Raw genomic sequence first — 72,089 nt, 5'->3', positions numbered from 1 at the left:
GTGGAGCACTCTAAATTAGCTTCTTGGAAATAGCCCACTCAGGGCCTGCGTAGGTCAATCCCTCCTTCTCTCTTCTGGAAATCAGACTATGAAGTAAGAGGGAAAATAAAATTGACATAAGTCAATTCCATTGTCCACATGAAAGGTATTTCACTTACATTTAAAGTGAATAGTAGTACCAGCTATATTTATAGAGCCCTTTCTCTTTGCAGTCATGGTGCTAAATGCTCTGTAATCTCAGTTAATCCTCACTACCCCCCCACAATGTTCTGTCCATTTTACAGATTGGAAAACTATTGTCGAAAAGATGTATTCAGTAAAAAAAGAAGAAGAAGAAGAAGAAGAAATTAAAAAGAAAAAAAAAAAAGGAAAACTAACACTCAGAGGTTAAGAGAGATTTGTCAAATATCACAGCTAGTAAGCAGCACAGCCAGAATGTGAATCTGGGTTGACCCACACTCTAAATAGTGTGCTCCTCTGTAAATATTCTCTTCTTTAAGTAAAATGCTTTCCATATCTTAATTTTCAAGGCCTCTAATAAAGCATTTTGCAAAATGTATTTTCTAGGTACCCACCCCCCCCCCAAAAAAAACCCAGGCTTCCTTACCTAAACTTTTATTCATTACAAACACATAATAGATGCATGCTGAATTTGTAAGCTTGGCACCATGGTTGACAGATTTTGGTTAGGGAATTCAGCTGCAGGCTACCTGCTGCCCTGCCAAACCTTCAGAGCCAAGGCCAGGGGTACAAGGATCCCTGGTTCTGCAGTGCTGCTATGATATGGCCTCCTGCATCCTGCCTTAGATGCCTTTCCACCTATTCTAATGAATGTACTTCCCTGTCCCCACAGTTACTGGGACAAAATGTCCTATGCTTTCACCTTTATGTGGCTCCAGATGTTGGATTTAATTTTTAAAAAATCTGCAGTACTGCAGCAGAAATGTGGTTCTGAGTCAGGGATGTGTATGTGTATGTGTGTCTGTGTGTGTGAAAGCCAGTCTCTCAGTCCCAGCTAAAAATGTGAAGCAGCCAGTCTGTACCGGGAATTGAGGACACCATATGCTTACATTTCTAGGTCTTCCTAAGAGTTATGTAACTGCCCCTAAAGCCAGGGGGCAGGAGCAGGGCCAGCGTGGGAGACGTTTCCAAAGAGGAATGATGAGGAAGGACTGACCTTGAGGAGACAGGGAGTTGCCAGGCCATGGAATGTTCCCAGCCTTGGGGCTTAAACAAAAACTGTATTCAGAGGGTGAGTGCTCTGTTGAGAACAAACCCTGTCTGTCTCCCTGCTTTGTCTTGGGGGCTTATCAAGGTGAGCCCTTACTCTGTGGGCTCACAGATGCTGTGGGCGCTGTGGGCACTGGGTATTGAATTTAGAAGTGGGCACAGCTGCCAGAGTAGTGCCCTAGTAATCCTTCCAGCCATCTCTAATTAGCAGGCTTCAAGGCCCCCAGTGTCCCAAGGGCCAGGCACAGGGGAGATAAGAGCTGTAGTCTCATCTATTCACAGAATAAGGCTGAGCAAGGCCTCCTGGGAGGAGAGCTGTGGGAGGGGACACAGCCAATCAACAAAGGTTTATCAAGAGCTCACTCTGTGGTCACCCTTGGGGCAGGGAGCTATCTGATTGGCCCCATCCCACTGAGGCCTCTGCACAGTGTTTTCTTCTAGAAAACACCCTCTCTACCACTCTCACTCTCTGCCCCTGTCTTATTGACTAAAGCCCATTATTCTTTCAGGCCTCAGTTCAGGGGTCCGAGACCTAGAGCAGTGTTTGTCAAACTATGGGTCATGACCCATTAGTAGCTTGTATAGTTAATTTAGTAGGTCACATCCAGCATTTAATAAAAAGAGAGAATAGAGACTATCTGAGCACATTAGACATAATAAAGTTAAGCGGTGTTTTAGCTATGTGTATTTTGAATGATGATATAAAAAGTAAGTCTTGGTAATTGTGTTCAAAAAAATTTGAAAGCCTCTGGCTTAGAGGCTGTATCTATCCGTGTCCTTCTTGTTGCAAGTACCAGGAACGCTGGCTCAATCTAGTTTAGACAAGAAGGACATTTATTATCTCACTTAAAAGGAAGTCCAGCAGGGTCGTTGATACAGTGGCTCAACCATGCCACCAAGAATATGGAGTCTTCATGGTGGGCTTTATCCTCAGGCTGGCAGCAAGATGGCCACAGAAACTCAGTTATATCCACTTGGGGTTGGGGTGGGGAGGAGAGACTAGATCTTCTTGTGTCTTTGAGGAGTGAGAAAATATTTCCTGGAAGTCCTCTGGCTGATTTCCCCATCTCAGTGGAGAATTGGCCACAACACTCTTCCTAAACCCATCACTGACAAGGCTTCATATAAGTCCCATGAGTAGATGAGACTGAGCAGAGATCCCTCTGCAGCTGGAGATGGCAGAGAAGGGTGGATACCTGATCAAAAGGAGAGTTCTGACCATGGACCAAATGGCAGAGTGGGAGAAGATGCTTGCAATGTCTAAAACTGACTAATATCTAGAATGTACAAGAAATTCCTACAAATCAGGGAAAAGCAACCTCAATAGAAGAAGGGGTGAAAATCATGAACATGCAATTTATAGAAGAGTTCATCTTAAAATTTTACAAACATATGACAAAATACTCAAAACCATTGTTAATCACCAAAGAAAGGTGAATTTAAATGAGACTTTACACCCACTAAACTGACAACAAGTAGAAAGCTGGATGATTCTAATGGTTGCCAGGATGTGGGGACATGGGAACCCTCACACAGTGCTGAAGGGATTGCAGACTGGTGCAGCCATTCTGGAGGGCAGTCTGGCCTTCCTGATGAAATTATGTAAATGCATAGACCATGTGACCAGCAATTCTGCCCCTGGGACATTCTCTGCATGCGTGAGGATGTTTACATAGCTTTATTTGTGGTGGAAGGGAGTCGCCCACCACCTACCTGTCCATTACTGTGAAAAAGAACAAGTCAATGTAGCGAGTGCACAACACACTAGACAGCAGGTAGAAGCAGTGGGTTGGGAGTACCAACAGCAACATGGATGTAGCCTAAAAACAAAGTGTTTTGTTAAAAAAAAAAAAGAGAGAGAGAGAGAGAGAAAGAAAGAAAGAATCTACTGGATGGTTATGAGTTTTATGAAAGGTCGTTTTCTGAAAGGCTGTTTTCTGTTGGAGATGCATTCTGAGATGTTTAATGAATGAAATGAGTCAGTGTCTAAGATCATCTTAAAACACTGAAGGAAAGAAATGGGGATGGAGGGGAGAGATGAGATGAAACCAAATTGGCAAAATGTTGGTAATTGTTCAAATTAGATGATGGCTATGTGGAGGTTTGTTATATTGTTATTGCTACTTTTGTGCACCTTAGAGAATTTTCATAATAGTTTAAAATTGCCTACACATACACACACATACAATATCCATGTTGCAAGAACACATTGAAATATAATAAAAAGATAAGCCTTAAAGTGGTTGCTTATGGGGCAGAAGAAAAGAATGGGAGCTGGACATGGTGAAAAAAAGTGAAAAGAAAATAGAGAAAAGATTTGGTGTTCCATTAGGAAGGCCCAGAAAAATCAGGATACCCCCAGTGGGGTGTGGGCTGCATAAGGACAAAATGTGTGTGTTGGGGGGGGGGGGGTGTTTGGCAGGCAGCCAGCAGGGCCTGCCCAGTTCCCATCTTTATCCTCCCAAGGAGGCTCCTCCCCACCTCCCAAACACGGTTAGGTTCCTCCTGTGCTTTTCCATCATACTGGGGCGGGGGGCGGTTTCCTGTTCTGGCACTTATCACACGTCATCTTAACACCTGCTCATTTCATTCTTCCCCTCCAGACTGTGAGTAAGAGTGGGCCTATGTGTTGGTTTTGCTCCATACCGTGTCACCAGTGTGTGGCACAGGGTCCACCACGCTGGGTGCACTCTGTAAAATTCATTTAACGGAAAACAATAGACAATGCCTGTTGGGTATTATCTCATTTTATTCTCATAACGATTCTGCGAAGTAGGAAATAGTGTATTGCCTATTTGATCAGTAAGGAAATGGATGCTCAGAGCAGTTAAGAGACTTGATTAAAGTGACACAGCATAAATGTGGCAGAGGCAGAATGCAGGCAGACCGGCTGCCATTAGAACCAGTATTCTCAATCACTGCACCATACCATCTTGAGGCAGGGATCAAGGCCAGTGATGTTGAGGAGAGAGAAGCTGACACACCTGAAGCACTTTGATAGCATCATCAGATACTCCCAAACCAAGAGCTAAATGTGGTGGTACAGGCTCTGGGCCCTGTGTGGTTGAGAAGGGAATGGAGTGATCAGAGAGACAGGGAACAAAGGACAAGAGATTGATAGAAACAGCTGCAGGGGGCCAGCAAGTGAGTATGGTTGGATCTAAAAACATCTTTGCTAAATTGTTATGGGGCATGGTAGGCCGAGGCCCAGCCCTCCTCTATGCGGGATTCTCTTCCCCTCTAGGCAGTTTTTATCAATGGTTCTCAACTGGGCATGACTTTGCCCTCCAGTGGACATTTTGGCAATGTATGGAGACACTTTTCGTTGTTACTTTACAGCTGGAGGGAGAAGGGTGGCTAATGGCATCTAGTGGGTAGAGGCCGGGAATGCTGTTGAACACGCTACAATGCACAATTCCCAGGATAGCCCCCAAAACAAAGAATTGCCCAACCCAAATGTTAACAGTGCGAGGTTGAGAAACCCTGCTCTAAACCTATCAATCATTCTTAACTTGCAAGATAGTGCTGACCGTTCACGCACTCTGCTGCTTATAGTCCTCCTCTCCCAGCTTCCGGAATCTTGAAATACAAGGACTTGGCAAAAACAGGATATTGTCAAGAGAAGCCTGAGTGCTGGCTGGGCCTGGGGAGTCTCACGTGGTGGCATTTCCTTTGCTGGCTGATTACAGTCCAGGACCGTTGCACCATCCTGCCTTCCCACCCTCCGGTGCTTAGTCCCAGTCGTGTGCTGGTTAACGTTTAACAACTGGCTCTCTGGGAAAATAAGCCCTGGTTTGTAGCATTTGACAGTTTCCATGGTGTAACTATTCCAGCCTCGGCCAATTTCACGTTACTGATGTGACGTCAACAGGATTGCAAAATTCCTGAAAATTTAACAAAGGAGCTGGTATAGCCAGCTCCCGCACACCATTGCCGGGTTCCCACCTTCTCATCTTTCATATTCTCTCTGAAGTCACCCAAATGCTTGCCTACTGAATCAATGGCTTAACACAGTCAAAGTTGACTTCCCACTCACACAAGTAGTCCGGCATGGGTATTCCTGACACAGTGGCTCTCCCGCATGGCCCTCCTCCAAGCAGCAACTCAGGACCCAGGCTCCTGCGGTCCTGTGGCTTACCTTCTTCCGGGCCAGTGGTTCTCAAACTTCAGTGTGCGTCAGAATCACCTGGAAAGCTTAAAATGCAATTCTCCAGAGTTTCTGACTCAGTAGAGCTGGGATGGGGCCTGAGAATGTGCATTTTCGAACAAGTTCCCAGGCGTTGCTGATATTGCTAGTCGGGGACACATTTTGAGAACCATTGCTCTAAGGCAATGGTTCTTAAACTTGGTGGTACATTGGAGTCATCTGAGGAGCTTTAATAAATCCTGATGGCTGGGTCCCACTTCCAGTGTTTCTGATTGAATGGGTCTAGGATGTGTCCTGGGTATGGGGATGTTTAAAGTTCCATGTGTGATTTCAGTGTGCAGCCAAGGATGACAGCCATTGCTTTAGGGCCTTACTGTTTCTCGCACCATTCAGTGGTGGATGTAGAAAGAGATTGATTTTATGTAGAAGGGTTTATAAGCCAGGCCTGGAAGTGATGTATATATCAGAGCAGGTCACATCCCATCTCTGAGAATAGTCACATGGCTGCACCTCCACAGGGAGGGTGGGAAATGTGGTCAAGCTGGGTGCTCAGGAAGAAAAGGAGGTTTGGTTCACTGAACAACTAGTGAGTTGCTGCCGATACCTACCTACTAACTACTGCTTTGGGCTAAGTATACCTAGCTGCATGCCCAAGCGTATGGACCCACAAGAATCCATGAGCCTACATTATGTGTGGGAGTCTCTGGCTTCCGGGGATGTTGAGGGTATGTTTTATGGTATGTTTTTACTACCAATAGCAATATAGGGTACTTTCATGTCCCTAAAAAGGAACAGCTTGATGTGGAGGAAAGACTCAAGGCTTGCAGGTTTGTAGTCAAACCCTTTTTCAACCACCTTTTATAAGTTACTAGCTTCTTTAAGCCTCAGTTTCCCTCTCTGCTAAGTGGGAATAATTTCTACCTCTAGCCACTTCATAGGATTAAATGAAATGAATATAAAGCCCCAGCAACAGTACACGTTCAGTGAATGCTGGTTCCCCTTCCCTTAGAAAACCTCGCGCTGCGGGCACCAGCGATCGGGGAACTGGAATGGGGAAGGTCTCTGGGCTTCCCCCCTGGCAAACGCATGAGGGCTGAAGAGCTGCCTTTGCACATTTTGCTGTCTATCCTTTGGGAGAGAACCCGCACACAGAGGACTGTCATTGTAGTAAAGGATTCAAGTATGTCTCTGAGACAATATTTAGTTGGCAATAATGTCCTTCTATGTCTGTCACTTTGGGAACACTTTAAAAATTTGCAACTAGTTTCAAATGGAGCGATTATTTATGCTACAGATTGTTCACATCACTGAACAACCCCTTTAAACAGTTCAGCTTTCTTATGCGTGAATTACTTATACTTCGTCAGTATTCCAAATGCAGAAGGGAAGGGAAGGGATCCCTGCTTTTTATAACAGGCAGGGCCAGGAAGGACAGTGTTAAAACCTCTGTCTACTGAAGAACAGTCACGAATGCAGAGGAGGCTTCTCTACAGTGCACAGGAGGTAAGGGACCCCGCCACCCCTCAGTTTGCAGCCTTGTACACAGGCGGCCGCAGGCTGGGGAGCAGATCTGCCCATTCGCCTAATGAGTGAGGCAGCCCAGAGCCTGCCTGGGATTAGAGCCTCAGCCTTCATGCTTCGCGGTTACGCAAGTTGCAGCTTGATCACCCAGCAGCTCCTGGGGGCAAATCCATTTGAGTAACTGTTCAACAGCATGTACTTAATTTCCAAGAAACTTTCCATGATGTTATGTTTTAACACCAACTCTAACCTTCCCTGTTCTTGGTTTTTTATAAAAACACTGCCCTTCTTCTGTTCTTGGCCCCTGCTCTAGCTTTCTACCATAGCACATGTATGTGCCAGGTACAAAGTGCAGGGAGCCGGGACTCCAAGCCCACCTCTGCCACTTAGTAGCTGTGTGACTTTAGGCAAACTGCTTCGCTTCTCTGGGCCTCAGTTTTCACATTTGTGCAGTGGGCGCAGTTTCGCACATAACCCGGCACATGACAATCACTATATAGTAAGTAGCTACTTCCATTACATGGGGACACCAAGCAAGGCCCCCTAGGTTTATCTTCAGGACACACCTGGAGCACATTACAGTGCAGATGTGTGTGTGGGCAGGTGTAGGAGGTGAAGTTCAACCTTTCATTGAACCTTTATGAAGGGCCAGGCACTATGCCAAGCCCTTTGCACATTTTCCTCCATTTAATTTTCACACCAGCCTCATGAGGTAGGTACGACAGCCACCTCCATTTTGTAGACAGAGAGAGGCTTTGAGAGACTATGTGACTTGCTCAGATTGCCCACCTAATAAGCCGAGGGACCAGGCTTCACAAATCTGCTGAGACCACCTCTCTCTCCAGACACACAAGTGAGGGGGTTAGAGGGTGAAAAGACCCCAGTGCCTGCCCAGATCCCCCTGCAGCTCCACAAGCAAGCCTGAGCCCAGCCAGGAGGCCCCTGCACTCTGCGGACCCGAACATCTGTACGCTCAGCTTTGCATCTAGGAGGGCAGCCCACAGTGTAACTGGTGGGAAACCTGAGACCCACCCGTTTGAGCCTTGGCTTCTCTTAACCACATGTCACGGGCAAGTCCCTTCACCTCCTTGCCCTTCTCTTTAAGTAGCGAGTACAGACCCCTGTGCTAAGTGCTACGTTTTCCTTGTGAGGCACTGAGCTGAGCACCAGGGATAAAATGGAAAGGAACAGATAGGTTCTGTGACCTCATGGAGCTTACAGGTTAGCAGGAAAAAATGGACAGTAAATTAATAATTACTGAGTTATATAAATAATGAATTAGAGTTGTGAGGTCTAGAAAGAAGTATTGAGTACTAATCAACTATCTAATGGGAGATTCCAATCTAGTTGTGGGGGGGTCAAGGGGTTCTTGTGAGATCATTTGGGGCCCAGGACAGGGATTAAAAAGCTCTGGAGGCCAGGTGCAGTGGCTCAGGCCTGTAATCCTAGCACTCTGGGAGGCCAAGGCAGGAGGATCACTGGAGGTAAGGAGTTGGAGACCAGCCAGAGCAAGAGCAAGACCCCCCGTCTCTACAAAAAAATAGAAAAATTAGCCAGGCGTGGTGGTGAGTGATGTAGTCCCAGCTACTCGGAAGGCTGAGGCAGAAGGATCATTTGAGCCTGCGAGTTTGAGGTTGCAGTGAGCTATAATGACGCCATTGCACTCTACCCCGGGGACAGAGTGAGACCCTATCTCAAAAACAAACAAATGAAAAAGCTCTGGAACCCAGGCAGGTCCATCCAGGGACCAGCATCTCTCTGTGTGTCTTTGTATCTCTTTATGGATCTCCCTTCTTTGCCTGCCATGGTGCCCTACTCAACTTTATAACACCCTAGTTCCACACATGACTCATTTCTTACTCATTCTAAAATTTCAAACTTCAAAGTCTTGAGAGAGACGGAGGCTTGGTAGCAAGCCTGGGCTTGGGCTTTGCTTGGGTGATGTGTCAGCCTGAGCCAAGAAACGGAGTTTCAAAGTGAGAGTGAAATGTTAAAATTATGGCTGCTGGAACAACAGAAAGGTGAGCAAGGATTCACTCAGTAAACATTGTATTAGATGTCGGGGAGGGTACAACCTGGTCCACATCGTCAGGGAACATACACAATGAAACACAGGCACAAGTGCTACAGCAAGGTGTGCAAAAGTGAGGACCCACTGAGTGTTTCTCAACGAGGAAAGACCTAGAGGGTATCCAGGAAATGAGTGGATCGGCCAGGTGAATGAAGGTTGGTGGAAGATGGGTGGGTTGGGAGAATGCCAAAGGGACAGTAGGACAGCAGGACAACAGAGGAAAGGGTGGGTGGCACAGTAGGGGACTGCACAGGAGTTTGCGTGGCCAAGCAGACATGGGTGTCTGTACTGGGGTCTGGGGTGAAGATGCTCGGATGGTGGAGAGAGGCAGCCGGTGGAGTCTGGGGGAGGGATTAGAGAGCCATTGTTCTTAGATTTTGGAGTCCTTCAGAATCACCAGGAAGGCTTACTTAATCAGATTGCAGGGTCCCACCTCCAGAGTTTCTGATTCAGTAGTCTGTGTCTGAATTTCTATTAGAAATTTGCACTTCTAACCAGTCCCCGCTGCTAGTCCAGGGACAGTTTGAGAACCGCTGGGTTAGAGACAGGCAGAAAAGGAGCCCTGGGAGGGGCCCGTGCACACGCCCAGATGTGGAGGGCAGCGGCAATAGAGAAATGATTTATTGAGCGCCAGCCACTGATTCTCTTTACATATACTCTCAATTATTTTAACAACTCTGGAGCATCATCCTTACTCTAGAGTTAATGAAGCAAAAAGAGGTGAAGTTATATGTCCACGGTCATTCTGTGACAGGAGGTCATATCTGTGCCAAGGCTGTTAAAAGACACAAAATCCACGTTCCCAGCCACCACACTGGAATCCACACCGACTGGCGATTCACTGGGTGGTGGGGCCAGGCAGGGAGAGCGAAGTCTCACCTACCTTCCAGGTTTCCGGCTTGGAACGGGCTGACGGCACTGCCCAGAGCACATTCATTTGTGGGACCTCAAACATTCTGAACAAATGCACACATCCAGGACACAACCGGATTTCTGTGTCTGGGGCTCAGGAGAGAGGACCAGACCAGACTTAGAATTACCCAGGAAGACTACGGAGCAGGGAGAAGTGGGGGAGGCCCTTCCTGAGCAACCGAGTTGTTGGGGAGCAGGTGGAGGAGGCTGAGCGCTGAGGAGTGGATGGAGACAGTGACAGGAAGGACGGAGTCCAGTGTCAGGAAGGGCATGAAGGACGGCACGGGTGCTGCAGAGGCCAAGGAAGGACTGAGAAATGCCCCCAGACCCAACAAGCAGGTCAGTGGTGACCTCAACCAGTGTCGCTGGACTGGTGTTACCCGGAGAGGGAGGCAGCAGAGGCGAGCAAGCTGAGGGAAGTGGTGCTGACTCTTCTTAGAAGCTTGTCCATGAAGGGTGACAGCTGGACAAAGGGGCCATGAGATACAAATCTAAGTGCTGAAAGGACCAGTGAGGAAGTTGAAAATGACCAGTGAGGGCTCATATGTTGGGATGGTCAGAAAAGGCATGTGGTCAAGTCTTAGGAGGGCAGTTAAGAGGGGGCCAGCTGCAGCGAGCTGGAGGGAGTTGTCAGGCCCAGGGTGGCTGTGTTTCTGTGCTGGCTGTGGAGTGGTTTCAGCGGCTACTGACGGGGCTAAGGTGAGAGTCTGAGTGTGAGGAGGTAAAGATGAGAGCCTCAGCGCTCACTCGGGATTTTAGAAAGCTTAGAGAGCTCCCGCCCCGTAGGAGGCCTGGCTTTGGGGCCAGCGTTCCCCGGCATAGCAGCTCACTTATCTTTTTCTAGATCAAACATTTGGCTGTAAAACTTTTCATTCAAAGGATTGTCAAGTAGAAAAGGGCAGAGATGTTCTGGTGGAAAATGGGGTGGGAGGTTCAAAGCCTCCACTTTGCCCTTCCCCCAAACACTGTTTCCCAGACTAGGGCTCCTTCTGGCAGTTGGAGAAGCCCTGGCCTGGATGCCTTCTGGGCTCCCCCTTCCGAGGCTAAGGTCTCAGCTGTCGCAAATTCTTTTCAGTTGGGAGACACCCATGACCTTCATCATGGGTGCATGTCCACTGGTCTGAACAAATGGCTCTCTCTCTAAAGATGACGTGCCTATAAGCATAGAGATCATCCTTGGGGAAAGTGCCCCCAAAAAGGGGAGTTAAACTGAGAAGCCACAGACCACCCTGCCCTCCCACTTCCTGCAGCTGGAGGGGTGGGGGCAGAACCACCAGCATCAGTCCTGGGAATCACACCTGCGCCCCTCCCCCCTCTGCACAGATCGGGAGCAAGCGGCACTAGAGTACAATGAGGAATGTGGTCATCTGGCAGATCACGATCAGCGTCTGGTGCCAGAGGTAAGGACTCCTTGTTGTACTTGCCTGAAGGCAACACTCAGCAGTGACAGCCTCAGAAAATAGCCAGATGACAGCACTTGGGGACAACTAGTGACTGAGAGGCCATTTACAACTATGAAGGTGGGAGGTGTTCTTAGACTTGACCCTGAAGTAAACAGATCTCATTCACCCTGTTCTTAAGTGCCTGCTGGCGCATAACCACTTTCTGACACGGTGCCATTTGATGCTAAATTAGGAACACGCCATATGGGAGGAGGGGAACCACTCTGATGAGCCCACGTGCCCAGGCAGACCACATATCGCTGCTTCTCAAATAAACCTCGGTCTAGAGACACTTGAGGCTCCTGTGGTGGAGATCCTTGGAGAGAAGGCAGGAAGGTCTGAGTTCTGGGACTAAGGCTGGCAGAGCAGGGCCTCATCTGCAGTTTGTTGTATTCTCAGGGTCTGTAAATTCTTCAGGTGAGGTGTTTTCCCACCAAGCAGCTAGACACTAAGGCAGCAGGTGGAGTTACAGCCATACCACCTGAAATAGTGCCCAGGAAAATGGGTCAGGTGAGTTCACCTATTCCGAATAAAAGAGCACGGGCAGAATGTTCCCTCTTAGCCAGTGGTTCTCAAACTTGAGTGTGAATCAAAATCACCTGAGGGTTTATTCAGCTGCTGACCAGTCTGACTCGGTGGGTCTGGGCTTGCCTTCCTAACAAGCTCCCAGGTGACACCCATCAGCTGCTGGTGTGGGGACCGCACACTAAGAACGACAGCTCCAGATCACACACAGACACCCGTGCCAAGGAAGTGACGAGGGCACAGACAAACTCCGTTATAATAGCCATCTTTATTTGTAAAAATCCAGATATAAAATGTATTCTTTCAGTCTTTCCGGGTTCTCCTTTTTTACAAAAACAAAAAGGCACGTAAAAACCTTCCCCGCTGTCATTTCCACAGATGGATGTTTTTCAGGCAGCCCCCCCTCCCCCCGAGTGGCTACATGCTTCATTCCAGGGCGTCGCTTCCCCACATGCGGTGGTGCTTTCCTACCAGGGTGGAGTTCCGAACTCCGAGACTGAAGTACACAAAGGGGGTGGGGGTGGATGCAGGGTGCGTGGCATTGATGCTCCACGGTGTGCAGGGCAGGGGCTAGTAGTAGGTCTCCTTCTCCACCCAGCCTGTGGGCGGCAAAGAGAGAAAAGACAGACTACAGTAAGTCTTCCTCGCTCCGGCATCCAGCGGGAAAACAGGGACAGAAATCAGCCGGAGAACAATGTGGGTGGGCGGGGGTTAAAATCCAAATTCAACATGGGACCTCAATTGTATGTATTTAAACATGTTTAGAAATACCACGTTACCTGGAACGATGGTCTAGGTTTCTGACAGTTTTTCACAAAATCCTATTTACTTTGTATTTGAAAGTCCAAAAGATGGTCAGTTTTCAAACTCTAATTGAGATCTCCATTGTGAGGGGGTGACCATACAGTTTGCTGGTGCAGCAGCCTTAGCCAATCAGCCTGAGCTCAGGGGAGCCCAGACACTTCAATGGAAAGAACAAAAGCCAACAGAACTGCAGCCCCCCAACCCCTGCAACCAAAAAAGTTAAAATGCCGTAATTACCGCCAGGGCGTCGCCGGATGATGAGTTTTCTGACTTCGTCATATACGAAGATGAGGAGAGAGTAGGGGAAGGCACAGAACCACCAGGTAGGTCTGGAAACAGAATCAAGTACCCAGTTACACATACGTGAACACAATTCAAAGGAAGAAAGGGAAATTGCACATCACCATAGTGACAGGAGAGAAGCCAAGTACAGTCACAGTTAACTACTGAGTCAGTAACAGAACAAATAACAATGCCTTAAAAATAGATTGCCGCTCTATGTGCCCAGGGCCTAGAGATGAAGCAAGCAGTGTGCAGACTTTTACGAAGGGATCCCTACCCACCTTCAGTTTGGTTTTCATGACAATCGGTTTAGAAGATGAGTTAAGTACATTTTCTGTTGACAATCTCAGGGCAACTGGACATTTTCCTTCTATCATTTCTAAAGGTTTAAGAAGCTTTTGAGTCCATCTGCCTAATGTCTTGGCATTTGAAGAAACACACCTGCCAGTGTGAGTCAAAACTAGTTTATTCGTCCCCTAAATTTCATCTGTGACAATGGAATTTGGAACAGCCAGCTGTGTGTTCTGAGTCCTAGACCTGGGGCCCTAACAGATCACAAAGACCTTCAAGGGGCCCAGGGGCTGCCACCACACTGTCCCTGGCCTGCAGACAGGCTCTGGGCAGCCTCCGTGGTCACCAGCTCCTGCCACTGTGTGACAAAGGCTATCCCTGGGCAGGACTCTGGTGGTCTCCTCCTCTTCTAGGGTGTCTGTGACAACAGCTAAGAGACAACCTCATTTCACTCAGCCGCCAAGTAAAATTGGACAGAACCCATCAGGAACAAATTCTCTAGTGGTAACCAAAGACTGAAGGACCCAGAAGATGAACATGTCCCTCCTTTGGTGCAGTTTTCCATTTCAGCCTTTTAGAAATCTCTGTGACCTCTCCTGGCCTCCTTTTGATAACAATGGCCCAAGCTGATGGAATTCGACTTGGACACGGCTTGCCCCTGCTGTATGCCAGCTCTGTGCAGGGTGCTGGGTATACAAAGAGAACAAAGACACTATGGCCCAGGCCTTCAAGATTATAATCTAATGGGAAGCAGAAATGACAAGTAACAAGTAATGCCAAAGAAGAGGTGACACTGCACAGGCCCAGGAGGTCAAGAGCCCAGGGGGACAAGCTCCAAGGAAATCAGCACTGAAGGACTATCAGGACTGATGGGGTGGGAGGGAACAGCAGGGGGACCCCAGAGGGAGAGAGCACCTTACCAAATACATAGGCAGCGGAAGAGAATGCTGAATTCACCTAACATGAGCTTGGGTGGGTGAAAGACAATGCTGCAAAGACGGGCTGGGACAATGAGGCAGACCCCGGATGCCAGTCTCACCCAGACCACAGACGGTATCTGCAGGCACCCACCAGCAGGCGAATGAGGCCAACGGGTTTGGATTACTTTAGGCATAAGATCAGCGGAAGGAAGTGCTGGCAACAGGCCAGGCAAGATGGTCCAGATGGGTCTGAGCAAGGACGGGACAGTGGGGATTCAAAGCAGACTGATGCTTTAAACAAAAGCGTTCTTGAAGGGACCTGGCTTATGGGTCCCACGTTCTGTGGCTTAGCATATTTTAATCAAGTTGCAGATGTTGAACCTCAAGCAGTTTCCAGACTATCACCAAACAAACTGAAATGTTGCAAAAAGCTACTGGAGTTTGTGGTAAACCCTCTATGTGAAAACACAAGTCTATACGAAGGGCAAAGCCATTCACTGTGTTTAAGGCCAGTCTGGTTCTGACCAAAGACCAGGGGTACGCTCCCCGTGATCAACTCTACCCATGATTGATTAGAGGGCAAATGGGACTTCAGACCTGCTTCTCCAACCTTCTTTCTTTGCAAGCAGAGGATTCAGAGCCCCAGAAAGGTACAGGCTTGCGCCGGGGCAGTGACTAGGTAAGAGAATCAAGATTTGAGCCTGGGCTCCCACACCCTGGGATGCCCTAGCCGGCCTTGAAAGACAGCGGGCCTGTGGCTGGAGGACCCAAGTGCTCACTGCGGTTAGCTGCTCCAAGGTGCCAGAGCCTGTCTGGCCCTTTCTCATCTTGGGCCAGACCCTATGTACTGGCTGCCATCATACAAACTTCTGGATTCGCTAGTCTGATTTACCGACAAATCAAGTTTTCCTAAGTTCCCATTCCATAGGAATTCTTATACACACCACTCAAAATCTGAAAATAGTTATTAATGCATGTCACAAGGGGGAAAGCCACACATACTACTGAACACTTTTTTGGGGGCTACAAGAAGATCAACTTACTTAAGGGGATACATCCTAAGGGCGACACCCATTCCAGGGCAGTAGGAAAGGAAAGCAGCAAGGGCCGTCTCTTCGAAGAGGCCAAATATTAAGATCTTGTTCCTAAAATTAAAGAGGGGAAAACGGTTAAAAGATGCAAATAGATTTATCTTCTAATGCTATGTGTTAAACGGCAGATCAATACTTAGGTATTTAGAGGTTAGATGAAAAAACTAGAAAATAACATTCTGTTTCCTAAATTTGCTCTGAAAACTAGAGATTCCAGAAACTTGGCTATTTTTGTCGGATGCTGGGTTTTTTGCAAAGGGTTTGAAATCACCAGATCCCTTCTTCGGGCCCGTGACATGTCCTTCCTCACTCACTTCATCCCCTGCTGGAAGACTGAATTCCTCCGGGTCTTACAGATGACCAAGTCGGCCCACTGCACCACCACAATACTGACGAAGAAGGCTGTGTGGCAGGTGAACTCCACGATTTTCCTTTGCTCGTAGGTCTGAAATGCAAAAGGCAGACAGATGAGACGTGGTCTTCGCCTGCACGGCCGGTGACAATGTGGGCTTGAGGAGCTCGGGCACTGGTCAGGGGAGAGGCCCCTACTCACCCACTGCTGTCCATAGCTGTCTTCCACGTCGTTGATCCAGCGGTCATCCCAGTCCACTCGGAGGCCCAGCAGGTGAATCGGGAGGAAGCCATTCTCAGCCAGAATCACAAAGTAAGTGAAGAAGCCCCCCAGGGCCTGGATCATACCTGAGAAGTTGGGGAAAACGACGTTAATGCTAGACCCTCATGCAAGGGCATCTCTACACCCTTCATCTGATTACTGGAGCAGGCCTGGGAGAGACATAGCGAGGCTTTTATCACTGCTTGATAAAGGCACGAGAGTTGCCTGGTCATCCATGGGCTAGGAGGGAAGGGATGGAGGATCCCAGGGGCTCACACCAAGCTCAGGGCCCTCATCTATTTTTTACTCACTTTTTAGAGCTTAAAAAAGACATACATGCCCAGAACATACATGCCCGGACATACATGCTGTTAAGACATCCACCTCTATTATGTGATCATCTGCTGCTTTCTTTTTTTTGAGACAGAGTCTCGCTCTGTCGCCCAGGCTAAAGTGCCGTGGTATCATCACAGCTTGTAGCAACCTCAAACTCCTGGGCTCAAGTGATCCTCCTGCCTTAGTCTCCTGAGTAGCTGGGTCTATAGGCACGTACCACTCCGCCGGGCCTGATCATCTCCTGCTGTTAGGGGAAATCCACTTCCCTCCCTCTCAAAATTAGGTCTTCTTGAAGAAGGTCGGGATGGGCTATCAGCCAATTACTTTGTTGCCAACAACAAGTCTAATGAATCTTTGCCATAATTTCCATAATGCACCAATCTATTCTACTTTACCCGCGTGTTCACAGTGAAGCAACCAGAGGAACAAGCTGCTCACGGTGGCTTCACCAGGTTCCCTTGAAGGAGACTTGGCAGAGGATTTAAAAAACACAGGGCATTTTGACTGTCCCCCACCTAAACCACCTGCTAGCTGGTCATGCTCTACTGGTGGAGCAGAAATCAACAGGAGGGGCGTGCGGGTGCAGGCTCACCATTTGGTGGTGACCTACCTGCCAAACCTTCAAACCCGTGATTTCTTCAATGCCTAACTCTCGGTCCAAATTAGTGACAGATAAGTGTGTATCCCCAGGGAAAACCACCTTTGAGTCAATCCATGCAATTCGTTAGGACGATTCTTGGTGTCCCGCAAGGCTCAGTGAACAAGGACATCATCATTTCTCAGGCAGAGTTGAGCCCAGTCACGGGGTGCTCAGTCTAAAGAACTACAGTTCCCACAAAAAAGTATCTGCGCAAACTGCAGAAGATTTATTCTCATGTGGAATTTGGGAAAACTCCACAGTCTCAACCCTATGTTATGGCTCACTTGAAAACTGCCCCAGATGTGAAGTCTCAGAAATCAACCTCAACCTGAGGCAGCCATGATCACTACAGACACGGTCAGTCTGCCACCTTCCTGCTCAATGCTGGGGCTCACCAATCTGCCCGTAGGCCATGCTGATCAGCCGCTCATTCACAAGCTTGTCCGTTTTGGGATTTCTGGGCTGTCTCTTCATGATGTCACTCTCAGCTTGCTCGTAAGCCAGGGAGATGGCAGGAACCTGGGGTAGGAGGGGAGAGAAGGAATTGGAAGTTACCAGAAACAAGGAAGCTAATATTATGACCTTCTGGTATAAAATTCTTACCCTCCCTTTTAAAAATCTGTTTTTAAACAGAGACAATATTACAGGTCTCATTTTAAAAAAAGGTAAATATTAAAAAAAAATTCCCATCTGATAAATAAGCATTAACTGTTCCCTTGAAGGATGATAACACTGATTCTGTGATGCTGAAAACTGGGACACACCCTGGATGTTGCTCCAGAGAATTCCTTTTTCTAATGGCAGGCTTGTGGGTCCCAGAACACCACAGTGACCACTAACACCAGCGGATGAGGACACGGCCCATACCTTACCACCACTGACGTGTGGACATCGTCATACTCACTCACCATGTCAGTGCCCAAGTCGATGCAGAGGATGGTGACGGTCCCCAGTGGTAGTGGAATGTTTGCAATAATAAATATCAGGAAGGGGGTGATCTCTGGAATGTTACTGGTTAGGGTGTAAGCAATGGATTTCTTCAAGTTATCAAAGATCAGACGACCTATGAAAGCAAGGTGTGTTTACTGTATAGCTCAAGAGACAGGCTGACTAGAAACTAAACATATCCGATAAGTGTACATAAACGGATACTGAATGGCAGTGTCTGGCTGAGTTTGGGGTGAGCACCTTAAACACAGCGCTCTCACCTTCCTCTACTCCAGTCACAATTGAGGCAAAGTTGTCATCCAGAAGAATCATGTCAGCAGCTTGCTTAGACACATCTGAGCCAGCAATCCCCATGGCAACCCCAATGTCCGCTTTCTTCAAAGCTGGAGAGTCATTTACACCGTCACCGGTGACAGCCACAATAGCACCCTACCCAGAAAAGAAGGGGATGCGTTAATAAAGCCATTCATTACAGGGATGGAAACGCGTGAGATGCATGGCTCCGCCCGGCGCTCGTTACTGACACTGAAGACTGCATGTCTGAACCGTCTCAGCCAAGTAGCCACACAGGCCCGACCCAAGAACAGAATCAAGACGTGATGGCAAACGGACTCTCCCTGTGTTAACCAGGGCTACTCGAAGTAATGGCTCTGGTGAGTGGCACTCTGGGAAACCCCACTGCTGTACACATGCCCCCTCGTCTTTTCAAGGCAGGGGACAAGAGTGTCCTGGCCATTCAGATCTCCACTGTAGATACTAGGACCCCATATTGCTAGTCCAAGGGACCCCACTGGGGGTTCAGGCTCTGAGCCACAGTGGAGACCCGCACTGTAGAGTGCTTCTGGCACCACTGCAACCGGTAACAAGTCATCCTCTCTGGGCCTGGGGGCTTCCGCTGGCATCTACACGCTGAGTCTGGAAAGCTGGGTATGTTCCCAGCACTGCTGCTGTGCTTCCACTGGAACTCAGTCCCTGAGGTCCCCGCCTGCAGCAGTCTGACCCCGCTGGCTCGCCGACCTGTCTCTGGCAGCCTTCCACGATGATCAGCTTCTGCTGAGGGGAGGTCCTGGCAAACACAATCTCCGTGTGGTACTTCAAAATCTCGTCCAGTTGCTCGGAGGTCATGTCCTTCAGATCACTGCCATGTACTACGCAGGCCTTGGCATCTCTAGAATTGGGACCAAAAAATAAAGTCACTCATATCACCAGCATGATGTCTATCATTTAAAGAGGGGACACTGTTATATACACACTTTGCAAATGATACAAAGACAGAAAGCATTTCCCCCAGTGTGTATTATAAAAGCTATTATCCATGTAGCATTTTACAGGTTGCCAAGCATTTTCATGTATTTTATCTCACTGGGGGCTCACAACAACCTATGCAGCAGGCCTGTCTGTCATCTTCCTTTTCTTCACCTTTACGAGACATACTAAAATCATATAACCAAGTTTTAGAAAGTGGGAGAGGTGATAAAAGACCAAACCCTCCTCTCACCCTAAAGTAGGGTGTGGGGGCCCTAAACCATAAAAACAAAAAACTAATTGGCTCTGTTATCCATTTACTTTATTGCCCAATTTTTCCTCTCTTGGCCTGAACTACCTAAGCAACTGTTCCTTTCTTATTTTATTTTGTTAGTGTGGACCTGGAAATAGTCAAGGTGCTAAGCAGTATGGCTTAGTGGTTAACAGCATGAAATCGGAGCTAGACTGCTGAATTTATTGCAGTTCTGAGGTTACTCTGAACCTCTCCCAGGCTCTGCAACTGGGAGTAATATATCACCTAAGTTTTGGTTATTACAACTTGCTTTTACTTGCAACCCTCTGCAGGAATGACAAGATTGCTTTCTCGTAGTGCAGGTTCATGCCCTACTCAGAACAAGCCCACACGTGAACCATCATAGAAGCACGCTAAAGGTTTCAAACCACCACTATTTGCTTGTTCACAGCAAACTCATGTGAACTTCCAGCCTTACCTGGGGTTCACCTGGCTGACTGGGATGTTGAGGCGCGCAGCGATGTCTTCCACGGTCTCATTGCCTTCTGAGATGATGCCCACACCTTTGGCAATGGCTTTGGCTGTGATTGGATGGTCTCCTGTGACCATGATGACCTGTAATAAGAAACAGGACAATCCGCTAAACACAACTGCCAAGCAAATGACCTTAAAAAGTCTGCGTGTCAGTAGGCAAGAATAAATATTAAGGATGATTCAGCTTAGAATATCAAAAGCAAAAGAATGCAAATATACAACTAATAAACATCCACGAGCCAAAAATATAAACATATGTATTCACAGAAAGAAAACACAAAGCCAATACGCAGATTTTATCTTGGTGTATGATACATAATACCTATTTTTCTTTTAGATAGTCACATAAAAATACACAGATTTACTAAAACCAGCAAAAAATGATAAAAATTTGATGCTGGTGAGATTCTAAAGGTACCATGCATTATTGCTGATTAGCATTCTCACATTGGCCCAATTTTGGGTAAGAGCAATATGTAACAAGAATTCAAAATTGTTACTATTCTTTTTGATCTAGTGATTATACTCAGAATATATTTTAAAAGAAATAGTCAAAGTGGTAGGGAAATATTTGCTCATAGCCTTTCAGGGCAGTATTACTCGTGAGAATGGAAAAACAGAAACAAATCAAATACCCAGCAACACCATATCAGTACACCTGGATAATATTCAGCTAAAGAATTAAGACAGACACACAGAGACAAACATTCACTGAAAAAGCCAACCGAAAACAGACATGCCAATCACTGCATGAGGTTTGTTAATTTAGAATAAAAAAGTATTTCAAAATTTAAAACTTCAAGTCTTTTGCTTTTTTTATTTTGCTTACATTTCTTTTTTAAAGAAGCATTTTCTCTTTAATCTCTCATCTGCTGTTGACACTAGCATTATAACACTATTTGATCTTTGCTGGTTGCAAGTAAAGCTTGCCAGATGAGAAATTAATACACCAGGTTGGAAAAACAGCTGCCCACCTGGACCTCAAGGGGCAACATTCACTGAGTAGGGTGCCCAAGGCACTAAGAAACCAAGCTAAGATGGCGTCCAGCCACTACCTTAATTCCAGCACTTCGACATTTGCCCACGGCATCGGGAACGGCCGCCCGTGGAGGGTCGATCATGGAGATGAGCCCAACAAAGCAGAGATTATCAACAGGGAAATTCACATCATCGGTGTCAAACTGGAACCCTTCGGGAAACTGTTCATCCGGCAGAAAGAGGTGGCAGAAACCTGCAAGGAAGTCAGGGAGCCTTTGAGGATTTTCAGTGCCGTAGACAGTAGAAGGATGACAGCAACCTGCTGTCCCCGATGTCTGTCTTTAGCTGGATGTTTGGTTTGGAATATTTTTTAAAAGTCTACAGTTTTACAACAAAATGAAGGTTTTGTTTGACATTTATGAATGATATAGAATCACTGAAAGACAAAAAAATTCAAAAGACAGAATCCATCACACCAAGCCTCAAAGATACAGGAATTGTTTGATGTGGAGAAGACAGAATTGATAGCACTAATTCTGAGCACTGGGATATTAGGGTTCTAGCCCTACCCACCGATCAGAGGTTGTCTGGATTTGGCAAATGATGTCATCATTTGTCTTAGCTACTCTCTCTGGAAAAAGTGAGGTTACATCTCTGCTCACTTGTTCATTTAACCAAAATATATTACTGAGTACCAATATGGAGCATCATGCTAGCTACTTTAAGGATTAATGAAGATCAGACACATTCTTCCCAAGGGATTCACCATGTAGTATTATATTATAGTTAACCCATGAATCAAGATATTTGACATCCCTTTCAATTTTGCATGTAGGTTGCAATGATCTTTGAAGTGGTATAAAGTGCCATGTGGACTCAAACAAAAGAGACTCCTTTTACTTTGGGGTCGTGGAGCAAAAAAATCACTTAGGAGAAGATAGTGATCTTTAAGTTATATAGACACATATGAAAGACACCATGAATTAGACAGGAGGAAAAGGGTAAGAACCAGAGTATGAGATCAGGTCACCAGTTCTAAGTTATCCAAGTTAAAGAGAATAGGAAGAATTACATAAATGATAAATTTATATTGGTCAATCTACAAAATATTATAAATGCCAATTTTCCAAATATATGGAATAAGGAGTGGAAATGAACTTCTAAACCTCAGTGGCCATCAGGGTAGAAAAGATAGCATCTGAGAGTAAAAGTTTACTGTTAGTCTAGTTTATGAGCTGAGTGCAAAAGTTCCCATATAAATTCACAACCATTCAAAGACAGTCAGGAAATGGGTGTATTCTAGATGCACTAAGAATCACTTAATTTTAATTTAATTAAGCTTATTGATCATGGTCATAGCAATAAAAGTTGGATAATGAAGATTCCCTTCCCCCATTTTTTTTTTAAACAAACAGAACTGACTAGCATGAGACCAAAGGTCTAAGTACAAGTCAGAAGCAAACCATGAGGACTTTGTTTCCCACAGTCTAACACAATTAACATTTCTCCAGCACGTAGTGTTTTCAACATAACCGGGGGCAAATATAAACAGGTGGGAGGACTGCCCCAGAAAAGACGTAGAGGAAAGTCAGAAAGACACAGAGGTGAATGGGATCGCTTGTAACTGTTACCAGACTAGATGCCCTGACAGAGACGTGCCCAGGCGCTTTGTCACCAGGCCGTCCACGTACCTAGCACTCGCTCTCCGAGGCCACCCAGCTCCAGGTAGGCATTCTGAAAGGCGTCTTTCAGCTCCTCATCCAGGGGCTGCTCCTTGCCGTGGAGAAGAATAGAGCTGCAGCGGTCCAGGATCCTTTCTGGAGCACCCTTCATCACCAACAGGTGCCGGGGCTCAGACGTATTGGGGTTCTTATGAATGGACAGCTGTGAAGGATCATTCACATGCAAACATTGGGTGAGTGGACGTCGCAGTCCATGGAGGAAAACAAAGCTTCACTTACTATTTAGTATTTGTTACAAAACAAACAAACAAACACACACACACCGCCCAAGATCCCTTCTTTTTCAGCTTTGTTCCACACAAAATTTTCCTAAAGACAACTTCAGAACAAAGGGATTGGCACGTATTGGTGCATACACCCCTGTACCCCCCACCCCAAACCACAAATATGTATTCAAAAGAACCCACGGAATATTTTGGAAGAGGTTTCATTTATCTACTGATATTCAACTAAATTAGGATTTTCTTTATGTAGTCAGGGTAAAATTTAAAGTTAAAGCTTGTAAAACTCTGAAAGGGGGAATATTTCTTCCTCCAATTCACATGCCTCCCCCTCTTGGTCCCCAGCCCGCCCTCGCCCGCCACACGACCCCCCAATCGTCAGACCTGGTACTTGTTGGTGGAGTTGAAGGGTATCTCTACTATTTTGGCATATCTTTCTCTCATCTCCTTCACAGAACCACAGCACAGCTCCATGCATTTTAAGAGCGCTGACTCAGAGGCATCTCCTGCAACAGCCCGCTGTGAACAGAGACATCCTCTGTTAATTACCCCAAACAATTTCACTGAGGAACCACTGAAAAACAGGAAAAATAACTCAGACCATATTCCAGACTCGTCAGAGGTGGGAAAGGACAGGAGGAGGAAGCAGCGGGGTGGGGAGTGACCACTGCCATGCACAGCGCTTCCAACTCCAACTCCAACCTCCTCCCGAGCCCACATCAGCTTCTGGCACAAGGGTGCATGAAGGCCTCACCTGCCCTAGGAGAAGCGTAACACACCCTTCCGATCTACCTCAGCCTATTTTTATCTCCCCCTGGCCTGGGGAGGAGTCTCAAAGCCAATGCTATTCCCAGCTACATACTTCTGGTTATGAATCTGAAAATACCAAGTGAGACAGTAAACATTTATAATGTCCTTCTCATTGCCCTAGACTTTAAAACGAAATGGCTTAAGGTTTCAGGACTAGGGGCAAACTGCCTGTGTCAAGGGCAAAGTAGAGGACTTTATATTTTAAACATAATGTGCAAAATTATCTGGGCCTGAAGGATGCAACCCAAAAGCTACCATCAGTTCCGACAGTGTAATCTAATCAGCCAACGTTTTAGTTAGGGCCCACATGTCAGGTAACGCAGTTGTGTTTTGTGTTGTGTACTTGTATGGTGACACGCTTATATTTTAACATAGTAAAAACATTTCAAGTTGTAAACAACTTTTATATAGGCAAAGGTTTTAGAACTCTGACATGCAAGGCTGCCTAAGCAGATGAGCAAATTAATGCTCACAAATATACTAACCCTGTGTAATAAGAAAGGTGTCTAGGTTTGGTAAGAGACACGAAATAAGTGGGGATTATTTTAAATAAAAGCCAGTTACTAAAGCAGAATAGGACTACTGCCCCTTTCTTTGGGCAATAATGCCATCCACATTGCTCAACTCCTGAAATACTTAGAATATATCTCCTGCTACCCTTCTGGGGTTTTTTTTTTTTTTTTTTTTTTTTTTTTTGAGACAGAGTCTTGCTCTGTTGCCTGGGCTAGAGTGCCATGGTGTCAGCCTAGCTCACAGCAACCTCAAACTCCTGGGCTCAAGCGATCCTCCTGCCTCAGCCTCCCGAGTAGCTGGGACTACAGGCATGCGCCACCATGCTTGGCTAATTTTTCTATATATATTTTTAGCTGTCCATAAAATTTCTTTCTATTTCTAGTAGAGACGGCGGTCTTGCTCTTGCTCAGGCTAGTCTCGAACTCCTGACCTCGAGCGATTCGCCCGCCTCGGCCTCCAAGAGTGCAAGGATTACAGGCATGAGCCACCACGCCCAGCCCTTCTGGGGTTTTTAAATGAGAAAAAATTTGACACTTGTGAGTCCCAATGCTCAAAGCCTAGAAAATTTCCACTTTGAGGTAAAGAAAAACATGAAGCAGACATCTTAGGTTTTATCCCCAACATAAACGCCACCATCCTCAAATCAACAGCAATTCAATGCCAGGGAAATCTCCTTTACAGAATAAATAAACCCTGTCTTCACAACAGAAGCCATCTCAGCTACATTTAAGCCATATTCTCTTTGGCAACTCAGTTTATACCCAGAACTAGCACCAGAGCCTCACATGGCTCTTTCTCCTCCTAAAGGACTTTGTGCAACTCATGACTCTTCTGAGACTTCATCTTCTCTTGGGCATCACAGAAAAATCCCAGTCATTTCCAACTGCATGAGAATTCCATGAGACTGAGCTTATTTTTGCCTTGAGCTTATTTTTGCATCATTAGTAAATAAGCTAAGAACAAATAAGATAAACTGAGCTATTTTAAGAAAATAAATGGCTTAAGGGATTTACTGGAATCTACTGTATCCTAATATGCAAATATGATTATGGAGTCACTTGAGTAGCCCTCACTGTCCACTAGGTTAGGTGATAGATAAACTCAGAATAGTAAAGTGGGTTAATTAGGTTTTTCACCAATAAAGATTGCCTTCCACCTCCTACTCCCGCCTTCAGTCAAATTTTTACTGTATCTTCCCTTTTTTCCAACCTATCCAGATATCACAGATTACTATATAGTTATACATAGCAAGCACAACACAGATCATCCCAAGTGTTCTGCAATGAACGGTTATTGTACAGACCTCACAGGTAACGTGCTATTTAACAAGAACACTCAACGGCAGTTCTTGTGCAGTACCTATACCCCTGCAAAAGGCAACATAATGGCTAACAGCAACTCCTTAGCGTACCTTAAGAATAGGGAGGTTTTCCTGGTTAGCCTGAAACACTGCCCTGTTACAAAGACCTGCAATTCTGGACAGAGCAAGCCAGGTGGCTGAAGTCTTGTCAAAAGAGACACCTGATGGAGGCAAGAAAACACAACAAAGAATGTATTAACTTTGAATGCCACGTTCTCAATTCTCCTACTAAAGTCCCATAAAAATCTGAAATGTTTCATCTCATTTCCCAATTAATGAAACTAATCAGGTTTTAGGCATTTTTAAATCACATTTGTAGGGAAAATTAACTTTGCTATTAACATGCAAAAAAAAAAAATCTAAACCCTATATCCTTGACTCTTTCCCAAATGATAAAAATTAAAAAAAAAAAAAAAAAAGAGAGAGAAATTGCCATACCTAAAAAAAAAAAAAAAAAAAAAAAAAAAAATCATGCAATTTCTTATTTAAAAAAAGCAAGCAAAGTGAGCTGGTGGCTAAAGTGTGAGGCAGCCTGGTCTTACCACTCTGATTCTCAGTTGTATCAGCTTCATGGATTTGATTGTCAAACCACATGTGGGCCACTGTCATCCGGTTCTGAGTCAGAGTTCCAGTTTTATCCGAGCAGATGGTGGATGTGGACCCCAAAGTCTCCACGGCTTCTAAGTTCTTCACTAAGCAGTTTTTCCTCGCCATGCGTTTGGCAGTAAGCGTCAGACACACCTGAAAAATATTAGGAATTAGATTCCTTCACTCAGCCAGGTTGGAATTTGACACAGATTCCTGCTATACCCTAATATGGAAGAAATTAGTCTGAAATTAAATTTCTGCGACCTTCTCTGAAGTCTGAAGAAATAATAATGATAACATGTATATGGGGGCTTTCTCTTCCCCTCCAAAAAGCAATACATTAAGAAAAATAATAACAGGACCTACCACATTCTATTCCCCCCACCCAACCCCAAGTTTTCCTTTCTCCATTATATTCTTCTGGATCATGTGGTAATTTAAGGACAAAACGCATGTTTTTGGGCTCCTATCTTCTGTATAAACACACGCTGAAGTTTTCTCACTGTCACAGCTCACCAAGTGGTGTGGCTCTGAAGAGAAACTACACACAAACACGATGAGTAAACTGTGAGCTGGCAAGCCCTTAGAGGAGGGTAGTGGATGAGTCCCACATGCAAGCTGACCAGAGTGAGTGACCACCCCTCCCCAAGCCTCTTACCGTGACAGTGGCCAGCAGGCCCTCTGGCACATTGGCTACGATGATACCGATGAGGAAGATGACAGCCTCAAGCCAGGTGTACTCGAGGATCAGAGAAAGGATGAAGAAAGACACACCCAGGAACACAGCCACACCCGTGATGATGTGGATAAAATGTTCAATTTCTGCAGCAATGGGGGTCTGGCCCCCTTCTAGCCCAGAAGCAAGCGTGGCGATTCTTCCCATCACAGTGCGATCCCCAGTGTATACAACAATGCCACGTGCAGTGCCTTAAAAAAGAAGGGGTGGGTAGTACCAAATTGTATCTAACTGGAAAGAAGCCACAGAATTTGCACAATTTCATGGCATGGTTAAAAAAAGAGAGACAAAGACATACATGTTTTTAATTTTAAGGGCCAGCTTTTTGGTTGTACATGCAGCTGGTTTTAAACCACAGACACTTGGGCAAAGGGATTTCCATCCATTAGCAGAACAGCAGCTCCAATATCCATGCTAGACTGGCAATGAAAATAGAAGAGGCAGGCTGGAGGTGGAGGGAAGGGGAGAAACAGCCACAAGGCTTCCTGGGTTTTCCTGCCAGCAAGCAAAGTTGCCATTATGGAGCCCATAAAACAAGGGGAGATATATGCCTATGGTTTTTTTGGTCATTATTAATGCCCAAGATAAATACCATGCCATGCTTGATAGTGCCTTAAAATGATCTACCTTCAACACAGTTGGTTGAAAAGAAGGCAATGTTCCTCGTCTCCAGCGGGTTCTCATTTGTGAAGTCCGGAGACCTAGTCTGGGGTTCTGATTCACCAGTGAGTGAAGAGTTATCCACCTGCACGTGAGAAAAATAAGCAGCGTCATGGGAATACCTTGGCCTCATTATGGGCTACTGTGCCGCTCCACTTATCCGCCCAAACAGCAGAGCTGGCTCTGAGAGGTTTGTTTAAAGATGTACCTTGCAGCCATTTGCAGATATGATTCTGAGGTCAGCAGGGATTCGGTCCCCTCCTTTCACTTCCACCAGATCCCCGACCACAACGTCCTCTGCGTTTATGCTCATTTTCTCACCATTTCGGATCACAAGGGCTTGCTTTGGAAGGGAAAAACAGTTTACACCATTAAGTCAGATAAAAACAGATACCAACAAGGAAAGGGTAGTGTCCAAAACAAGAAAATAGAATTGCAAATGATCTATATAATCCTAATTATCTGAATACATAACAAAGATATTATTTACCTTTTAATTTATACAAGTTAAACAAGCCTGCTCATCGGCTGCCTGAGAGACCCTGTTTTTAGACAGTGTGTTTGTGTAACGGGTCTATGTTCAGAAGGAAGGCTATTTATTGCTGCCTGGGGTAGAAGGAAAGTAGGTCTGGTTTGGGGTGAGGGGAGAAGACACCCATCTCTCTGCTGGAGCCACTTAACATTGGAAAACCTTTTCATACTAATTCATGTTCTTGGGGCTAAATCATCCATTGGGGAGCACAGAGCATCAGGTACCTGAGGGACCATGTTTTTGAAGGATTCCATGATCTTTGAACTTTTAGCTTCCTGATAGTAGGAGAAGCAGCCAGTTATGATGACAACTGCTGACAGCACCACTCCAAGGTACAGCTGGAAGGGAGCAGACAAGTTAGGGTTGGATGGCTCTAGTCAAGAATTGGGAACATTTAGTTAGGTTTTTGGCTGAATAAAAAGCAGGCTTTTAATAGACAGTTCAGGCTTCAAAAATATAGAACTCACATATTCATATTTATCTTTCTAGTGACCACATGGAAACTGACTTGACAGGCTTTTGGAAGTGTTCTAGATGAATCACTTTCTCCCAAAAGAGAGACATCTCCCAACCAACTTGTGACTTTTGAAGAATGGCTACCGAAGATTTCTGGACAGGTGCAATGTGTCAGCATTAGAAGTGGTGCTCGGCACCTACTGAGTGGCAGCTGGACGGGGGCCAGGACCTGCGCAGAGCTGCCTGGTCACAGCACAACACACAGGGTGGACAGCCAGCTCCTAGGAGCCTCCCAAGTGGGAAATAGAGAGAACCTTGAAATGAAGGAACAATGGATGGGCCTGGAAGACAACAGCTGCTGACATTACTCCCCAGTGTCTAGCGCCACCAGTAACTAGTGGTAATTGAAAAGAAGAAAGAGGCAGAGACCAAGAGGGTATCTTACGTGTACCTATGAATCCATACACAGAACTACAGAACTCACATTATCATTTTGAGGTTCCTCTTCCGTGGCAGCTAGGATGCTGTAAGCCAAGAAACAAAGAATCGCCCCAATCCACAGTAACATTGAGAAACCCCCAAACAGCTGCCGACAGAATTTGATCCATTCAGGAGTAGTGGGAGGGGGCGTGAGGGCATTGGGACCGTCTCGGGCCAGGATCTCAGCTGCTCGAGCAGATGTCAAGCCCTGAGAAGTACAAGAATATCGGTAAGACAAACTACACCAGCACTTCTGGGCTAACATACCTACCCGATAGCTGAGTAAAGGATTTAGGATTAAGGAGGAAAAAAATTTTCCCAAGCTAGAGCATCAAGGCAAAACCCGGTAAATTCCTCCATGCATAATTCTGATGATGTCCCACGTAGTCAGGCAAACAATATGCCCAAATTCCCTGAGGAACCCCTAACGCCCCAATTAAAACTTTTTTAAAATTGATCCATGGACAAATTTGAATCCAGCCTGGTCTCTTCTAAGTTTTAGATAAAGGGATTCATGCCAAATTGCCTTTTTACCAAAAAGATATCTATTTTAATGAAACAGTTCAGTTTTCTGTATATTGATTATGTCAGGGAGAAAAAAAAAAAAAACCTTCACAAACATCGAAGGAGAAAAAAATTTCTGGAGTAATCCAAACTCTTATTGGGTTAACAGCCACGTTTTAAAAGTATAGAACTTTATTCTTTGGAAGGCAATTAAAGCACCTGTCTGGCAGGAAGGGCTTATACACATGCATATTTTAGCTAACTCCCAATAAACCTGTCAATTGGAAAGTATTCACTGGAAAAGTACACTGTACGAAAGCCCTGCTATTTCCTAATGGGCCTTAAAACCAAGATTCACTGACAACAAGCAGTTAGATATATGGCTCTCATTAAGAGGGAAAGATATGATTACTTTTGCACTATCAAAATATCAGGTCAAAAAAAAGATATAAAACACATTTTTGCCTAAAGTGTCTATTTATATGTCTTTTGTGATGTGTTAGCAAACATCTGAGCACTATCTACATGCCAGGCACTGAATTCAGCACTTTAGGTAACTTGTTTAATTCTTACGACAATCCTTTGTAGGTATTATCAACACCATTTTACAAGGAAGGAAACAGACCCACAGCATTTAAGTAATGGACTTAGGACACAGAAAGAATGCTCCACAAGACCCAAATAAAAACTTAAGTGAGAAAATACATGGGGAGTGCTCAAGAGACTGCCTGGCACATAGTGAGCGCAGAGTAACTGTTAGCAGGTTGTTCTGAGTGGTCAGGGCCCCGTCTGGAGCTTAGGGTACCCATGCCTCTTGATGCTTTACCGGAACGACGCTACATATTAGCTTGTCACTCCCTAGACCTTTTAGTGATTGTCTAGAAATAACAAATTCCACACCCCTACACTACTATTTACTTTTATAATGGTTGTAGCAAATTTAATATCAAAATTCTCTAGATAACAAGAATACATAACACATTTTATGGAAAGGTTTCTCTGAATCTTGTACAAAACAAGTTTCCAATAAATGATGGAATAACCGAAGTTCTAACACACTGCAATGGGCTGGCTGGGAAAAGGGCAAAAATTTCAATGGTTGAACAGTCAACTAGCTGAAATATTCAGCTCAATTTAACAAATGTACAAAAATAAAGGGAAAATTTGTAATCAAGAGGTCAGGAAATAATAATGGCTTTGGAGTTAACTGCAAGTCCTGGTGCTTACACTTAACTGGTTTTCATCCACTACAAAACAGAGAAAATAAGGTCTACCTTCAAAAAGTTTCAGGGAAAATAAAATGGTAGCATATAAAAGCCCAAGCTCTGTGAATGTCACAAAACAGACAGGCAGATTGGCAGCTATCATCCTCTTCCCAGAGCCCCCAAAGTTAGACCTGTAATATGGGGGACTATGTATTAGAGAAAACTAGGATTCTGTACAAGTTTCAAATTAGAACATACACGGCTCAAGTCTGTTCCATATTTACGATGAAGTTCATCAAGGCTAAGTTTATGGTCATCCTAAGGGAAAATAGAAAGAAAGACAAGTTAAACATTATAGCATAAAAAAGGACAAAAAAGCATCAATATTACTCATTATTATCATTAAGCTCATAAAAGGAGTTTTTCTTCAGTGAAGAAGTTGGTATGCTTTTCACCATTGAAGAGCAATGGCTTGGCAAGCACGTGGCTGTCTACAGAGAGCTCTTCACTGGAGCGTGGCTAAAGCTGAGTAATGGTGGCCTGTTACTGCCTGCCACATCACTTTGGAGAAACCCAGCAGCTTTCAGGGACCTAGTATAACCTTGTTTGCCTTCTCTGATAACCAGGCAGATTCTAGACAGGTTAAGTCTGTGGATGGCTCCATAGCCTGGAGAGGTTGGAAGTTCCCAACATTCAACATCACCCAGAGAAAAGCAAAGACCCATGACAGCAACCACAATTCCTTCTGTGGACCCTTGGTTAATGCCAGAGTGACTGAGTAACTTTTCCAATCCTCTACATTCTCTAAAATGAAAATTTTCAGTCTCAACCCCTACAACTGGGTAAGATCTGTACAACTGCTATTTTCTCTTTTAAAATAAGGCAATTCTCTGACAAAGGATACAGTGGGGATTGGGGTAGGTGGCATACACTCAAAGATATAAGACACAGTTTTTCAGAAGAATAACAGATGCAACCTTCCTCCTAGTACTTACCATAGAAACTTCTTTCTTCAGTTCATCCATGTCCCTGTCTTTCTTGGCCTTTTTGCCCTTTTTGTCACCATGTTCTGAAACTGCTGCGGGCTCATATTTATCACGTCCAACCTATAGGAGAATGTGGGAAAAGTGTGGTTGTGAATTATGAACAGCATCTGAAACTGAAGATTCTGGAGCAGTGGTTAGGATAGCCATCATTTGGAAGTCAGTGGAATAATACTGAAGAAAATTTATGAGCTTATACTGCATACTACATAAACAATCTACTGTTAGTACTGCCATCATTAGCTCAAGACACGTCATCCCCACCCAAGGGCATTAAGACAGGGGGAAAGTTACGGCAGGCCTCAGAATGGCCCTGCCAGAGCCACTTCCATTTGGGGTGAATGAGGAGAGAGCTGTGCTGTCAAAATCCCTATTCTGCAGCCTTCCAGCTTCCCTACAGAAAGAATGAAACTACCTTTACATTACTAACTTAGAGTATGGTATGGTACTTAGAATATAGTATGGTACTTAAGAATTTGAGTTCTGATCAGACAGGCCCGAGCTAAAATCCTGGCCCCTCCCCCAGTTACCAGCTGTGTATCCTTGGGCAAGTCACTAACTTCACATTTCAACTTCCTCTTCTATAGCATGGAGATAAGAATAGAGTCAACTTCATTTAGCGTTTTTGAGGATTCAATAAATAATACACCTAAACGCTAGTTACTTTAAAAATTCTTCACTTTGCAAAGAAGTCATTATATATCAAATTTAAATATCTTTAGTGCTCACAGAATACTGCCCTTTTTCATCTTCTCGTATTAAAAAAAGTCAAAGTTAGCCTAAGAGTCCTTACAATTCTTTACATAATAAGAGGAAAAAAGGGAGTCCCCACCCCAATCTATAGCCTGAAAATAAAGCCTCCAAAATGAAAGTCACTGGAAATGTTTTGACATAAGCAGGATGTAGGAAAAGCGTGTGCATTATCACATAATTCACAGGATCCACCTACGTCTCTTGAAAACTGGAACAATTTTTAGAGAAAATGTTGATTCTATAGTTTAAATTTAGATTGTTTCACTACCCCACCCTGCGCTGAAAATTCTTGAGCTTATCTACACAAAGCTTGAACTTGGTGCTCCAAAGCTTACTGGAGCCCAGAGGGCCCTCATTCCAAACACCCCCCACCCACTCCCCACAGACTGCCTCCCACAACTACAGCTTGAGAAAGGCCAGAAAGTAGACATGAGCAATTTTCTTAAAATGGGTGGTATGTGGTACTATTACTATTATTCTGTGGCTCTCCTTTACCCATTTCTAACTTTTAAAAGTGTAATACTGGCCAGGCACGGTGGCTCACACCTGTAATCCTAGCACTCTGGGAGGCCAAGGGGGGAGGATCGCTGGAGGTCAGGAGTTCGAGACCAGCCTGATCAAGAGCAAGACCCTGTCTCTACCAAAAAAAATAGAAATTATCTGGACAACTAAAAATATATAGAAAAAATTAGCCGGGCATGGTGGCGCATGCCTGTAGTCCCAGCTACTCGGGAGGCTGAGGCAGTAGGATTGCTTAAGCCCAGGAGTTTGAGGTTGCTGTGAGCTAGACTGATGCCACGGCACTCTAGCCCAGGCAAAAGAGTGAGACTCTGTCTCAAAAAAAAAAAAAAGTATAATACCAGCTACTAAAGTAATTAATTAGGGACTCATATGTCCAGATTATAATTTTAGTGTGTGAAATGAAAATAAAAGAAAATCAAAAAGCATATATGTTTCAGGCATAACCAAAACAGTAGCAAATAAAATATCCACTTGAATTTGAAAATACTCTCTCTTCAGACTCCAATGACAAATTCTGCTCCTAATTCGTTGGTGTTGCCCACATGTAGAGAGACACTTTTATTCTGTGGTCACCTGTGTGGTGTTACCCGACTAATAACTTCTTCCTAAGAGTGGGTTCTTTCGTTTCTATCTTATCTGGTAAGAATGAAGCAAGTCTAAAGATAGTCAACATTCTTGACATTCTCTCCACTATGGAGCAACCACATTTGTAAGTGGCTTTGAGCATAATAGCTCTTGGTGCCAGAGTTAAAATGAAAAATAATCACACTCACTGAAAGCAAATGGACAAATAAAACAAAAGGAAAAGACAGGGTTTCTACCAGAGAGAAACCACAGTCTAATGTGGCATTTCCTTCTTCATACATTTAATGAGGAAGCATGACACTTAAACTCATTTTAAAGACATTGACTAAAGATCTCTAAAAAGACTTACGTGGCCAGTTTGTATTGATTTTTAAAATACAGTTCACAAATTCTCTTTAGGCTAGTTGAGTATCATTAAAATATTTAAGTAAATGAGGGCCGGGCGCGGTGGTTCAGCCCTCTGGGAGGCCTGGGCAGGTGGATTGCTCAAGGTCAGGAGTTGAGACCAGCCTGAGCGAGATCCTGTCTCTACTAAAAATAGAAATAAATTATCTGGACAACTAAAAATATATATAGAAAAAATTAGCCGGGCATGGTGGCTCATGCCTGTAGTCCCAGCTACTCCAGAGGCTGAGGCAGGAGGATTGCTTGAGCCCAGGAGTTTGAGGTTGCTGTGAGCTAGGCTGACGCACGGCACTCACTCTAGCCCGGGCAACAAAGCGAGACCCTGTCTCAAAAAACAACAACAAAAAAATTTTAGTAAATGAAAATCAGAGTTAAACTCCTCAGCCGCACCATCTGTATGCTTTGATTATCTCAGACTTCCAATATTTTCCACTCCAAAAGAAATTATTGGGGCAAGAGGCCTTGGGCATGCTCTCATTTACAAAAATAAATGTCTTGCCCACAGCTTTGCTATCAATGGTAAAGCAGGTTGGGAATCTACATTCCCTAATAACTCTCCCCTTTCTTCTTCACTTCATGTTACATAAGGCATAGTTTTAAATGAGGCATGTAAAAATATTAACAGAGACATGGAAAAGTATTAACATGTGAAATTGCCTTTTCCTTAAAATTTTATTAATAATTTTTTCACTAGGGAATGTTTGTCTAAAAGAACCAGGCAGCTTATATAATTCGCTTCTTCCCCAGAAGTAAAACAATTATTTAACATTAGCTTATCCTGGTGGGAATCAAATATTACTGAAGTCCCTCCCTATCAGTGTCAGCTACCATGGCTTCAAAGCTGAAAAAGTCCAAGGGGCTGGGGGAACAGTGGAAAAAATGGGTAAGACGACATTTGTTTTATTATTTCTTTTAAAAGCATTTGGGAAAAGTAAGAGTCACGGGAAGGGGAAATGACAAATATGGCACGTCCTCAATCAACCACAGTGACCTTCCCACTTGTTTGGGCATTGGGCACACCAATTCCTACTTTTTCAGTTAGAAAATTCAGACCACTTCCCCAGAGGACTGTGGGTGATTATTTCTCATTCCTAGGAGTGCAATGGCACCCGTTTGAGCATCTCTAAAGAAAGGTACAATGGGAACTCAACAGGTTATACCATTCTCAAAAGGGACACTGGTGAAAATGAAGTAAGTTGGGTTACGGGCTTTTTGTTTCTCTTTCCATTCTAATTCAGGGACTGGAAAGTCACAGCAAGGGCAGGGGCTTGCCCATTGTGACACAGCTTAAGTCGGCATCATCATTTCATCCTGTGCTTCCCAGGGATTCCATCCCATCCAAGAGTAACTAAGAATTTTCCTATTTGATCTGGGTAGAGGGAAACGGTGCCCAAGAGGTGAGAAAATTCTTGACAGGAGGAACCAAGGTTAAAACATGTAACAAGGCTCACTCATTTAAAAACATACTGAATCTCACAGTGAGTGAGACATCCCTAAGACCCCTGAGAGCCAAAGATGCTCCTTCTTCTTTAGTAGTTAACTATTTAGAGGAGACAGATATGACAGGTAAAGAAAATTATCCCAAAATAAGCAGGGGAGGGGGGGAAGCCAAGTCTTTTTTTAGGAAAGAAAGTTCCATCCCAGAGGTACATTGCTTGAGGTCTGCATAAGCTAGGCCAGGACTTCATGCCCATCCTAACCACTGACCTCTAACAGAGCAGGTTTCAAAGGCTTTCTCAGCTATGCGTTATGGAAATTCTGGCCAGAGTTCCCACCATAACAGCACAATGTCCTGTGGCCAGTAAGTAGGGACCTCAACTCTTCAGAATTCTGAAATTCCTGCTGAAAAAGTCTAGAGGGTTATAAATTCAAGATTTCCACTCTCTTTAGACAGGTCTGATGACGGTGCTTTTAAATCAGCCCGAAGTCATTCTAGTACTGGCATATGCCAGCTACATGACCTTAAACATTCAGCCTCAGTTTCCTCATCCCTAAAACGGCAATAACATTTGGTATAACTATTAAAGAACCTAGAGAAGGCGCTGATAGTCTGATTAGTCAGGGGACCATCAAATCTGAGAAGAAAACACCTAAAAACTGCACTATTTTCAAAACCCACAAACAAAAGCTTTTGACTAGCAAGAAAGGACAGGATGGCCAAAGTAACTGCCCCAAACGCAGCCCATTTCAAAGTTGGCCAAGAAGGTTATAGGAAAGGCACCTCTGAACTCAGCTTGGCAGGGAAGGTGGGTGATGGTTCCGATGCTGCTGGCTGCCTAGAGGCACTGCATAGTCTGCACTACCCTTACTGTGAAAGAAAAGGGAGGAGGGGTGCTTTCTAATTTTCCTAGATGGCATTCTTTTTTTTTTTTTTTGAGACAGAGTCTTGCTGTGTTACCCGGGCTAGAGTGAGTGCCGTGGCATCAGCCTAGCTCACAGCAACCTCAAACTCCTGGGCTTAAGCGATCCTACTGCCTCAGCCTCCCCAGTAGCTGGGACTACAGGCATGCACCACCATGCCCGGCTAATTTTTTCTATATATATATTTTAGTTGGCCAGATAATTTTCTCTCTATTTTTAGTAGAGACTGGGTCTTGCTCTTGCTGAGGCTGGTCTCGAACTTCTGACCTCGAGCGATCCACCCGCCTAGGCATCCCAGAGTGCTAGGATTATAGGCGTGAGCCACCACGCCTGGCCTAGATGGCATATTAAATCAAACACAATTGTGTGTAAAGGTACTCTGCAACATGCTACACAAAGGTTATGATTATAATTTGGTTTTGACTAACATATACCTTACTGCCATTTTTCATTTCCTATGAAAACTCTTTTCAAACCTTTAAAAAAAAAATCATTTGGGGTTATTTTTCATTTGATCTTGTCAATAACGGTCAAGAAATGATCAAGCCCAGTTCATAATATTTCCATTTGCTTCTAAATGACTAAGCAGTTTAGTTTTACATACAAGGAATTTTCTAGCCAGGGATCTGAGGGCTAAGAGATGGCTGGCTGGGGTTCAGGGAGGGCACGCACTGTCATAGCACCATAGCTGCTCGCCAGCCCCAGCGGCAACACTGCACTGCAGGAGCAGTTCTCTGCAGAGGAGGTGACCCTGAAGGACCACCATGCCTTCATACTCCTTTCACTCACCCAAATATGCATTCTGGAGAATATAACCTAGCAAGGCCAAAGCAGTAGGGACCTTTGTGAGTCCAGTTCAGTATCTCCACTCTTGGGTGGTAGCCATCAGCTAGCAGGGAGCAAAGAGAACAGCTATAGGTCTAGCTGGCAGGTTCCCTCAGCAGGTGCAAAAAGAACATTAACCTTCCTCCCCACTCTGTCTGCATGTAAATTCCTAATGAGCATGCCAGCCTACCCTACCTGCAATACTTAGTATATACTCATGCTCATTCAAAAACTAAAATTCTAATGTGTAAAGAACCAATGCACCTTAGATTTATTACCTCTTGAAAAATGTGCTTTGTCCAGTTACCAACAACAAACAGACAAAAATCTTAGTTTTTCTAATGGGGTATTCTGTCTCTACATTAGGCACCTGGGTTATGAAGAGTTAAAACTTTCTGCTTATTTCTTAATTCCCTCCATTTGTTACCCTCCTCATCCTCCTTTTTACCATTTTGCTAGATTACTCTGGCTTGAGAGACAACAGATTAATAACCAGCCCAAGCATTACAAAGGGTCCAAATCAACTCCCAGTTAAGTCCTGATCCCTCCCTCAATTAGCATTCTGAAGCCTAGCCTAGGAGGTAAAATGACTGCCAGGCTAAAGATGATAAAGGCTGTCCAAGGCCCTAAAGAAATATCACCAGTTGAAATAATAAAACAAATATGGCGCCATGGAAGAATCACATAGAGGATTAAAGGAAAAAAATAAAAAACAAGCAGAAAAACCCCAAAGTGCATTAGGGCCCTGCCCTCACCTTGATATCTCACTAGGAAGAGAAATGAAACACCAAGGCCGACTAATCCACAAAACCTTACACTGATTATTAGGCTCCCAAACAATACAAGTTCCAAAAACAAAGCACAAGCCACCAGGAATCAACCTTTCACATCACCAAAATAGCCAACAGCTGTTACTAAATAGGGTTTGAATAAAACCAGATAAAGAGATAATGTTCAGATATATTTCATTGTAAAGTCACAAAGGAACTAAGGAATGAGGTCTATTGGTCAAAAATCCCTTTGCTCAGGACCCAGATGAAAACCAAACCAGAGAGAAAGTGTCGGGTAAGGGGCACCTCTTTTCTCACTAACAGAATCTGCCATCCTAAACATCAAATAAATGTGAAGAACGTCTTGTGGATTCCTGACAACAGATTTCAGCACAACTAATGAGGTGAGTCATATGCAAAGAACAGTCTCTCTATGACTCTAGCCAAAGAATACACTTCCTCTCATACACTCAATTCATAGCAATGTGAGAAAGGTCAGCCCCGACTTGGTTACATATCCTTTTCCAAAAATATATAAATGAAGAAGAGTTTTAAAAAAGAGTTAGTGGACTTTAAAGTTTTCTTTACTTCACATTATTACGTACTAGACATGTATTTTCAGCATAATCTAGAACTGGACAGCTCTGGCAGGGATGGGAAACATTTTGCCCAGTGTTTTGCTGTCCAAACCCAGCCACTCTGATTACTGTGAGCCCATCTGATCTGACACTCGTGTTTCTTCTTCTGGCCTGCTGGCTGGCAGAGAGCCCTGGGCATCTAGCAGAAGGCAGCACAGCACAAATATTCAGGCTCCCTATCATCACATAAGGCTGAAAAGTCCATTTGATTTTGCAAGATTTAAAAAAACGTAAAAATGATTATCAACCATGAACAAAGTCCTTTACTTGAAAAGTGAAAGCAGACAAAAATTCTAAGATGCTATTAAATAGGAGATTTGCTTCTTGAGCAAATGTAACAGTTCTCAGTAGGATCAACTGCCAGACCCTTCCACTTGGCTTTCCTATGGAGGGAAATTAACAGTATTTCCCATTATTTTCAATCCTTCATGTTTTTCAGGGTAAAAGAAAACCTGTTCCCTAGTTTTGAAAGGGTTTATGACTGATGAACAGCAAACCCAGTTTATAAAGATTTGATCTTCTCTCAGCTCTAACTACTGTACCTTTGTAAGCCCTGACAACAATAGCCACAAATCAGACTGGCCATTGCACGCACTGAGCAAACAGAACACAGATTACTTCACTTGATTCTGAGGGTGAACATTCTACCCAGGAGCCAGATGAAAAACTGAAGCTTCACAGCTTTTTAAAAACCTGTTTGTTGTTAGGTGATGACTCTGATTTAACTTACTTTCCCACACAAAATCCTTCAAAGCTATTTTAGCTTAAGCCTTTCTCATTCTTAAGTTTAGACATAATTTAAAGAACATAGCCTGATTTGTCACTTATCCATTCATTTATTGCTAAAATAATCAGAAAACAATGATTTAGAAGGGTACTGGAATGGAACATGGACGAATGCCAAGCCTATTGTTCTTTTAAAATGTTGAATTCACTTTTATTTTTAAATGCAATTTAGGAATAGCATTCCCAGGATCTGTATATTTTAAGTTTTAGCCCTCGTCTGGATAAACACCTTTCTAAAGCATTTTTTTTGTTTGCTTTTTGGGCTACTGGCTTTAGTCCCCATCTTCTCAGGTTTGTGATGCAGGCCTCCCCCTTCCCTACCCTCCCACCCTAAGGTGAGTCACTATAGTGTTACAAATGTGGCAGAGAACATTACAAATTAACAAACGGTAAGTTACCAAAAGGGGATACACCCTTCTAAGAGGGTACAGACAGCACCCAAGAGGCAGGGGACTGTTACACACAGGACTGACAGGCACAGGGTGAGGCAACTGTAATGTGCCCCCCAGTGGTGGGTGCTAGTTCCTCTTGTAACTGCTCCACTTGCCCGTGGCCAGGCCTGGGCAACTTTCCACCCTGAGGACTCTGCCTTATAGTCTTTTAGGTCTAAAGTACCAGCTTTATAGCAGCCAGAAGATATTCAGTCACACTTCCAAGTTGAGCTCCAAAAGGGCAGCTGATAATGTTACCATACAACCAGAATTTCTGCTGACATACGTATCCCTTGTGCAACCTTCACCTGAACCTTTTTTTCCCTGACCCTCTTTAAATCGCTACTTATAAGGTATGATTTATTTTCTAGGTAACTAAGTTAATATTCAAACCAAATCCAGAACTGCAGTGAAAGATCTGGTGACACCCTCTCCCCTTCATCTTCTATAAACTTAAGAAAACAAAAAGTCTTTTGCATTTCTAAACAGTTACGTTGTGTACCTTTGGTGTGAACTAAACAATTGTGGGTGGTAGGCCTAGCTGAAGATTTACGACAAAGTCACTGGCAAAAACACCCAGTAAGAAAAAAAGGGACAAAATCCTATTTCAGCCGGGAATGATTCAGCAAGAGCTGTTCTTTCATTTTCTTACCAGATGCTTAGGAACTAGACTTATAACGACATACAAAATCACCTGAAATATCATCAAAACCTAGGCCACAAATGGTACTGAGAGGAGGGGAAGAAATTAACAATGACCTTAAAAAAGCTGCCGGCATAGGCTTCCTGGTTAACCAATTATCAGCAGGGCTTTAGTCACTACTCCACCCACATTTTAATCCTCATGTGGAAAAATCCCAACATTTAGGCATGAAATATTCTTCTGAACATTTAGACTGTCACCGTAAGTCACTGGGGACAAAACACACACGCACATATGCATGTACTCAGGCAAACTAATGTTCAATGTATCAAAGTACTCAAAATAACCAAATACAAACAAGCAGACAAGTAGCATACCATCCTGTGTTAACCAGCTGTACTTCAATCTTGTGTTTGTTAGCCACTAGATGTTTTGTTAGGATCCATAAGACATCTGGGTTGAACCTTGACTACCTATCCAGGTGTGTTACTATTGTACGACTACTGTACATACGTGTGCGTAAAGACATCTAGAAATATGGACATAACTTAGTTACCCAGACATCTCCATAGCCTATTAATTCAATATTACAAATACGCCAGTTTCACCTGAAGAGTAACTTTCGAGTTCTGTATGTAAGGTAACATTAAAGAGTAAGTAAATATTCAGGCTCAGGAGACCACAGGCTGTTCAGGAATCAGAGATGTCTGGTCTGTCACTAACCGTTTGACCTTGAGCAAGTCACTTCAACTTCCTAGGCCTCAGATACACATTTATGATCTCTCCATCTCCCCAAATCAGTAATGTCTCCTCTCAGGAAATAAACTTTTTGTTTTTTGGGGTGGTGGTGGGTAGAGAATGAGTTTAAAAGAGCTTGTTTACAGGAATGACCGAGGGTTTGATGGTGTTGGACAAGCACAGGCCACTAACCCAGTTTCCATGGGGAGTGGAGGGGCCTGGAACTCAGCTCTTTGCTTTGATGCTCCTTGACTTGGGCCAGCCCTCCACACTGTGTGCTTTCAAAAGCGGTACAAGTTGTGCATTCCCACCCGTCTCTATTCCCTCCACCAGGTCCAAGCCTTTCAATTGCCTCCTTCAAAACCTATTTAGAGTCCCCAAAGAATGCAGCCTCTCTCTGCCCGTGTCCAGGAGCCTCGGGACCTTCAAAGCTCTACTGAACGTCCACACTGCGCTGAGCCCTGGAGACAATGGAGTGGATTCGCACCCACCTGCATACTCATGACCTGGTCATTTTTATCCCATGAATTTTTGAGGTTATTTTGTGTAAATTTTTCTCAACTGGATTTTGGCTCCTTTGGGGTCCCGGACCCAGGCTCCCGCAGTGGCTACGGGTAATCAAGGCTTCACTACAGAAGTGTAAGAACAAGGCGTTTTTACGGTATCCCCACAGCACTCTGCGCCACTCTCCTGCCCTGAGACCCCTCGTCTCCTTCAGGGACCGCTCTTTGCTGAGTCCGCGGCGCTGGAAATCGGCAAGGCATTCCCACAACCACGGAAGGCACACAGGCTCCAATCCTTTTTCGGGTTTATTGTACCCAGAGGCCCTGGTGGGTCGGTCTGTCCTTCCAGGCTCGTCCCTCTAAAAATTCTGCACACCCCTCCCCACCATCATGATGACAACTCCAATTGCCACGGGCGCATCGAGTGTTTACGCGAAATGGCCCATTAGAGCTCTCAAAAGTATACCTTAAAGGCCATCTTAGGGCGGCGAAGACACACCCTTTCTGGCACCAGCCCGCTAGGCTGGCTCCGCAGTAAGGGGAAGCCAGTTTTTCTCTTTGGGGGGAGGGCGGCCGTCTCCGCGGGGAGCCAGCTAAGCCCCAGCGCCTCCGGGAGCAGCAGCAGCCTCGACCCGGAGGCTGCCCCGCCGGCGCCGGGGCCGCGGCGGGAACGGCAGCCCGAGCGGGGCCCCGGCGGAGCGCCCCAGGGGAAGGGGAGGAGCGCGCCTTCCCTCAGGGCACGGAGGGCGGAGGGAAAAAGGAAGGAGAGAGAGGGAGGTGAGGGCGAGCGGAGGGAGGGCAGCCGGGCTCGGGGATGCCGCCGGCCGCCGGCTCCGCGCCGGGGCCGCCCCGCGGCTTCCCGATAGCCGCCTCCCGGAGCCCCGGCCCGCTCGGCCTCGGCGGCCCGCAGACACTGCGGGGTCCGCGCTCGGCCCGCGCTCCCTTCCCCCGCCCCCCGTTACTGCGCTCCCTCCATTTCCAAAGTGCGTCGTCTTTTAAGCCGCGCCGCTCTGCCAGCCCGCGCCGCGCCGCGCCGCTTCCTCCTCCGCCGCCTCCCGCCGGCCGCGGCCGCCCTCCTGACTTCCTCCTCTCCCCCTCGAGGGCTCCCCGCGCCCCTCCCCGGGCCCGCCGATACTCACCCCCTTCCCCATGGTGGCGGTGCGCTGTGCCCGGCGCCGGGTGCTGTCGCTTGAGAACCGGAGAGAAGAGAAGAGAGCAGCTCCCGGCCGAGCGAGCGGGGCCGGGGGAGCGAGTGGAGGGTGCTAGGGCTGCTGCGGGGCGGGAGGGAGGGAGGGCGGCCGGCGGCTCGGGCCGATGCCGCCGACGCCGCTGCTGCCGCCGCCGCCGGGGCTGCTACCAATGCTGCTGCCACGTGTCCGCCTCCTCCCGCCGCTGCTCTGCGCCCCAGGCCCCGCCGCAGCTCCGGCCCGCGCCGCCTCCTCACTTCCTAAAATATGCAACCTGCGTGCTGGCCCCGCCCACGCCGAGAAACGTCACCGTTACCGGAGCAACCTGACACCGGCGGCGGCCCTGGCTCCACCCTCTCCCCAAGGCCCACCCCCAGGCCTGGACAGCGCCGGCTGCGGCCGGTCCCGGCTCCCGGCAGGAGGGCGCCCGGGCCCGGGGCGCGCGTGCCCACGTCCCGGGAGGGCTGCGGGGCGCGCCTGCTGGCTAAGCAGCGGGGACTTAGCGGCGGTGGCGCTCCCGAGCCGTCCTCCCGCCGCCCTGCGTGTCTCGCTCGCTGTGTAGGGCCCGGGAGGTCCGCAGTGGGTGCGGTACGGTCTCAGAACTGGGCTCCCCCAATCGCCGCCGATCAGGCTCAGAAGCCTTGCGTGGAATGCCTTTTCCGGCGCTTCAGGGATCTCATCTGGGACAGGGGATGCACCGGGGAGGCCGGGGTGTGACTGCAGCTAGCGCCTGCCTGCGGGACTCCACCTCTGTGTGGAATCCCAGGCCCCGCGCCCACCTGCGGATGGCCTCTGCCGCCTCTCGGTGCCCTCTTGTTGCCTCCTCTGACTTGGGGTACCCTTTATTGACTTCCGCTCCACCATTGGAGGAATGGGTCTGAATTGGCCTCGCCAAAAGTCCCAAGAGCCCACCCCACCACTTCTCTCTTTCAAGACCCCAAAATGACAATTCAAAGTGTGACCAATGAGTTCATTCACAATACTGTGTGAATGCAACCTGCTTTTCTAGTTTGGGAAGTCTCTTTAGTGAAGAAAAGCCTGAAAAGCCAAAGGAATGCTTATCTTTAGCAAGAGGTGCTGACTCCAGGGGAGATGTTTAGGGCCTTGTCTAGTGCCACTCCATGCCTCCCACCTGGCACAGCAGCGCCTCCTTGGGTGCCGTGAGCAATCCAGGAACCCGTGCCCCAGTCCCCAGAGAACCCTGGCCCAGGCTGCACTTTGGAACTTCTCTATCAATATAGCTTCTGCTTCTTAGCAGAGGCTGCAATGGCTGACTTTCTCCAACATTTAAAAAGCGAAGTATTATTATTAACAATGTTTGCAGGAAGTCAAGTACACTCTGGGAAAGCAAAGGATTCACAGGAGAAAGTCACTCCACATCTCTGGAAATTCCTACAAGAAACAAGGAAAATGTTAACTTCCTAAGCAAAGGCCAAAGTTAAAGCCAACCCTATCAACTTCAAGTATTAATTTAACATGAACACATAAGGATATGAAGCTTGAAAAAAATGGGGAAGGAAGTATGGAAAGGAGGAAAAACTAGCAACTGTGTTATCAGTTACATCATTAGGGTAATTCTTATCCCTTCTTAGAAGAAACTTTCTTACACAAGTCTCTTTCCTCTTACCCAAGAATGTATTGTTAAGCAGTGCCCCCCAACCTTTTTGGCACCAGCGACTGGTTTCATGGAAGACAATTTTTCCACAGGGTGGGGGGAGGGGGATGGTTTCAGGATGATTCAAGCACATTATATTTATTGTGCAGTCAAACCTTTCACTAATGATAATCTGTACTTGCAGCTGCTCGCCAGCACTAGCATCACTACCTCAGCTCCACCTCAGATCATCAGGCATTAGTTTCCCGTTAGGAGTGTGAAAACTAGATCCCTGACAGTAGAGTTGGTGCTTCTGTGAAAATCTAGTGCGCATTCTGATCTGGCAGGAGGCAGAGCTTATGTGGTGATGCAAGCAATGGGGAGCGGCTATAAATACAGATGAAGCTTCCCTGGCTTGCCACTGCTCACCTCCTGCTCTGTGGCTGGTTCCTAACAGGCCATGGACCTGTCTGTACGGCCTGGGGGTTGGGGACCACAGTTGTTAAGGGCTGATGTCACCTCCAGTGATCTACAGACTTGGTTGAATCAGTCCAGGCCATGGAGAGCAGAGGAATTGTAAACAGAATTTAAAATCATGACTGCTGGGAGAAGAGATCCCAAATCCAAAATAGAGTTTCCAACACTGTTAATTCAACAGAAGGTTACAGAGTATTATCAGGGCTCCATCTCTAAAGTTCTGTTACATACATGCTTCATTTACATGCCTGACAGCTTCCATTGCTACTTTGTAGAAGGCTTTTTCTTGGTAAACAGCTTGTTTAAGATGAATTACCCCTTGGGCCCTGATCTGAATGGAAAAAGCGTAGCAGCAACAACAAAATGTAGGAAGCACAAGTCTGAACAATGTATATTTCTCCCACCAGCTGATCTCCACTTTCTCCTTTCATAAGTAAAATTATCACTTGCTCATTCCACAAAATAACTCTGATAGATCAGACTTTTCCCTTTCTCTCTAGAACTGTTTATTTGGCAGCTAAAGTTAGCTGAAGTTCTTGCAGGAGGATCCCAAAATTCTAGCCATGTTCCAGGGTAGAAAGGGGCAAAAAAGATAAGAAGTGTTAACTAAAATCTGTATTTTGCTTTTGACTCCACACAGTATTTTCACACGTACCGTGTCCTTGAATTCTCACAAGTCTGCAAGGTAAAGAGCGGGAAAGTAGAGACTCAGGGACCCTCTCACTAGGCCACTCAGCTGGTGATTGGGGGAACTTGGCCTCAAAATTGCAAAATGGGAACCATCTTTCTACTCTTAAAGTTTGGTTTCTGAGCACAGAACCAACTTTCCTTTGGGAAAGAGTGATGGAAAGGATCCCTGCCTGGTTGTAACATGGAGCCCTGGATGTGCCTATGGAACTAAGAAAAGGTGAGGCATGGCCAGGACTGAGGTGCAGAAGTCTCAGGTGCAAGAGAGACACCTGAGAACATGGGTGACCAAAGGTGAAAAAGTCTGTTACTTGGAAATCCTTCTTTTCTACCCTTGGGAGAAGCTTATGAACGAAACCTTACAGATCAAAGATCAAACACTCCCCTCATCTTATGATGAAGAAACTGAGGCCCAGGGAGTAATTGTCACTGGATATTCAAAGGACAGTGGTAGGACTTCTGGGTACCTTTGCTAACTCCCAGACCCAGTGCAGGGAACAAACGTGGATTGCAGAAGAGAGGATGGAGGAAGTCATGCCTCTCTGTTCTATCTGCTTCTTATTCTACAGCTCTTTTTGAGCTCTTACTGTGGGGCACAATTAAATTTTTTTTTTTTTTTTGAGACAGAGTCTCACTTTGTTGCCCGGGCTAGAGTCAGTGCCGTGGCGTCAGCCTAGCTCACAGCAACCTCAAACTCCTGAGCTTAAGCAATCCTACTGCCTCAGCCTCCCGAGTAGCTGGGACTACAGGCATGCGCCGCCATGCCCGGCTAATTTTTTCTATATATATTTTAGTTGGCCAGATAATTTATTTCTATTTTTAGTAGAGACGGGGTCTCGCTCAGGCTGGTCTTGAACTCCTGACCTCGAGCGATCCACCCGCCTTGGCCTCCCAGAGGGCTAGGATTACAGGCGTGAGCCACCGCGCCTGGCATGGGCACAATTAAATTGATTGTCCCAGAGACTCAGCATTGACAAACCTCAAGGCCACCAATTGTGAATGGCTTCGAAGAGGATTTGATCACAGCTATGGAGGGTTGACCCAGTCATTGTGAATTGAGTCAGCAGATGTATGAAAATATGATACAAGTCAGTATTTTGAGCCAGGAATGCTAGCACTTTGAGTATTTGCTGAATTGAATAAACACACTATTGCAATTAAGAGTTTTAGAATATGAGTTGGAGTCCACACCAAGTTAGCATTGTCCATAGGACACAAAAATGAGCTAGCAATCCGGAAGGACAGGATTTTCTTTGGCTTAGTTTGTCCTAGAATTAACATACAAACCATGCATCTTTATCCTTCACTAATTTCCCAAGTTCCCCAGAAAGCCACTTCTTGCTGCCTTAAAGCCAGCTGTTCTTGTCATCCACAGTTTCTTCTAGCCAGGGTCTATCCCTCCATTGCAAATCTATTTCCTATTCTCCTGTTTAGTTGCAGACATATCACCTCCTGTTTTCAAAGCACAGTTCTAGGTGCAATGCTAACCATCAAAATCAGTCAGCTAAATAATTCTGACTCCTTTTACATTTCCTCCTGGGCCCCATTTTCTGGTATTTTTTGGCCATGTTGCCGAAGGTGTGGGTATTCTACTGCATTTTTCCATATTTCAAATGGATCTTTCTTAGCATCAAACAATGACTTTAAAATGTCATCTACTGAGAATGCAATCAATTCCATCTGTAGTTCTTTAGGTGTCTTGGTGATATCAACTATGTGAGGCTGAAATGCTAATTTGGGTGTGATGTCATGATTCTCAAAGTCAGTGAACCTTTCATTGTGTTCTCCAATTAATAGGTGTATAATAGCTGTGTATTCTTCAAATGACTCGCATATATCATCCTGCTCATCAATGACCTTTGCTAACTGGGAAAAATATTCATCCAAAATTTCCTTTGGAAGAAGTGTTTTGAAAAAAGATAGCTTTCTTTGAAATGCTTGGGTTTTTTGCCACATATCATACATAGACTTAGTTTTACCTTGCAAAGAAGTATTCAAATTGTTTTGATTTGACACGATATCACACAGAAATGCTGCATTCATATAGAAATCTTCTTTCAATAATTCACATTGCTGATTCTGTTCTTCATAAAATTTAACTATCTGTTCTTGCAGAGATAAAATTTTGGCTAACACCTATCCCTGCACTAGCCAATGCACTTTAGAATGATACTGCAAGTCCGCACTGAATACCTCATTGTTTGACCTTAGCGTGTCACGAAAATAATGATGCTGTGTTGCATTTGCACAAATATGGTTAACAATGCTTATAACTTGTTGCAAAGTGTCACTTAAAATAGTTTAGCACAGAGATTTTGCTGATGCAAGGTACAATGAAAAGAAATGAGAGCATCTGGATCTGTTAATATTTTTTTATTTCTATGCAATAAAAAATGTTTTCCTGTCATGGCAGGTGCACCATCTGTACATACATTCACTAAATTTACCAAATTCAGTCCAACTTCACGTTTATCTTGAAAGTTGTTGAAGAATATCTATTCCCCGTGTTGTTTGCAAGAATGCCCAGAGCAAGTAACTCTTCATAGCAAAGAAAATCGTCTTTTATGACCTGAATGAAGTACAAAACCTGTGCCAAGTCAACAGTATCAGCTGACTCATACAAAGTGATTGAATAACGTATATTTTCCTTTTGAAGTTGTTCTGTTAAGTTGAATGCTAATTCATGTTGCCTATCAGTTATGGTTGTTCTTGAAAGATGCCATCTGTACTTTGAAACATTATCAGGGTCTAAGCGTCCTACAACTTAGACAATGCATTCTTTCACAATTCCTACATCACTGAATGGCTTCCCTTTTTTCTCGAGTATATAAGCTACTTTATAAGTTGCTTCACTGGCATTATTTCTAGGTCTTATTGCTGTTTGAAAGAATGGTCTTTGCTTTTGCTTTTCATCTTTTAATTGTTGCAATACAACCTTTCACACCTCTCTCCCTCTAATTTAAAATATTTGTGGTCCTTATGAGTGTTATAATGCTGATGAGCATTGAATTTCTTTAATGTTGATATTGCAGTATCACAAAGCAAGCAAATCATCTCATCTTTAGCAGAAACAAGATAATATTGCAATTCTCAATCCTCACTAAAAATATGTTTTCTTCCTTTAGCTTTCTCTTGGTCTTCTTTGACACGATGGGCTGTTAAGCAGACAGAATTAAAAAATACCATTGAGCTGTGCAACTATTCACAAATCCAACTTCAAACAGAAACACAGTGCACCATTGTCAAAAGCTGGTAACAGACTGGTATACTCAACCCCCATCAAACTTTCACCAACCAGCCTCATGCGGTAGTGGGGCCCGCCAGGCGGGGGAAGTTAGAATTAAATTATCAGCATAGCACCCATCAAGTTAGCCCTCATGGCTTACTAATGTTGTAATTGTGCCAGTCAATCTGGAAAGATTATTTCATTGAAACTTATTTTATTCTTTGGTATTTTAAATATGTTCATTTCAAAAATAAAATAAAAATATAAAAGATGAACCAAAATATATTAATAAAAATAAAAGGATTTGTTCTGTAAAATTTGGATTCAGTCAAAGGGCCACATTTAAGGACCTAGAAGGCCACATGTGGCCTGAAGGCCACAGGTTCTCCACCCCTGTCCTCAGTCTTTTATTCAGCATCACTTTAACACAACTGCCACTTAAATAATTTGCTCTTATTAATAGTGGTCTTTGTAAGGAAAACAGTAAGAAGGGATTCTTCAGTTATTTCCCGCATGTTTTATACCAGATCCTGAAATTAAAGCCAAGATTCTGTCTTGTCTAGCGCTGTCCCCCCCATACTTCTACTCCCCTCACCCTAGTTCACAATACATGTGATGTTATAATATACTGGCATTTAAAAATTCACCAATTGTTTTCTGCAAATCAACAACCACTGGGGCATTGCAAACAAGAATTAAATGGCAACAAAGAAGGGATCTGGACCAAAAAATATTCTAATGCCAGAGTCCCATCTTCATCTAGCCAGCACGGATGCAGCTTCAGGCAGGCTCACCACCCAGCAAGGCAAGCCCAAAGCTGAGAAGTGGCAAGAGGTAACTAACTTAACCCTTCTTGCTCTCCGGGAGTGCAACTATGAGCACTAAGGAAGTAAATGCCATCATTGTGGTGGACAGATTTACTATTCTTGGCTTTAAAATCTTCCATGAAAAAAAAAGTTAAGAAAGTTCTGTGGAAGTTGGTCCTACTGAGATCAATACTCGTCCACAGATGCCTTTGCACTAAACTGGGCTTCAGAGACCATGCAGAGTTTCCTTTCAGTCGAGTTAAGAGCCACCTTGAGAGCTGAGAACACAAAACCATCAAAAAGTAGTTTGGTTCATTTATAAAAGTCTGGAAGTTTTTGTAACAGCAGTAGAAGTAACCAAAAAGTAGGTCAGGCACGAAAATAGTAACCAGCTCAATTCATTTTTAACAGCTTATGTTTTACTCTGGAGACTTCCATTTCAGTGATGGTGACCTCCACATGGAGACTCTTACAAATAGGCCCCTAAGAAGGGTTCCCTCTTTTTCTTCCTCGTTCATAAAGAACCTACTCCAATCCCTATCTCTGGTACTCCATACTGTTTAACGGAAGTAAGAACTAGTTCATGCAAAAAACCCCAGAATAACCATTATTGGGTACCTACTCTGAGCCTACCACAGTGCTTGGTGCTGCATATAAATATAACTAACATGCAATCTCTACCCTCAAATAGCTCACCATCTGGTGTGAAAGAAAGACAGGCAAGGAGATACTAGTGACACAGTGACAGGTGCTGTATCTATGCAGGGCATCATGGGGGCATGAAGAAAGAAGTGGCCAGCTCTGCCCGCAGAGTTGGAAAGGCTGTGCTGGCTGGATCTTGAAAGATGGGGAGGAATTCGTGAAGTGGGCAGTGTGTCTGGGGGCACCAGGGGATGCAAGCAAAAATGGCACATGTGCAAAATCATCAGGACAGAAACATCTTAGTCTGTTGGAGGACTGGCCAGTAGTTTAAAAGGGCTAAAGCCTAGGTTGTGAGAGGGAGGAAGGCAGGAGATAAGCTTGGAGAGGTGAGCAGAGTCCAGATCCTAGAGGACTTGGATGCCATCTAGGGGCTTGGGCTTTTATCCTGTAGGCCATAGGGAGACACTGCAGGGTTTTAAGCAGGGCTATGGCATGATCAGAGTTGTGCTTTGGAAAGATTTCTCTGGCAGTACCAGAGTGCTGGGACAAGGCTTCACAGCCAGTACATTCAGCAAAGCTCCTCTGATTACATTATTGAATTCAGAATCCCAGGAAACCTGTCTTCCTGTGTATCTTTGCAATAGCATGCCTATTTTATTTTCCTTCTTCTTTGTGCATACACACGCAGCCTTAATCCCCATTATCATCCCCATTACCCACTACTTCCCCCAAACAGAGGCTTTCAAATTGCTGGATATGATGAAATGCTGGAATTAGGACATAATTTTAACAACTGGTTAACATACAACTCCCTAGCCTCAGAAAATAATTCAGTTTGCTGGAAGGCTCAGGTATTTCATCTGCTTTCCCAGTGTTTTTTGCTAAACCAGATTCCAAATAGACAAAGCATAATACTTTGTTGCTTTCCACTTCTCTCAGAGACCAGTGACTGATGCAATTCTACTGACTAAATGTTAAGCCACCTGGCAAGCAATCTCACATATAAAGACTGATATTATAGAGGATAAAGAAAAAGAGGAAGAGGCCAAATTAATGAATAATTTAGCTTCAATTAGCCAAATAGCGCAAGTTAAAGATGTCCCTGTGCCAACAAATCTCTTTTTGCTTTTTTGACAAGTCCCTGCCAACTTGACATTTGATACCTGGTGGTGGACATGGTGGTAAAAGTAGTGGTGGTGATGGGGATGATGTGGTGGTGATGGGGGTGGAGGGTGATGGGGATGTTGGTGGTGGTGATGGGGGTGGGGGAGGGGTGATGAGGATGATGGTTATGGGGGTGGGGGTGATGGGGATGCTGGTGGTGGTGATGGGGGTGGGGGGTGATGGGGATGCTGGTGGTGGTGATGGGGGTGGGGGGTGATGGGGATGCTGGTGGTGGTGATGGGGGTGGGGGGTGATGGGGATGCTGGTGGTGGTGATGGGGGTGGGGGGTGATGGGGATGCTGGTGGTGGTGATGGGGGTGGGGGTGATGGGGATGTTGATGGTGGTGATGGGGGTAGGGGGTGATGGGGATGCTGGTGGTGGTGATGGGGGTGGGGGGTGATGGGGATGGGGATGGTGGTGATGAGGGTGGGGGGTGATGGGGATGTTGGTGGTGGTGATGGGGGTGGGGGAGGGGTGATGAGGATGATGGTGGTGAGGGTGGGGGTGATGGGGATGGTGGTGGTGGTGATGGAAGTAGCAGACCCAAAACAATTGACCTAATAACAGGATCTCAGGCAAAGATCTCCTTCAAGCAAGCATTTTTCTTACCCACATGAAGCTTTTTATCTATAAAAACTAGCTTACTAACTGTATCGCTGGGCTGCTATGAGGAGCAATTGACATGATACACTTGAAACACTAGGACATTTCCTGGCATGTAGGAAATTATCTTGTCTTGATTTCAAATTCCTACTCATCCTGGGAGACATAAGGGCCAAGGATGAAGGCATCCATGCAGATTTGTCTAGAGGAGGAGGGAGCGAGGACAGAGGCTACTTTCTGCTGGCTTTCCTCATCCTGCACCAATCTCCTTTATCCAACAAAGACCCTGTGTGCTGAAACACAGCCAGCCAGTGCGCCGAGCTGAGTGGTGGCGGTCACCTGTCTGAACCGGTCTGGTTACTGCCAAACCCGGTTGAGCACCAGGAAAATGAGCCCACTAAAACATGGCAGCTGTGGTCCAGCTGAGGGATTTTCACCTTTGGAATAAGAAGCCTGAATATCCAGGGTGTGGACTGCAGGGGCTGATGCAGCACATCCTCCTCTGGAAAAAGAAAGCATTGTCTCCAAATGCAATTTAAAACCTTTTCTTATTTTTCCTGTTTACTTATAAAATATATCTGTATATGTATGTGTGTGTACCATCTGCTAATGCAATCACTAATTAGTGAGGGTGAGTTATTCTAGCTTCCTAAGAACAGACCCGAGAGGAGGCTGTTTCAGGACCATCACTCCTGTTCCGGGAACGAGAAGCGAGTCAGGCAGGCAAAGCGCTGCAGGCTGGAGCCGCAGGGAGCTGGCAGAGGCCAGGGACTCACTTTCCTCCCGTGCCTCTAATCTCATAAACCAGAAGCGCTCAAACTCAATGTATTCTCTTCCCCCTCTCATTTTTCATAATGGAACAACAAAAAAGGCTCTGTTAAAGTTTTGAATTAAGAAACAGTTGCCATCTGGGTAATTGAATTCTGCTTGAAGCAGGCCACCTGGTTCACATCAGCAGCGCTTGGCAGGTATGGAAGTGTCAGCTAAGGTCCTGCATTGACTTCTAAACACAGGCTCACATTCCATGAGTAGTGGAGAAACCTTCATTTCAAAATAGTGAAGGCTGTTTTATATCAGGTTACCTCAATGCATGGTAGACTTCGTAGGCTGCAATCATTTAGAATTATAGCAGTAATGATCGGTCTTGTCCATTCCTAGCCACATGCTGCCTTAAAAAAAACCCCAAACACTGAAAAGCCAGTTCCCTTCCTGTTTGGACATCCATGTCACAGAAATATGTGCGATTTAAATCACCTTGCTCTCCTAGAGGATTCAAAAGGCTGAGGGTTTCCAGCTCCTCAAATAGTGGAGGGAGGGGTGGGCAGCCTGAAAGGAATGTCAACGATCTACCTAACTTCTGAGTGCCAAGTCCTACCCTTCTCTGCTGCTTTCTTCATTACCAGTCACTCCTGTTCCCCAAATGGAGGCACGATCATGCAGCATGAAGGGTTTGCAGAGGCTACAGTCCTGTTCCCCCACCTCCTACTCCCACATACCAAAAAAAAAAAAAAGAGAGAAGCTTTGCAAGCACCTCCCCAGCCAGAGCTGTCTGGGCCAAGTACGTTGTCCATTTACGTGCACAGAGTTGATGTCAAGGGAAGTGTTGGCTAGGACAAGATAAAGCAAGAAACAGAGCCAGTCTGAACTTGAGTGGTCTTGAGCAAGTCCTTATACTTTCCTTTGAGTCCTTTTCCCACATCTCTAAAATGTCAACAACAGAGCCGAGTGCAATTAGGAGACTTGCTCAGGCAACATTTGATTCTTGAGTTGGGAGGGGAGCTATGCATTGGATAGAACTGCTGTCCACAGGTAGTTTGGGCTTTACAAAGTACACTGAGCTTAAAGAATGAAACTTTTACATCAGAAATAATCTGGTTTTACCTCCTCTTTTATAGAGTGGGATGGAGGCTGAGAGGGTACATATGCTTTCTCCAGGGTCACAGAGCTGCTTCTTAATGTCAAAGCGAGATCCCCAGCCCCTTCTCTTTCCGCTGCACCATACTGTTTCCTTAGCTTTAGGACCACTAGAAAAGAATCAACTCAGAGAACAGAAATGTTTTGCTTCTAAACAAACAAACAAAAAATATGATGGTTATCCAAAACATGTAATTTAAAAGGCCAGCTTCTTTAAAATAGAATTTTCCATGATGCCCTGTATACTCATAGAAGTTCACACACACACAAACACACACACACACACACATTCACACACACACTCACTACTGTTTTCAATTTGAGAGAATTCAAGGAAGCATCTTCCTTTTGTCAAGATGCTGTCAAGGTAAAATTAACCATCTTCTGCAGGGTTCCCAGGCTCAGGATAAGCACCCTCTGCCTCTGTCCTGGGAAGTGTCTTCTCTGTCCAGTGACAGTCCCCCGGGGCCCTGCGGGTCCACATCTGCATGGGGGCTCCTCAGGCTACCAGGTAACCTGGCTCAGCTCCACAGCAGGGCCATCTTGGTTTCCACAGGACCCAAGAGCAGAATTCAGACGAGAATAAGGAGGCAGCGGCTTGGGGCCAGGGCCTGAGTGTGCAGCTGGGGTGGGCATGAGCAGACACCGGGGACAGAAAGCAAGGCTAAAGCAGCCTCATGAGGCCTGGACCAAGTCCCAGCAGACTCACTTATGCTCTCTCGGCCTCATGATCTCTTTTCTTAATCCAATAAAGGAGCACTTGCCTAAATTTGAAAAGGTGCCATAATATTATTTCATCCACAATATCCTGTCCTCAACATTTAAGTTCACAAATTTCCTCCTCAAAACCAATTTCTGTCCAATAAGGCTCTTTCGATATCGATCTAGAATCATTAACATTTTAAGCCTCTGAGACATTGTTGTTTCTTCATTCTCTTCTTCCTTGCCAAATGGACAGTGTTTCAACTCTCCTTGTTCCTTTACCCACTCTTGCTTCTCTTTCTGCTGCCCCAGCAATCCATCTATCTATGTCTCTGCCTTTATGCAGAACAGCCTCTCCTCCTGGCTCATAGCAGATAAGACTCCATCTTCTCATCTGGATCTGTGCTTAGTGTGCAGAAAATCAGATCCCCAAGCTTTGGAATAGGGTGGTGGTGGGGAAAGCACTGTTTTTAGGTCCAGTTTCTGGACAGGGATGCCAGGAGGCTGTAGAGATCTGGAAGTGCCTGTACCCTAGGGACAAGGGCTGTCATCTCAGCAGCTAAACTTCCCTCTTTTGACACAGGCATCAGAGATTCCTTTGGCAACCTCATTTTCCTTTTTAAGGCTGCCCTTCTTACCATAGCCCACTGACAATAAAAGGTTAGGTTATTGTAGGAGACTCATATTGTGATTTTTCCTGGGTGCTGCCTGCAGTTTCTATGAACATCAAGAAAACAGGTCTCTCCTAGGTACTTTTTTTTTTTTTTTTTTGGAGAGTAATGGAGCATTAGACAAATATAAAATATCCAACAAAACTTGGTTCTCACTGCAGTACATTTCTGGAAACCACATGGAAAATCCTAAAACTGATCTTACCCGTGGGATCTGTGTTATAATTGGATGTTGCATTCTTGACCAAAGACTTGGCATCAGATAAATCACAGATACTAAATATGTCATAGAGGCAAAGATTCGCAAAGATTCACACTTTAAATCAGTAGTTCTCAACCCTGGCTGAGAGCTGTCAAAGGAGATTTTTTGAAATACCAATGCCTGCGCCCCGTTTGGGACCCGTTAAAGCCAAAAATCTCTATGGGTGGGCCCAGGTAACTGCTATTTTTTGTTTTGTTTATTAAGAGCCAGGACCAAAAGAAACAGTTGTTATTTGGCACTTTATAAAAATGAGAAGAGTCACTTTAAAGTGAATTAAAAGAGTTTATTGATTCCCCAAGCGGAAATTTAGAGATCCCACATTTGATGAGCAAGTCATCTCATACGGCAATAAGATGCCGCATACTGCATAGACGCTGCATACTGCATAGACGCTGCATAGATACCGTCCACCAAGTCTGAATTTATTCCAGTGCCCTCAAGGTACAATGTTCCAAGGCTAATGACTAGTGGGTTAATATCTAATTAATAGCATTTGTATCTGAAATATCTCAACCAGATAGATCCGATTATTTAGAAATTGTGATAATCTAGAGATACATTTCAGGATTCTTTTCTTCCCTAGTAGAAGGCTAGAGAGCGCTGCCCCAGGGAAGGAAGGCCTCGGGCTCATGCTCTGGGTCCCTCCAGATGTGTTCCGTGTAGAGAGGAAGGCAGTCCCTGGAAAGCCAGCCACCGAGAGCCCCAGAAAGAGACTGTCCCTGTGCATTTCTCACTGAGTTTATGTAAGTAGGCTGGACGATAAATCCTGCCAATCCAACAGGTTGATTTCTCTTTCAGATTCCGGTTCTTTGCCATGAATTGTGTGATTAGAGGAAGGGTATTTCATGGTGCCTCAGTATTTCCACTTAAAATACAAAAATAATAGACATTATTCCCTATCTACCTCAAACAAATACCTTACAGATAAGTTAAATTCTATTGAAAATATACCTGAACATAGTTTTTTCTGACTTTAAGAATGACATCCATATTAACTGAAAAGAATTCAGACATCATAGAGAAATAATTATATAAGGAAGAAAATAAAACTCATCCATAATCATAGTCCTAATCCCATAATCAGTATTTTAAACATAACAAAACACAAATAGAGCTTTCTGTATGTGTGGTTTTGTATCCTGTGTTTTTATATAAGATTATATAATGAACATTTCTGCATATCCTAAAATGTCCTAAAACACACTATTTTGTTGTTGCATAATATTCTATTTTATGGCAATACCACAATTTGTTTATTCATTGTTAGATATTCAATATGAATATTTAAAAATATAAGGGAAAGTTAATAATCCAAGAAATTTTGATAACTATTATTTATAACAGTACATTTGGAGATTTAAAAAAATACAGACAACAGTTGGAAACAATCTTAAAAGCACAGAAAATGAGATTTAAAGAACAATCAAGAGCAATTTTATTTGTAAAGGTCAATTCGCTTATAAGGCACACAGAGAACATGCAATAATTGCCTATAACTACGTTTCCATTGACTTCTGAGTAGTAATTTTATCTTTAACACCCCCTACTGGTTTGCCTTATGGTTTTAGCGTTATCACTTTGTTTTTTTTAAAAAAATTGTGATTTCATTAGAAATCTGCCACCTTTCCAGTCCTACCCTGTTCATCTCTCCCTCAAAAAATAAAGTGAGAGGGGTAGGAGCAAAGGAAAAACAGAACAATTGATTATTACTTTATATTAATCCTCCCCTGCAACCTCATATGCAATGAACAGAGACTAGAGAAGCCCAAGAGAATGAGGAGACATCCTCAGACATTCTTTTGAGAATTTTGTAATTTGTTGCATTACTCATTCACTAAAGGCCATTGCCATGGGCTCTATATCTCACATTACTACACAATAATTATCTGAAAGATAAACCCAGGAATGTGTGGACTCACAAGGACCCAGGGGTTAAGTCAGGGCAGGGCCAATGTGTGTTCATCCTTCTTATTGCGAGAGTTCCAGGCAGACCAATTCAAAGCGCTCCTTGAGATGGTGGTCAACTGAGCCATTGTTTGTTCCACCGAAGCACTAATAGCAAGTTTCCATCCTCTACTTTTATTTCCTATCACAAAAGGTGGACTAATGCCCAGGTGTGATGTAAAAAAACAAGCAATAAATAGTTGCCCATTTCTGACAATTCTGGACTCCCTTCATTCATGAAAATAACGTTCTTTGAGCGTCCACTCTGTGCCTGGCACTGGCTGAGGCACATGAACAAGACAGATCAGGTTCTTGCCCCTGTAGAGTTTCCAGCCTAGTGGAAAAAGTAAATATTAATAATAGCAAAGCAAATAAAGAAATAAGCAAGACACTATAAGACAGTGATCAGTCCAAAGAGGACCGTAAAGTGGGGTGGTGTGATAGAGGAACCTGGGGAGCGAGAGGAGTATTTTTGCTCAGGTGGTCAGGGAGAGCTGCATTTGAGGAGCTGCCCAGTCCTTTACCTCGAGTCTTTCAACACGGGTGCTACATGCCTTGTTCTTTGTTCTTCCAATCTTCTCTGCCCATTTTCTTCGTGCCTTGGCTCTCATGGCTTAGTCTCAATGCCTTACCTTTATTCTTTCTGCTTTGGGATCCTGGAAAGGGTTTGCAGGGACAACCCCCAGCATTCCTTATGATATCCTACGTCTTACAAATCCATATTCACTCTGCAATCATCTTTCATCCCATGTCTCCATTATGGAAAAGTATAATGAGGTTGGAAATAAGAGGAATTCCTATTTGTTTCAATTATATTTTTAACCCCCCCAAATTTGCATTTGGATACAGATCATTCTGTTGTACTATTTGGGATTCTGCTTAAATTATCTCTTTGCAGAGAAAAAGTATCTCATAACCCAAAGCAGCTGTCTCCTTCACCCAAAAGACCAGCTTCCCAGAGAAAATGTTTCTTGCAGTGCTTCAGAAAGTCCTGGGCCAGCAATGGTCTTCAGGGTGGTGGGAGCCTCTCCTTTCAACCATGACCTGACAAACGCACGTGTTGTCTGGAGACACAATTATAAATTGTCTATGATGTCCTTGGCTGGAGTAAGTTTGGTAACAATTTTTAATCACTAGGAACAGTTTTTGGAGTTCGTAATTCTTTCCTGCCATCATTCTTCTCTTGGCTATAGCTGATTTAAGTATTTCTTGTCTTCAGATTGAAATGGCAGGTATGGATTCCATGTGCCAAATGCTGTTCATGATACATTGATTTCTTCTTTGAATTTTTGTGACAACCTTACTAGTTTTGTGTTAGGAATAGGGAAGGTGAGATTCAGAAGTGTTAGGAACTAGTTCTGAGTCAGAGGTTGAGAAAGGACTACACTCGAGTCTTGTATTAATAATTCCTATTCAACCGTGTGCCCCCGGCTATAGCTGTCTGCTGTGTGTATACCGATATCACTGAGCTAAGTTTTGACGAAAGTGTTGTGAAACGCAATGTGCAGTAGCCATCTTAACAGAGATTCCAGTCTCACTGGGGCTACTAGTCACAAATGAAATAAGACATTGCATGTATCCATAAATATACAGCCATTAAACATGGCTACAAACATGAGGGTGAATCCCTCAGGTGTCTGCTCTCTCTCCTCAAATGCAACTCTGAAGAGGTCACAGGATCACAAATATAAAATATAGTATTAATTTTATAAGATCATATATATAATTTTACATATTATATATATAAAGATATAATTTACACAAACAACAGAAGTGTCTGATATTATGCTAATAAAGAATGTACAGGACCTTTATTGAGAAATTTTTTTTGCCTCTATTGCTCTATTAAAGGAAAAAAGAAAAGACCTAAATAAATGACTGGGACAATTTAATATTTCTGTGATGTCATTTGGCCCCAGATTGTTTCATATATTTCACTGCAGTTCTAATCAAAATCACAGCAGGGATTTGTGGAATTATGGTAAATCAATTTTAAATTTTATATAAAAGAATAAAATCTCTTGAGTAAGGAATTTTGAAAAAGAACAAAAGGATGGAGTCAATCTACTAGAAAATGAAACATTTGAGAAAGACATAGTAACTGAAGTCATAAAGTTTAGGTTTAGAACAAGCAAACAGATCATTGGAAAGAATGGAAAGTCCCAAAATCAAACTATGCCCCTATAAAAAGTGAGTGTATGATAGGGACAGCTTCACAGTGCATAGTAAAAGGATAGGCTATTTAGAAAAATAATTTGGAGAAAAGTATTTTAAATATTAATAGCCAGAATGCATAGGGAATGCAAGTCAGAAAGACAATTAAGAAAAGGACAATGGATGTACATAGGCAATTCACAGAAGGGGAATCCTGAGTGGTTACTAATCACGTGAAGAGGTAGATGTTCTGCCTACCCATCAATCAGGGAAGAGCACAATAGAGCACCATTGAATCCAAGTGGTCCTTCATACCCATCAGATTGGCAAAAACTATACAGTCAGACAAAACCAAGTGCTGCTGAGTGTAAGTTGGAATAAAACCTTTGCACTACAGATGTACACTGCTCCAGCTCTTCTAGAAAGAAATATGGCAAATTTCATAGAAATTATGTATGCATGATCCATGACTCAGCAATCTCTTTCCTGAGTACATACCTCAGAGAAACTATCCATAAGTGGAAACTGCAAAATTCTCTCTCTGGACAGTTTCTCTGACCTGCATATAGAACAGTGTAAGTACAGTGTATTTACAAGGATGTCCACGGAAGAGTTTTTCATGATGAGGGTCCACTGGCAGTACAGGGATAAGTACTTTTAGTGTGTGCATTTGATAGACTACTATGCAGCAGGCAGAAGTATTAAATTAGATTCACATGTAGCACATGAATATCTCTTAAAAACAATGTTGAAGAGATTAGGAAATCAAATAGGATTTATAGCACACTGTCATTTGTGTTATTTAAAATCATAGACTATAAACACTTTCCTAAGGAGTACATTTATCTAAACAAATACATGCAAGTAGGCCTGAAAGGACACATGTTAAACACACCAGAGAGGGTGCTGGAGAAGGGGGGAAGGAAGACTGAGGATGGGGTGAAAGGGAGAGAATGCAACAAAGAGGAGGCTGCACAAAACAGGAAGGACATGCCGTGGACTGAAGACAGTGAGCAGTTCAGTTCTGCTCAGGAACTTCAGGGAAGGGGGAAGGTCAGAATGGTTTGGGAAGACCCAAAAGGCTTTTCCAGAAAAACATAGAATGGTTTATAGATAAAGTAATTAGTACATAAAGATGATGGTAAGTCACTTCCAGAATTTCCAAAAAAATCTCCCACTGACAGTAAAATTAGAAAGAATCAAAATGTGATAGACAACCCTACATATGACGTGTCTGCATTTCAGTGGCATTGTATATACTTTCTTCTTTCATCAGTCTTGTTCTTTTTTAAACAGAAATCTATTAAAAGTGGCTGTCACTATGACGCAAAGTTGAATGGCAGTGCTTACTTTTAACCACTTTTTCTGTGTATATTAGAGATATATCCCTATTTTGATTATGAAAAATATAGAGTTTTGTAAGTCTTTTTCATTAGTTTTATTTTTGAGGTGCTTATTTTTAACAAATTTTCCTGTATTGTAGTTGAGTCCTTATGTTGCTTATTGAGAAGTATAAATTCACTTTGATTCAGAAAACACAGAAAATATAATGGTTAAAAAAATCCACCTTGTTGGATATTTTGACATCTGAAAGGGGGTTAAAGGAAGGTAAGGTGAGATGACAGAATTAATGTAAAATTTATCTTTACAGATGACAATATTGGATCTGAACTGACAAGATAAAATTCAACAAGGATAAATGTTAGGTCCAGCCGTTAAGTTCAATAAAATCAATTGCCCAAATAGAGAATGAGAGAAATCCGGCTCCACAATAGTCAATGAGAACAGGATCTGGGGTATTTAGATGACCGCAGGCTTAATGTGAGCCAATGGTGCAATGTGTCTGCTAAAACATTAGCCCAATGTTTTGGCTGCATCAGTGAAAGTGTAGAGAGCAAGTCACAGGCAACCACACTTACTGTACTCTGTACTGCTCAGATGTCACCTGGATGATTAGTCCAATGATAGATAACAAAATCTTAAAAAAAAATAATAGTTTGGGTTGTTATAAAAATAATACATGTTTGCCAGGCACAGTGGCTCATGGGTGTAATCCCAGCACTTTGGGAGGCCAAAGTGGGAGGATCGCTTGAGGCCAGGAGTTCCAGACCAGTTTGGGCAACATAGCAAGACCCTGTCTCTACAAAAAATAAACAAAAAAATTCACCGGGCATGATGACATGCACCTGTAGTCTCAGCTATTCAGGAGGCTGAGGCAGGAGGTTCACTTGAGCCCAAGAGTTTGAGGCTACAGTGAGCTATGACAGTACCCCTTCACTCCAGTCTGGGTGACAGAGCGAGACCCTATCTCTAAAAAAATTAAAAATTAAAAAAAAATACATGTTGAAAAAAGATACATAAATGACCAATAAGCACATGAAAAGATGCTCAATATTATTAGTTATCAGGAAATGCAAATCAAAACTATAATGAAATACCACTTCACACCCACTAGAATAACTATAATAAGAAAGATGGATGATAACAAGTGTTGGAAAGAATGGGGAAAAATGGAAATTATTCACACCTTGCTGGCAGAAATGTAAAATGGTGCTGCCACTTTGGAAAAACAGTTTGGCAGTTTCTTAAAAATTTAAACACAGCTTTACCATATGACTCAGCAATTTCACCCCTAGGTGTCTGTCTAAGAGAAATTAAAACAGATGTTCACACAAAATTTGTTTGCATATGTGCGTTGCAGCATTATTGACAATACTCAAAAGGTGGAAGCAACTCATCATCTGTCAACTGATGAATGGATAAGTTCTGTGGCATATATCCACACAATTGAATACTACTTGATCATCAAAAGGAGCAAAGTGCTGATATATGCTATGATATGGGTGAACTTCAAAAACATATGTTCAGTGAAAGAAGCTAGACACAAAATACTACACATATTGCATGATTTCATTTATGTGAAATATCCACAATAGGAAAATATGTAGAGACAGTAGATTAGCGTTTGCCTAGGGCTGAGAGTGGGAATGGGTAGTAGCTGTAAATGAGAGCAAAGTTTCTTTTTAGTGTAATGGAAATGTTCTAAAATTAGACTGTAGTGATAGACACACAGCTCTGTAAACATACTAAAATTCATTGAAGTATACACTTGAAATGAGTTACTTTTATGGTATTTAAATTATATCTTGGTAAAGCCATTGGAAAAAATTATAACGCATGTTTGTCATAAAAACTCAAGCAATATAATTAGTTGAGAGAAGAACACAAAAACCAATAACAAAGAAAATATAAACAAACAAGCAAAAATGTTCCAAATTCCATCACCCAGTAATAACTATAGTCAACACTTGAGGAATATCATTCTAGATATTTTTTTATGCACATTGACAGGCAGAAAAAGAGGTAAGGGAGAGAAATAATTTTGCACAATGGTATGATACCATATGTGCTATTTTTTTCTATTAAATCTTTTTTTTTTTTTTTGAGACAGAGTCTCACTCTGTTGCCCGGGCTAGAGTGCCGTGGCGTCAGCCTAGCTCACAGCAACCTCAGACTTCTGGGCTCAAGTGATCCTCCTGCCTCAGCCTCCCGAGCAGCTGGGACTATAGGCATGTGCCACCATGCCCGGCTACTTTTTTTTTTTCTTCTATTTTTAGTTGCCTGGCTAATTTCTTTCTGTTTTTAGGAGAGACGGGGTCTCGCTCTTGCTTAGACTGGTCTTGAACTCCTGACCTCAAGAGATCCTCCCACCTCGGCCTCCCAGAGTGCTAGGATTACAGGCGTGAGCCACCATGCCTGGCCTTCTATTAAATCATTAAAACAGATTTTGCTTGAATTTAATGGAATAGTTGTTATATTTTTAAGAGATGACTAAGAAAGGAAGCTCCTGAATCCGACTATTTGGTCCATATTCTGGCCCTGCCACTTGCTAGCTATGAGACCCTGGCGGTAAGCTCTTTCACCTCGCTATGTCTCAGTCTCCTCATTTACACATGATGCTCATAACAGCGTTTATGTCATAGGTCTGCTATAAGGATTAATGAAATAATTCATGTAAAGAGGTTAGCATAGTGCTTGACACAGAGCAGACATTTAGTAAGCATTTATTACTGATGTACAGTGATGATTATTCCAACATCTTAAGGCATGCAGAGTAGGAAGTCTAGGATGATAAATCTAAAACCACGTCATCAAAGAATAGCTAATTATCACTGGAATGGTTCACCTAAAAAGAAGAATGAGTGGAAACATCATGTCTCTTTATATTTTAAGGCTAAAAGTAAAAGCAAAAGATACATTGTGCAAACAGCAGTCATAACAAAGCTGGAATGAATGGTGTGGTAGGAAGAATACTGCTGCCCCTTCTCAAAGATCTCCACATAATAATCCCCAGACCCCCAGAACCTGTGGATATGTTACCTGACATGGAAAAATGGATGTTGCAAATGTGATTAAGTTAAGGATCTTGAGATGGGGAGATGATCCTGGATTACCCAGATTGACCAAATTTAGTCATAAGGGGACTTAGGGAGGCAGGAGAGTCAGACTCAAGGAAGCAGACATGATAACAGAAGCAGAGGAGATGGGCAGGGGTTAGGGAAGAGAGAGACAGAGAAGGAGAGGGGAGGGCAGATGGGAGAGAAAGAGATTTGAAGAGGCTGTGTGGCTGCCCATGAAGATGAAGGAAGGGGCCACTAGCCAAAGAACGCAGGCAGCCTTTAGAAGTTGGAAAATGCAAGGAAATAAACTCTCCCTTAGAGCCTGCAAAGGGCACTGAGCCCTGCAACTCCTTGACATTAGAACTTCTGACCCCCATAGCTGTAAGATAAGAGATTTGTGTTGAGTCTCTAATTTGGGATAATTTGTTTACAGAGGCAATAGAAAACTAATACAAGAGGCTGTACTAATATCAGACAAAATAAACTTTAAAACCAAAAAAAGTTAATAGAGATAAAGAAGGACCTTTTTCAGTTTTTTTTATTGTGGTAAAGTACACATGAAATTGATCATTGTAACCATTTTTAAGTGTACAGTTCAGTGGTATTAAATACATTCTTATTGCTGTGCAACCATCACTAGCATGCATTTCCAGAACTCTTTTCATCTTGTAAAATTGAAACTTGATACCCATTAAATAATAATTCCCCATTCTCGCTCTCCCACAGGCCCCTGGTATTCACCATTCTATTTTTTGTCTTTATGATTTTGACTCAATATTGTATGTAAGTGGAATTATAAAGTATTTGTCTTTTTGTGATTGGCTTACTCACTTAGCATAATGTCCTCAAGGTTTATCCATGTTGTAGCATATGTTAGAATTTCCTTCCATTTTATAGCTCAATAATACTCCATTATATGTGTATACCATATCCTGCATATCTATTCATCTATTAATGGACATTAGAGTTGCTTCTATCTTTTAGCTATTGTGAATAAAGCACTATAAACATGGGTATAGGATATCTCTTTGAGACCCTGCTTTCAATTCTTTGGGGTATATATCCAGAGTGGAATTGCTGGATCATACGGTAATTCTATTTTAAATTTTTTATTTTTTCAGGAACCGCTATACTGTTTTCCATAGTGCTGTATCATTTTACAATCCCACCAGTAGTGTACAGGGTTTCCATTTCTTCACATCCTCACCAACACATTTTTTTCTGATAGTACTCATAATGGGTGTGAGGTGGCGCCTCATTGTAGCTTTGGTTTATGTTTTTCTAGTGATTACTGATGTTGAAATCTTTTCATGTGCTTATTGTCCATTTGAAGATCTCCTTTGGAGAAATGTCTACACAAGTCCTTTACCAATTTGAGTTTTTTTGTTTGTTTGTTTTTGAGTTTTTTGTCATTTTTGAAAGTGTTTTATTGAGTTTTTTTGTTTGTTTGTTTGTTTGTTTTTGCCATTTTTGCCATGTTTTTGTTGTTGAGTTTTAGGGATCTGAAAATCCCTTGTCAGATATATGATTTGCAAATATTTTCTCCCACGTTGTGCATTTCCTTTTCATTCTGTTGATATTGTCTTTTGAGCACTAAGTTGTAAAATTTTCATGAAGTCCAATTTGTCTATTTTTTTCTGCTATTGTTTGTGCCTCTGGCGTCATATTCAAGAAATCATTGCCAAATGCAATCTTGTGAAGATTTTGCCCTATATTTTCCTCCAATAGTTTTACAGTTTTAGGTCTTACAGTTGTAGGTCTTTGACCCATTTCAAGTTAACTTTTGTGTATGGTGTTCAATAAGGGTCTAATTTCATTCTTTTGTTTGTGGATATCCAGTTTTCCCAGCACCATGTGTTAAAAAGACCGTCGTTTCCACACTGAATGGTCTTGGCACTCTTGTCAAAAATCATTTGACCATATAGACAAGTGTTTATTTCTGGGGTCTTTATTCTATTCTGTTGGTATGTCTGTCTTTGTGCCAGTACTACACTGCTGTGATTACTGTAGCTTTGTAGTAGTTTTAAAATCAGAAAGAGTGATTCCTCCCATTTTATTCTTCTTTTTCAAAATGGTTTCAGCTACTTATGGTCTCTTGAGATTCTATAAGAATTTTTTCCTACTTCTGCAAAAAACATTGGGAATTTGATAGGAATTGCATTGAATTTTGCTTTGGATAATATTGATATCTTAATGATATTAAGTTTTTCAGTCCATGAACATGGAATGTTTTTCCATTTATTTATTTCTTCTTTAACTTCTTTTAGCAATGTTCTGTAGTTTTCATGGCACTAGTCTTTTATCTCCTTAGTTAATAATTATTAAGTATTTTATTCCTTTTGATGTTATTTGATATTATAAATGGAATTATTTTTATAATTACTTTTTCAGATTGTTCACTGTGAGTATATATTAATAAAAATGCAACTGATTTTTGTGTGTTGAGTTTGTATCCTGAACTTTGTTAAATTTGTTTATTAGTTCTAACAGTTTGTTTGAATATTTAGGGTTTTCTAAATAAAAAATCATATCATCTGTGAACAGAGATATTTTTACTTCTTTATTTATGACTTGAATGTTCTTTATTTCTTTTTCTTGCCTAATTGCTCTGGCTAGAACTTCCAGTACTTTGTTGAAAAGAAGTGGCAAAAGTGGGCATCCTTGTTTTGTTCCTGATCTTAGAGAAAAAGCTTTCAGTCTTTTACCACTAAGTGTAATGCTTACTGTGGCTTTTTCATGTATGGCTTTTATTATGTGGAAGTAGTTTCCTTCTATTCCTAGTTTATTGAGTATTTTTATCATGAAAGGATGTCAAATTTTGTCAGATTTTTTTTCTACCTCAATTGAGAAAATCATGGGGTTTTTTTCCTCTTAATTTTGTTAATGTGGTCCATTACATTGATTTTTGTTTACTGAACCATCCTTGCATTCCAGGAATAAATCCCACTTGGTCATGGTGTATGATATGCTTTTAATATGCTGCTGAATTTAGTTTGCTAGCATTTTGTTGAGAATTTTTGCATCATGTGTTCATAAGGGATATTGGTCTATAGTTTTCTTGTGGTATTTTTGTCTGGCTTTCATATTAGGGTAATGCTGGCCTCATAAAATAAATTAGGAAGTGTTTCCTCCTCATCAGTATTCTTTGGAAAAGTTTGGAATGGATTGGTACTAGTTCTTTTTAAACATCTGGTAGAATTTACTAGTAAAGCCGTTAGGTGCAGGGCTTCTCTTTGTCAAGAAATTTTTGATTACTAGTTCAATCTCCTTAGTAGTTATAGGCCTATTCTGATTTTCTATTTCTTTGTGATTTAGTCTTTGTAGGTGCTATGGTTTGAAATGAACTATAGCAATGATTTCTGAAAGTACAGTCTTTGGGTGCTATGGTTTGAATATTTGTGTCTCCTCCAAAATTTATGTTGAAACTTAGTCCACCATGCAATAATACCAAGACATGGAACCTTTAAGAGGTGAATAAGCTATGAGGGCTCTGTCCTTCTGGAGGAGATTACCACCTTATAAAAGGGCTTGAGGAGACAAGTTTGCTCCTTCCATCCCCTTTTGCCCTTGTGCTCTTTTGCCATGTGAGGACATAGCATTCAGGGTGCTATCCTGGAATAAGAGACTGGGGCCCTCACCAGGCACTGAATCTACCAGTGCCTTGATGGATTTTCCAGCCTCCAGAACTCTAAGGAAATGAATTTCTGTTCTTTATAAATTACCTAGTCTCAAGTATTTTGTTTAGCAGTACAGATGGACTGAGACAGTAGGTTTTGTATTTCTAAGAATTTGTTTATTTCATCTAGGTTATGCAATTTGTTGACATACAATTATTCATAGTACTCTCTTATAATCCTTTTTATCTCTGTAGGATTGGTAGTGATGTCCCCATTTTTATTTCTGATTTTAGTAATTCGAGTCTCATCTCTTTTTTCTTGGTCTATCTAGTTAAGGATTTGTCAAAATTTTTTGACCTTTTCAAAGAACTGGTTTTTGTTTTCATTATTTTTCTCTATGGTTTTTCTATTGCCTAATTCATTTATCTGTGCTCTAATATTTATTATTTCTTTCCTTCTGCTAGCTTGGGGTTTAGCTTGTTTGTTTTTGTTGTTGTGGGGTTTTTTTTAGTTCCTTAAGTTGTAAAGTTAGGCTAATGATTTTGAGATCTTTCTTTCTTTTTTAATGTGAGCATTAATGGCTCTAAATTTTCCCCTTAGTACTACTTTTGCAATGTCCGATAAGTTTTGGTATGTTGTATTTCCATTTTTATTTATCTCTAAATGTTGTCTAATTTCCTTTGTGATTAAAGAAAGACATTTTATAATGAAAAAGGGCCAATCTGTCAGTGAGAGGTAAAAATCATAATCACATATGCACCTAAAAACAGAGCCCCAAAATACATGAAGCAAGAACTGATAGGATTGAAAAGAGAAATAGACAATTGAACAATAATAGTTGGAAACTTTAATACCCCACTTTCAATAATTGATAGAACAGCTAAGCATAAGATCAACAGAAAAAATACATATATATGTGACTTGAACAACATTGTAAACCAACTAGACCTAACAGATCCCTGTAGAATACTCTACACAACAAGCACAGAAGGTGCATTCTTCTCAAGTGCACATGGAACAATCTCCAGGACAGACTAAATGCTAGGTCATAAAATAAGCTACAATAAATTTAAATGGATTAAAATTATACAAAGTTTGTTCTCCACCCACATGGAATAAAAGTAGAGATCAACAGCAAGCTCCCTGTATGTAAGTAAATACATAGTCAAGTATTATTGAAGTTGATGATTATCTACTAAGAATATCAGCCCTTGCTTTCCAGATGCACACAGTCCTGGAGCTGGCTACACAGACTGTTGATCGAAAGAAACCTCTCACTCAGAGAAGGTGTGGACAGGATGACTCCAGCCTCACCCAGGGCTCTAGAAACTCAATCTCACTGGAGAATTCTTGGAGATTGTATAGACTGTGCCTTAGCATTATCCTTGCTGAAGGAAAAGGAGCTGGATTATTCATATATTAACTCCCTGTCCATCACTGGTTGAGGATTGCTTCTGGGAATTAACTCTCTGGAAATTCCAGCTTGTCCTGTATTGGGGCCAAATCTACTTGTGAGGCCAGAACAAGACAGGGAGCTGCAAGTGTTCATATAAGCAGCTTTTGGGATAGAGCGTGAATGTCCGGGACCAGCATCTGCTCCAACCCTCCAGTCTTTAGCTATAGCCCAGATCTCTGTTGTGGGCATTAGGCCCGTAAAGGCAACTAATTATGAGCTTTATATACCTGTATCCACTTAATTTTATAAATATTTACTTAATATAGATGAAGTGTCAGGTTCTGTATTGGGAAATGGGACTCTAGTGGGGAGCAAGACAGCTTTAGTCTCTGCCTTTACTGTCCAAAACATCTCAAACCAATCTACCTAACACTAGACTCATGGTCTCCCCTCCAACTTCTTACCCTTTCTGTATTTCCTGTATATGTAGCTGGTCACCCAAGCCCTAGCCCAGAAAACTTTCTCGACTCTTCTTTAATCCAATATCCATACAATCCATCACTGCACTTGCCAGTGTCACCTCTCACCTCTCTGGACTTCTCTCAATAGGCAGTATATTTTTAAACGTATTATTTCATTAATGGGAATACAGCTGAGCAAGAAAGGGGTTCCGATGGTTTCCTTAGTGGCTGCCAAGCTGAGTTCCTATGGTTTAGTGATGGCAGTTGTCGAGCTTGCTTTTTTCTCCAGTTAGGCAGGAAACCTTTGAATGCAGGCACTACGCTCAAGGCACTCACACTTCCTTACCCCACAGCTCTGAGCACAGAGCTGGGCACCAGTGTCTCAGTAACACTGTTGGGTGCTGGCCTACTCTTTGCAGGGCCTTATTATCCATCGGGCACAGGGGGCACAGTGGCTTGTGCCTGCGATACTTTCAGAAGCCCATGAAAATATTTTAATTTCTTTTAAGCCAGAAAAAAAAATGAACATAACATAATAAAAACAATGAATAGATAGAAGTGAATCCAGCCTGGGTTATATTTGTTTATATATCAGAACAGTAAGAAAATATAATTTTTAATGTTCTTACTTTTCATGGAGGAAGAGGCCCATGAAGGCAAAAGTGCCCGGAGCCCCTGAGGGTGACAGGGCAGGCCTGGCTCTCAGTTCAGCACCACTTTCTTACCGTGAAGTCAGAAGCTTCTGGACTTGCTGGGGAGGGGGGTCCACTACTGCTATACCCTTTCATTTATACTTGAAAAGCTCAGAGAACTGTGTATTCTGCCTTGTTCTGCCTCCCTTTGAGACTCTAGGACAAAAATAGCCCCAAGGCTTTTTGGATGGGTTGAACTGAAGATAAGTTTAAATTTAAGAGGCTCCAACTTCAAACATGGGAGATAAGATGAAAAAAGAAATCCAGACAGCCTGCTTTAATTCTATCCCAATCAAACTTTTATTTCAAAGAACTATTTAAAGGACCTGACATATGTGAAAAACAAAACCCTTTTTTTAAACCTTCGGGGATATGACAAAGCTCCCGAAATGAGACCCTCTCCTTCCTGCAGCAGATACCCTGCGAGTGCCAAGGTATGGGCTGTGCAGGGAGGATAGCTCTGCTTTGCCTGTCCCAGGGCCATCTGTGATACAAATTGTGTGCTTCCTGGACTCCCTGCAAGTCGCAAGCTGCAAGCGTTTGCCCAGCAAATCAGGTTAAGATGAACAAAGGCAGCCTTGAAGGGGGAGGTCTCAGAAGGGCGTTGCAGGCCAAGGGGTGTGTATAACGTGGGGTGGGTGAGGATGGGGTGGAGCAGGTTGGGGAGGCAGAAAGACGTTGCTAGGCAACCAGGCTCGGTGCCTTTGTAAATGTGGATGTATTTTGTTTGAAGCAGCAGCTGGCAGCCACCACCTTCTTTTCTCTCCCTCCTCCTCCTACACATGCCCAGAACACAGACCCAGGCCATAGCTCTCAGAGAGGTCCTGGGAGGGTAGAGCGGGGAGTCTGGTGAGAGCTACAGAAAAAACTTGTGCATGAAAAGGTAAATAACTTTTCAGGATGCCACAGACCTAATGGAATCTGGATGTTTATACCTACTAACCAAGATCTTAGGCAAGTTTATTTAATCTCTCTGACGTTCAGCTTCCTTGGTTGTAAAATTGGGGACATGACTCTCTTATAGGAATATCGTGAAGATTAGGAAAGATGTATGCAGAGGACCCAGGCTGGTACCTGGGACACAGTAGATGCCCAATAATCAGCAGCAGAGTGGCAAGAGCGTAGGCCCAGGCACCGGGCTGCCTGCATGCTCACCCCGGCTCTGCTGCTCAGCAGCAGTGCGACCACGGGCACAGTTCTTAACCTTTCGGTGCTTTCGTGTTTTTTCCACCTATGAAATGAGGGGTCATGGTAGTACTTACCTAACAGGGTTGTTCTGAGGATGAAATGCATCAATAGTGCAAAGTGCTCAGAATAGGGCCTGGCACATAGTAAGCACTCAATACATGCTAACGAGTATTTGTCACACTATGTTCAGTGTGTCCGAGTGTGTCTGCAGAACGGGTGAGTGGGTGCCAGAGGAGCTGACTTGCATGAGTCATTTTTTAAGGGCTTTCCATTTTGACTGGGCAAGACAGGGAGCTTGTGACTTTGGTGTTGTGCTGATTGAACAAGAACCTTAGTAGAATCGGGATTCTGCAATGAACCGTGTGACCTTGGGCAAGTTACTCTGCTATAAGAGACCATTTTGTAAAATGCGCATGATAAGTGTACCTACCCTATCTGCCGGCGAAGGTTAAATGAAGTGACTTGTCAGGTGTTCAGCACGATTCCTGGCCCAGAGCAAGCAGTCAAACGTGGGGGCTGATACCATTTCTGGGATAAAGATGAAGATGAGAGGGAGCAACATGGGGTCTGTGTTCATTCCAGCCAAGCCACACGAGGAGGGGGCCCAGGTGGAGGCTGAAGAAGCTCTTTTTTGTAGGTCTCTGTCTTTGGGTTGGGGATGGGGGAGTTAAGGCAAAAGCAAAGCTGCTTTGGCTTCCAGGGGACCAA

At 43.6% G+C, this 72,089-nt stretch overlaps 1 protein-coding gene across 1 annotated transcript; it reads right to left on the bottom strand.

Annotated features, from left to right (window-relative positions):
* Positions 1–12,097: 12,097 nt before the first annotated feature.
* On the bottom strand, positions 12,098–43,088 carry ATP1A1 (ATPase Na+/K+ transporting subunit alpha 1). The gene is made up of 23 exons (XM_045546903.1): positions 42,733–43,088; positions 31,586–31,696; positions 30,849–30,908; positions 28,886–29,089; positions 28,170–28,283; positions 27,622–27,756; positions 27,381–27,498; positions 26,676–26,944; positions 25,972–26,170; positions 25,481–25,590; positions 23,131–23,265; positions 22,475–22,667; positions 20,861–21,036; positions 19,750–19,886; positions 18,791–18,941; positions 18,034–18,202; positions 17,734–17,888; positions 17,221–17,344; positions 15,790–15,935; positions 15,551–15,681; positions 15,189–15,290; positions 12,890–12,981; positions 12,098–12,447 (listed from the first exon to the last, which is right to left on the bottom strand). Exons 1-23 carry the CDS (start codon positions 42,742–42,744, stop codon positions 12,419–12,421), a joined length of 3,072 nt encoding a protein of 1,023 aa, XP_045402859.1. The 5' UTR covers positions 42,745–43,088; the 3' UTR covers positions 12,098–12,418.
* Positions 43,089–72,089: the final 29,001 nt, after the last annotated feature.

The sequence above is a fragment of the Lemur catta genome, chromosome 3 (genome assembly GCF_020740605.2).
Source record: "Lemur catta isolate mLemCat1 chromosome 3, mLemCat1.pri, whole genome shotgun sequence".
NCBI lineage: Eukaryota > Metazoa > Chordata > Mammalia > Primates > Lemuridae > Lemur > Lemur catta.
Note: the sequence above shows the minus strand (reverse complement) of the source record. Positions and strands in the feature narration are given on the sequence as shown.

Excerpts from the sequence above, each read along its gene's own strand:
- ATP1A1 (XM_045546903.1), bottom strand. Across the intron at positions 25,591-25,971 it reads TACAACTGAGAATCAGAGTG|GTGTCTCTTTTGACAAGACT; the intron begins GTAAGACCAGGC and ends TGCCTCCATCAG. Across the intron at positions 17,345-17,733 it reads TCGACTTGGGCACTGACATG|GTTCCTGCCATCTCCCTGGC; the intron begins GTGAGTGAGTAT and ends CTCCTACCCCAG.